At 41.2% G+C, this 57734-nt stretch overlaps 1 protein-coding gene across 4 annotated transcripts; it reads right to left on the reverse strand.

The window, feature by feature from the left end:
- Window positions 1-11278: 11278 nt before the first annotated feature.
- Window positions 11279-57390, reverse strand: LOC124481207 (paired box protein Pax-7-like). Of its 4 annotated transcripts, none has more exons than XM_047041086.1 (10): window positions 57302-57390; window positions 56928-56996; window positions 55582-55817; window positions 55062-55206; window positions 54765-54893; window positions 36877-37076; window positions 29374-29539; window positions 29051-29250; window positions 15623-15881; window positions 11279-13889 (listed from the first exon to the last, which is right to left on the reverse strand). In XM_047041086.1, exons 2-10 carry the CDS (start codon window positions 56980-56982, stop codon window positions 13774-13776), a joined length of 1506 nt encoding a protein of 501 aa, XP_046897042.1. In that variant the 5' UTR covers window positions 56983-56996; window positions 57302-57390; the 3' UTR covers window positions 11279-13773. The 4 variants fall into 4 exon arrangements, with proteins under 4 accessions (XP_046897042.1, XP_046897039.1, XP_046897041.1 ...); XM_047041083.1 differs by lacking the exon at window positions 57302-57390 and adding an exon at window positions 56183-56215 and having other exon boundaries at window positions 56928-57179; XM_047041085.1 differs by lacking the exon at window positions 57302-57390 and having other exon boundaries at window positions 55077-55206; window positions 56928-57179.
- Between the last annotated feature and the right edge of the window lie 344 nt (window positions 57391-57734).

The raw sequence follows: 57734 nt of genomic DNA on the forward strand, positions 1-57734 counted from the left end.
GAGGCAGATCTTTGATCTTTCTAACAGTTATCGATATTGGTGAGAAGATACTGTGACAGATGCAATCATTTGGCAATCGGTTTAGGATTTCACAATGGTGTTGGTTAATGATACAAAACAAAATATAAGTATTTTCATCTGGTTATTTTTGCCTTTCATCACTCACACAACAGTTTCCTCACTTGCTCAGTCTGTTTTGTACCTGCAGTGCACAATACTCTCAATAGAGGGCAGCAATAGCAAAACTGAGTGACAAATAATACTGGTACTGTGCTTATGGCTCATACTTGAGATCATTTTGGGAGCAATAGCTTTCATTGTTTGGTTTTCTGATGTAAGTGAAAGGGACATATGACATTGAATCTATTCCATACACACTCTATATGTTATGCCTGCAAGTGTATCTATAATCTGTCCGCAGGGTAGAGAGCTACTGCTTGCACATAGTACCATTTTAAGTGAGTATGTTAAGGTTAGACATGACAGCAAGATTATAACATGCTTGTTTGATTGTCAGGAACCTTTTTCATATCTTATGACCTCATAACCCTCAGGGAGAAACAGGAAATGTCAGAGTCAGAAGTGTGAAGTGGACAGAGAGAAAAGAAATCCCACCCACACATGGGAGCGGGCTCCCCCTGCCAATATATTCATTTGGCCTGTCCGTGTTGCAGCACGTCTAGTTGTCAAGAGTTACAAAAGGAGCTACTCAGTTCTAATGACTTAAACGAGAGGTAATCACAGGCGCTTCCCAGAAAAAGCCTGCAGTGCCTTCAACGACTTAAAAAAGCCCCAGAAGATAGTGAGCGAGAGAACGTGGCTTTGTGAGAGGCTCTTTGAACCACGAGCCGTCAGCTGGCTTACGTGTCCATCTTTATTAGCCAAATCACACAGAGAAAAATAGCAACTCCCCAGTAAACACACTTGCACATGCTCGCCCCTTTCAAACACACATGCCTACTTGAAGCACCCTCCTGGTGGATTTAGCCCCATGCTTTAGACTGAGGTCAAGCAGAAACACACCATCACTGCTGCTCTGTAACCTTTTTCTCAACACAGAAAAGGTGTGTTTGTGTTTTGAAGCATGGTGTGGGGGTGGGAGGACAGACGATATTGCCACACTGGTTGCTATTGTAAATCCCCCAGTCTGGATAATCATACAGGAAGATGTCTGCCAGCCATCAACATGTCACCGTTGCCCACCACTTGTCCACTTCTGAGTCCAAGTGATTTATACACTCTACCACATGCATGTACACTCTCCTACAGGCATGCATGCATGATCAATCGCACACACACATACACACACTTAAATGGTTTGTGACTTATGAGTCTTTGAACATGCCCCAGTAAAATAAAGCCCTTTCTTAAGGCAATTCCATTAGAAATCTTCAGAGGCAACACTGTACCTGAGTGTTAAGTTAATATTCTCTACAGAAATACCTGCATTAGTGAAAAATAGAGGACAAGCCTAAAATAATGGAATCTCATCTCCCTTGCGGCACAGTGTGAAATTTATTGTGCTTTCTTCTTGAATTTTGTCTCTCTCGCTCTGTCTCTCTTTTTCTAAATCCTTAACCCCCTCACCATATTCTTTCTCGCTCACACAACACACACACAAAAAATACTATCTTTCTCACTGGAAGACGATTCCTTCGCTTGGAATAGGAACCTGTTCTGAGGTGCAAACTCCAACTTTTCGTATCATTCTTCAGATGCACGCACACACACACACACACACACACACACACACACATACATACATATATACATACATACAAAAACACACACATTTCGTCCTAATGATCATTTACTGTAAGGTCTGGTCTGCAGTGGGAGCACACACACTCCTACTGTACCCAGAGAGCTTCCACTGCTCACACACCCTCCCCCGTCCTCTGGAAGACGCCGAGCCAGAACCACAGCTGCCAACCTATGACATCACACTGCTCCAGCTGTGTTGGTATGGAGACATGAACAGATGTCAACCTTCTTCAAGCCAGCCTTTCCGAAGTCCGCCATGTTTTGTGGGAGATCCTGGAATCTTGCTGACACCTGCTCTCAGCTTTGGCAAGGGCCTGATATGTCTGGAAAATAGCAGGACAAGAGAACTACCACCCACGTTTGCCCCTCCACTTCCCTAATAACCATCTCAGTCATGATGGCGTGGCATGCCTGATGGTAGAAAACATGTTTTGTCACCTCAAAACACATCGTATGCTATCGTTTTTAGAGTGAACATGTGAGCCATATTTTTCACGTTAACTGTAAGAATGTACTCCTTTATCTACCATGAATGGACTTACTGTGACCAAAATGCTATATTTTACAACCGACCTAAAGACTAATGAAAAAAATCATCAAATGAAATTAGCCGAATGAAGAAGACCTTTTCTTTATGCGTTCTCTCACCCCTTCCCCATAATGTTAGAATTTAAAATCAACTTAGCTCACTAATGATGTTCTTCCTGTGGTAGGTCTGATGGATAGATACACTGTTCTGACATGAATGTCTTTAGCCTAGGGAAAAATAATGTATAATTAGGAAATATTTCACATGATTCAGATTTGGGAGACATATGATTAGTTATTCTGTATGTAGTCAGTATAGATTTCATGCCCAAATTGGATGGATTGGATTTCATGTTTGTGCTTATTCTGTGAAAAGCATGCTAGTTAAACTGTGTTTGTAGACTGTGAAAGACTGCACTGTAGTGAAGGAGAATGAGAAAGATGAGGGAGGGAGAGGAGAGCCCATGCAGTAGAGGACACAGCTGCACCCACACCATCATCAGTCCGGCTGGCCGGGAGTGGAAAAACCGGAATCAACTCTGCCTCTGCCCTCTCTCTCTTTTTTTCTCTCTCTCTCTCTCTCTCTCTCTCTCTCTCTCTCTCTCTCTCTCTCTCTCTCTCTCTCTCTCTCTCTCTCTCTCTCTCTCTCTCTCTCTCTCTCTCTCTCTCTCTCTCTCTCTCTCTCTCTCTCTCTTTCTTCTCTTTCTTTATCTCACTCTCTTACTCTCTGTTTATTCCCGCCTCTCTCTCTTTTTCTCTTTCTCATTACACAACACTCCCCACTTGGCACAACATCACACCCCTCTCCCCCTCACACATCTGTGTGGGACCAGTGAAGCATCCTTGGGCAAAGGGACATGGAGGCGAAGGGAGGTGAGGGAAGGAGGGGGGTCAGGACTAGGAATCTCAGCTGTTCTACTTGTCAGAACCCTGGGAAAGTAGTGTCCCCCCCTTTGTCTGGGGCCTTGATACCCCCAATTCACTCCCCCCTCTCCTTCCATCTCTCTGCCTCATACCCATGCCTGACTGAAACACGAAACGGCTGATTCTGATCATTTTTGGGGTGTGACTCGGAGTACTGGGACAGGGAAACAGAACCAGAGGGCTTAGGGAACCATTTGGTCTGAGATCTCTCCCTTCAGTGATTCATGGGTCGTTTTCGGGAGATGTCCTGTACCTCTGCCAGATGAGGTTGGCCAGGTCTCTCGTCTTCTGAGACTCAATGGCAACTGGTTTGTACATCCTCCTCTAGAGCAGGGCTTTGTGGAGACACACTGTTGACTGAAGCCATGTTTCTTTACTCTAACCTTTAAGGGTCACACATTTGAAGCCCTCTTTGTGCAATACTATGACCTTGTTTGGAACTTGACCGACTGTCTTATAATTAGGGGCGTGGTTTTCATTTAGACTGAAACAGCAATTTAGACATTCAAAAAAGCCACAGAACAAAACACAACAACTCTGATGGCTTTAGCATCTTCTGAATCGTACAACTCCTTGACAAATTCCAGTGTGTTAGACAGCAGTGTCCAGATTTCAGGGAACCCAGTAGATGATGGGTGAAAGGAATTATCATACCTGTTGTTTACCCTCATTCATTGTCATGTTCAATTTGCTCTCGACTGAGAACTCTGTCCTTTTTTGAAATTGCATACCCAAACCCCCTGTAATCCAGCATCGCCTGAAATGTCTCACAGCACTGCATAGGATCTGACTGATTATCAAACAGTTCTTCTGATCCTTCAAATTAAATTTGCGGCCCTGGTCTGTAGTTCCTCATCCCAGCTGGAAACCCGTCTGTAACAGCAGTCGAGGGTGGGGTCGTCCCATCTCTGATATAAGGCTATGTAATCCTGAGCTAACCCGTACATTAAATCCTACTGTAATTGCCTTCCATCCAAAGACGGGACCGTTGGAGCAAAGATATTCCCTGTTCTCAAGGCGGCTCACAAGGACAATGGGAAGGGGGATTTAGTCCCTATGCAGATATTCACCAGGCTGAATATATTTAGTACAGGTGCTTTGGAAAGGGGGATATGTGATGTTAGAGCCGACTTTCATGATCAGACTCAACAATGGGGACCGAGAGGAGGTTTGTAGCAATTAAAAGTAGCTGTGGTAATTTGAGGGTCTCTAGTAAAAGGGATGATTTGAAATGACAACAAGCTGGACTTTGATTTTTTTCATCACATTTTCTCTCTTTCGATTTCGTTCAGAATAATTTCTCCTCCAGAGGGTGTTGACCACCATGTTACACAGGAGGCGCACGTCTCAAACCCTCAATATTGTTGTTCTACGAACTACAAATACCAGTAGAATGAAACAGTCAGTTGCTCCAAATGCCTGGATGTGTCTATGCATACATGAGCAAGTGAATTGGTGGCCTCTATATCGGCCACTGTCATTGTTACACCCTCTCATTGTGTGTACAAGTACTAAGGCTTTAGGCAGCAGCATGGCTCAATGGGAACTTAGCCAGACTTGCAAGCCATGCACATGTGTCCTCTTCCTGCAGGCCCCTCATTGAACACACTTAATCGGGAGCATCATCCACAATCCTGTCTCAGGAGATCTGCTTTGCCTGCTCACATGGACTGTACTGTGCAGCAGAGTTTTCAGTAGAGCCACCCTGGCCTGCACAGGGAAGTGACAATAGCTTATTAAAGCCCTGGTGCTTTGCTACTGAAGTGGAAAGGGACTTAGGATAGACACGACCGGCGTTGTGAAAGCAGATGAGCAGAAGGGACATGTTACCTATGAGATCTGTGGTGGTTGCTTGTGTGTGAGCAGCCTAGCCTTAGGATAGGAGGTTAAGAACTGGATTCAGTGTGTGACTTCATAAGCCTTCATTGAAAGAATGTATAGTTTTGAGCCATGGCTCCGCAAATGACTATCATATCAACGACTATTCACAATGTCCTTCTGATAATACTCTCTCACTTGGCATGTGCTAAATTAGACTTGGTGTAGAAAAAACTGTGTAACTGTTCTGTTGCCAAGAGAGAACATGAGACGAAATAAAACAGACAAGAATTTGAATTATTAGAAAAGATAAAGGGATCTATGGGTTCTTTCAGTCTTTGCATGGCTTATAGGTTTACAAGACACAAGGGATTCTTGAGATAGTCATTGAGAATTTATGTTTGGTAACTCGATTCCCCACACCCTAGCCCCCCCCCTCACCCAACTCTCTATGAAGAACAACACTGTCTTAGCAGTGAGAAGATTCAAAAACAATTTGCACTCAAATGACTGTGATTGTGTCAGCCATTTGTGTACACCGGGCCCTTGGCTATGGAATAATTGCATTGCAGAATGGCAAAGCCCGAGTTGCCATGTACCCCCCCACCCTCCCCATTGTACACATATCCTTCTTAGACACTAGAGTATCTGTGATCCATAAAGAAAAGTGATTCCATCCATTGGCACAAGCTCACAAATGACAGCTACCTTTTATTACAGCATAATTAGTGACCCCCAGTGCCAAGCTAATTTTGGAAGCCAGCTCCTTATAAGGCAATTAAAGGGTGCATTAACTATGGCCAATTGAACACAAATTAATATCTAAAGTGGGTAAAGTGCGGGGATAAAATGACAAACAAGGCATGACATTGTGTCTGGTGTCATATAAATGACAGGCAGACATTGGGTACAAACAAATGTATAATTCACTTATTTTTTATGACTGATTGAATCATTGGCCTGTCAAAGACACAGACACACTTGTTCGAGGATTATCAAGAATAACCAGTCTGTTAAGACTTACAAAAGATCATCAAAACCAAATTCAAATACTGTCATAGTTGTTAGAAAATATTGAATGGATAGTCTACGAAGAAAAGTGAAAAGAAACACGATACAAAAAGTTGCAAATAAATCATTGTTTGTGATCTGCAAATTAGCTGGATTATAATGATAATTTATCATTCAGTTTATTGTATATTTTTCAACAATGTTATATTCTATTTTTATTGTAGGGGAGGATCCATTCAGAGTGAGGGTTCATAGTTATATTGTGTTCTCTTTACAAACAAGGAGGAGTCTTCTTTCATCGCTCCCTTAGTAAGGACCTCAAGACTCCAGCCCCCTTCGTTTACTCCTATGTTTGCAAAGTGCAATTGACAGCAAATATTGGGGTCACGTCAGACAAAGCAAAGGCTCTGGTAGGACATTATGGCAACAGAATAGTAACCATTGGTTTAAGGAGGAGGGTGACAAATAAGCGGACGGAGGTAAGAGGAATTTCCATGGGGCACAGCTCAGGCGCGGTCAGAGAGGGTGCAATGCGGCGGAATAGATTTTCCATTGGAGTGTGTCACATTAGATTTTCAGAGGTGCCGAGGTGGCAGGTACATGTCATTAGTAACACTTTAGCATTGTAATGAAGCTTTTTATTTAGCCGCCACAGCGCTGCTCATGAATGCATAAGGAGCTGTTCTCCAGCTGTGCCCGGTAACCCATGGAGCGACAGCATGGTGGGGGGTAGAGGGGACTGAAAGGAGGAAGATAAGGGAGAAAGAAGGCCTGGATGAGCTGGGGGAACACAGGAGAGAGAGAAGGAGAAGAAAGGTGCAGGGCCGTTCAGACTGCAGGCACTGGGAGTGTACCGGCTGGAGCTGACCATCTTGAACGCCAACAGTAAAGGTTCACTGCTGTTATTACAATACATAATGTCCTGTTAGCTCACTTGTCTACTGTTACGTTAAGGGTCTGACAACATCACTTAATAAGAAATATAACTGTAAGGTGATGACTTGAACCAGGATCACATTTCCCTCAAGCAAATCTGTGCTGATAAATGGACACACAGTAAGTGCGTAATAAGTGAAAGACTTTTGGGAGCAGGCTTGCAACACAGCTCTATAGCACTGAAACTCTAGCTTCTGCTAGAGATTTGGCCTTACCTCACTTCCTCTGCTCCTTATTTCACCAGAGCAGTCAATTCATTGTTCCTGAAGGCCCACAGAGAAAAGTAAGAAGAGCTGTAAAGGCCTGTGGCGGAGTAGCTTTCTTTCCCCAGCTTCAGAGCGGGCCTCAGTGTTCATTTCCGTCTCATCTCGGGTGTGAAATCGCCATCGGTGTGCCACTGACCCCTGGTATTACAGGGTCAGGAACCCAAGTCTGAGTGTTTCTCAGCCCTGGGAATCAGACAGACAGGACAGATACAGGAGGAAGGGAGGAGGATACTTCTATTCTAGCAGTTGTCTAGTGATCTACACTATAGTTTACACTACGTTCTAACTCAAATAAAAGTACACATTTTGAATAGGTTTTGTTATTTGTTTTAGTTACTTATCAAGGACCAATGTAGGTGTATAGTAATTTTAAATGGTTCTAAGGTATTGATGGAAAGATTTAGAATGTATTTAGAGTATTGACTGTGTCATGATCTCAGTAGCAACGCCATAAAATCCAATGAAATAAAATGGATCACCGCATCTCATATTTTCATACAAGTCACAGCGGTGTGTCTGTCTCCCAGTCCAGCCCACACCCCCATCCCCCTCACTCCCTGCCAAGAAATTAAACGCCTCTCCTTTCATATAGCTCACAATTTGCTACAACTCTCAATTTGAAATGCACAAGTTAACATCTTTTCTACTCAGGGGAATTCATAATCAGGTATAAAAACACTCCTTTGGTGTGTGGATGGTAAAATATGTGTGAGGAGGGGGGTTGTGAAGCATCTAAGCAGATAACTATTAGATATGATTCCCGCGATAAGACAGCATGATTTGGCTTTTAGAGATAGCTGCAGGGGCTACCGGGCTCAACCGCAGCAATTTACTTTTTGTTTTTTTCCCCCCCGTCTTTTCAAATGTTTATCTTGTCTGTTGAAGGCTGTTTTCATCTCTGATGGTTTTTTCACTTTTTTTTCTATCATCCCCAGAAGGTGAGATCACAAGCTTTGCAGAAGACAGAGCAGCATGTTCGAAAACGATGGACAAAATACAAATATTTGAGAATGTATTTCATGGTAATTATGTCAAGTTTCATGGCCTCAACGCAGTACTGAGGCAAAGCCTGGATGCCTTAATTTGTATAGAAATTGTAATCATTTGTTCATTTCAAGGTGAAAATTGCATTTTTTAATTTAAATTGTATCTTGCATGATAGGCTATTATCTATAAAAATGGTCTCTGTGTATTAGAATCTATGCCAAAGCTTTATGCCTTTTAAGAGCTGCCTTCAGAAAGGGTTTTGTGTATTCATCCCTGACTAAATATATGGGCCAGGTCATTCTTTGTCAGGCCTTGTCAAGCTATTTACATATTATATATTGATATTAATTAACAGTAACCTACCTTCATGAATTTACATTAAGCTTATTATATCTTATGAGGTCTCCTCAAAACAGCAGTAAGTTAAAACAATTTTGAGGGTTTTCTCATGTTTGGAGTGGTCCTATTTTCTGTGATGAGACGGTGAGGTTGCAAGGTATTGACACCAAGTCTGGTATTGAAAGGAGAGTTTTACAGAAAGGCTAAAGACTTTTGGCTCCAATGTGTCGACTTGACACTTTTTCATCAATGAGGCTGATTGAGGGCCTTGTGAGAGCAGTAGGGTGAGTAAGACCCCTCAGCTTCCTTCAGCTTAATTTTGAAGTGATACTGGAATGTAGAGATTAGAGTGAGTGGGGTGCTATAAGGGGGCAAGGATGGAGATGGAAAGGGTAGAGTGCATAGCTCCAGAGGGTGGTATAGAGAACTGGGATCTTACATTCAGGGGATTGGTGTGATAACACATGAAAGACGAAGATTTAAAGAAAAACCTGACATGAATTGAAAGAGGAGGAAAGGGGGGAAAAGGAAGGGATAAAATATGAAATGGTTCCCCCAAAATGTTGTCAGACTAATATGTGTTTGTAGTCCAGGCAAATTAAATCTTTCTAAAGAAATAAACGATGGGAGCCCAGGAACAATAGTGGTCATCAATGAGTACATTCTTTTATTTGGTTCTCCTGAACAATCTTCTTCCCAGCTTAAACACATTGCTTTACTATTCCAGGTTATTAGCCAATCATGTGATCTGTCTCTGTAAGCTGATTGTGGGAATGTGGAATCCCTTCAGCATGGCGATCAGACAGTTGGGGCTCAGGTACATAATGTATCCTGGAATCATTATAGGATTTAGGGAGATGTTAGGCTTTGTGAGTGCTTTCATTGTGACATTTTCAAGTGTTTGACACAGCAGCACTCCTTATGACACAATACCCCAGGGCCTTGTGGGATAAGGAGGGGAGGGGTGAGGGGAGGGGGCGCAAACGGGCGGTGGTTAGAACTTCTTCAAACACGTTTTTTAATCATTCCGTTCCTCGTGGCACTTTTCCTCCGAGCCATAATGATAACGTTCACACTGACCCAAAATACTCATTATTGAGAAAGTGTTGGGCCTCTGTGATCTTGGCACTCAGGTTAATTACTTTAAAAGATTACACTCTTACCAAGTGCTTTTAATATATCTTATCTGTACTAGTTATAATTGAAAGGGCCAATGTTCTTTTGTCCAATGAAACCACATTTGAGAGAAAACACATAGGCCACAGTTTGAATAGAAATAGCTCCATATACTGTACACAGTGCAGAGAGTTCACAGTACTCTCTACAAATAAGGTTAATACATAACGACATATTTTTTTGTGTTTACACAGATTGACATATTGGCACTTGGTATTAAATATGAATTAAGAAACAAACAAAAAATAAAGCCAGACTGATCGCAATCACATCAAAGTGAAATCATTCACTGACTGAAGAGATGTTTCACAAAAATGTTATACATTTCAGAAGCAATATTTAGTCTACTGCTACAGAAATGGTAACTTCCATTTTGAATTAGTCCAGAACACCAGAACTCCTAGACAAGGACCCATCTTCAGCCACTCTAAGAGCCAACCCAAATCCATTATCAGAATAGTGTGCAGGGTAGCTACGCACTTTGCTAGGAGTTACTGAGCCCTCCTGGTGCAAAACCTACTCACATAGTCAGGTTGTTTACAGTATATTATGGACTGGATTTGAATATTTTCGCTGACAGTTCTGTGGAGGGGTAAATGGAATCTGATGTCATGGGGTTTTTCATTCTCCCCTGGCCCAAGTGGTGGCCCTTTTTTTCATTTGAACCAATATGAAGATCAAAGGCAATATTTATTTTCTCACACTGTGGTCCTCTTCTGCATGAGGACAAAGAAATGGGCTCTATAGAACGGCGAACATTGCAACTCATAATTGTTGTTCAAATAGAGGTGATTTCCAGTGTACTCTGGTGTATACACCAGAACTAGACACTGTATGGAATAAAGTTTACTTCAGAATAATCCAGATTGATTTGAATTATCTTTACTATGTTTATTGTTTTAACTGACAAAAAGAGCAAATGTAATGTGTTAGTGTTTGGTCAGTACTTGACATGACTCTTCTTCACCCAACAGGGACTTTTATCCCATCTAGCCAGAGTATAAAGAGATGCTACAGTATCTTCATATAGTCCCTGTAGTTCTCAAGTATGGGCCCTCAGGGCCTAAAATCCCTAACACTAACCCTCTGTGAGGTCACTGTCAAAGTGCCTGTTGTGAGGCTGATCCTGATTAACACTAGCTTATTCACTGTGGATCTTCCAAATGGGGATTTTTGGTATCCTCAATCACTGGGACTGTGTTGATGCACTTAACTTCAAAGATTTTAGATAATTGTCAGAAGAACTGATGTTATCATGAGGGTTTTATATGTCACTGGAGCAGTGAGGAAAGATGAAGCACATTATTTAGCATCAAATTCTGGACATGACAGTTAAGTTGCTAATAAAATGATTACACTACATTTTCTACATTTTGAGGAGGAAGTATGCACAAAAAATACAAATACTAAACACAAATGTAGCCCATAGTGTACACTGTGTAAATAATATAATAGTTTCCATATCCCCATGTTATCAAACCAACACAGTCCAGGAACTACAAGAGTCGACAGCACTGTTCTTGGTCCAGTTTTAGAGCTTTAATTGATAACAATTACGCCAGTGTTACAGGAAACACACCAACAGGCTGAGGGTAGTAAATGCCAATACAAGTTCACTACTCTAATACTTCATACAGGTAGAATAAATTATGCCATGGTAATATACACACATGCTGAACAGAAAAAAATAAACAAAACCAAAGTAGAAAAACAAATATTACGATTAGGGAGTAGGTCATTCATGAATTAGCCAATCAGAGAGCTTTAAAATACCCCCAGTGGAGGACACATGTTTGGGATAGAAGTAAGTGACATACATAAGGGACATTTTTGCAATTTCTTAATTTCCTCTGCCTGGTTTCTATCTTAGAAAATATACACAAAGTAGAACAACAGAAAGTGTTGATCAGCAGATCAACAGTCCAGTTGGTGTAGATGTCCTGCAGATGAGGATTTCACTGCAGATGAGGTTGTGTTCCTGGAGAGTCAGGACTGTGTTTCTGAGTCAGAGAGATTCACACAGCCCATCAAGTTCAAGGCCCAGAGTACTTTGCTTATGTTTGGCCAACTGTAATGTAAGCTGGTGTCAAATCCATTTGCCTCCTTGATTTCCCTTTAAGACCTTTTCTTTGCCACAAAACGACAAAGAATAATGTCTTGTAGTTTGAGTTCAATCAACATCAGGCAATGACTCTAGTGTTAAATCACTGTCCCTAATTGTCCTATTATGTGACTGTTCTCACAGGGAATGGAGTTCATCTGTTGATTCAAATAATCCTTATTTTCAAGCTTGCAGTGAGATTGGTGGCTTCTATTTATATTTTCATTTAAATGTATAATTTCTAAGAATAAAAAGGAAATACAGTTGGCATTAATATAACATAATAAGAAGAGCAAATTAAGTAAATTAATTTAGAAAGGTACAACAAAAATACGTTGTGAAAATCGATGCCAGATTTTATCGACCATCATCATCTTCTCATCATTACCATCATTATTATAAATCAACAACATGTTTTAGTATAAAACATATTTTTCATAAACAACCAACACAGTTATAACTGTAGGTATCATATCAATGCAAAACGTCAAACATTCATTTAATTAACTTTTGTCATCCATAAGTGTTTAATACATTTAGGTCAAAGTTGTAATATTGTATTGTGTATTATACCAGAGGTAAATTTGAGTCACTTACATTTTCAGTTTTTTTTGTTAGTTATGATGAATGGTCAAGAGAAAATGGATTTCACTGAAATAATAAAATATTCAATACAAGTTCAGTTTAACAGATATTGGAATGATTTTGAATTACAATTGCAGCATGGAATGCAAAGTCATCCAAGGTTTAATGAGCTAACAAACACACATACATTTACCAAGGGGAATTACTTAAGTGTAGTTTTCATAGTGCTTGTGTTCTAGAATGGTTCAAGTAAAGTACATTTGAGCATTTGGAATGCAATGCCTTTCATTTTAAAGTAGGAATGCAAATGTATCAATCATAATTGATTGCCTTCTGCCCAATCATCAATTAATCACAAATGCTAATTCAAAGCTGAAAGAGAAATAATGCTTGACCTTCTCTCAGCATAACCCACTGATGTCCTTGAACATCTTTTATGTCCCCTCTAAACAATGTGTACTGTGTGCACAATGCCTGGGGGAAATGGAAAGAAGCGGATTGGCTGTAATTGGGAGTCTTCCATTGGTTGTTCATTCCCAGATGATTTCCTAGTAACAAGGGTCCCACAGAGTAGCCAAATTTCCTTTTTGGAAGTCAGGCTTGAGATTACAGAGGGAAGGTCAAACCCTTGACATGAGAAGACACAGCAGCAAACTACTTAAAGAAACACCCCCCCCCTCTCTCTCTCTCTGTCTCTCTCTCTCTCTCTCTCTCTCTCTCTCTCTCTCTCTCTCTCTCTCTCTCTCTCTGTCATCGTCTTTGAATGATCCAATTATATCCTACCAAAATAAAGGAAAGTAAACAACTTATCAACAAGAATCATAAGCAGAACAGCAATAAGCAACAGCCACAGTTATGACAAATAGAACAATAATAGCAGTACTGATTCCGAAGTACTGTAGAAAATTAGGGTCCAAAAATATGGGAATGAAATATGGCTACACACTGCCTGTGTAACACACACCGACGTTTGGTGTGGACAGGCAAGCTTTTCAACATGGGCTGAGACAAAGGTTTGTTTTCTGTGACCCCTACAAAGCTCGTCAGAGTCTGTCAGGAAGTAGGGTAGAGGTTGGAGAACACTGACACTAGGCACAGGGTGCCTGCTTCGCCCCATCATGGTTTGGAATGGCTGCGTCAAATTCATCGCTCTCCTATAAGAGGTGCTTTTGTCTTCTGTCTCATCGCCCCCTCTCTTTCTCAGAGGCACATCTGTACACGTGCTGCTGCTGTGTCCTGCTGGCTGTCAGGGTGATAAGGGTGGGCGGACGGATAGTGCTGGCGAACACGTCATGGGGGCTGTAGCATGGACATGATACAGGCTGGAGGGTGGATGGACTAGTAGGCTTGACCAGTCTCCACCTGTAGCAATCCCAGGACAGCTGAGTGGTCCCCAAGCTTCATCCTCCGCTGAGTAGACAAGCTTACGTTCTTGGCCAGATAGTCCACTGCTGCTGCAGATAGAAGAACAAAGGAAAGGTAATATCATGACCTCTGAATGTGGATGTATGTCGAGGTTGTATGTCATGCATTTCTTTTTGTTTGGAGTGAATAATGCCCAACCACTCACTGGCCACTTTGTATCTATGTTTCTCCTTTACTTTCTAGACTGTGTGTGTGTGTGTGTTCTTTACACACTCAAAAAGTTTGCATTGTCACATCTCATATCTCTCTCCAAACAAAGCCAAAGTGTGACTAAACCCACCCCCCCCCCGGTCATGTTGAGATGTGATTGGACGGATATATGCTCCTAAGATTGATTGACTAGGGTGAGATCTTTATCAGAAGCACGTGTGTGCTTATACCTGCGGGCAGACCTTAGGTCAGCGGTCAAACTCAATTTTCTATACAACCAAGGGTTTGGGTATGGATCTGGCTCACACCTCACACGGTTTCAATTTACCCTCATTTAATTTAAAGATATTAGTAGCGGTTGATTGGTGCAGAGGGTATAGCCAATGGGCTGTAGGGTCAGAAGGACAAACCAAGGGCAGGCTGGAAGCTGAGGAAGGAACAGGGGCAAAACTAAGGAAGTTCCTTTTGACTCTCTGAGCACTACAGTGAAGAAGCAGACACACACTTATGACCACACATAGACACCAGTCATAGAGGCCCATGACCTTTCCAATCGTATCTCATGCGCACACTGCCCACTAGAGATATTTTGTAACGCCTGTCATCATCTTGGATGTGTAAAGCCATTTTTACATGAAGTTATATTTGAGCATTTTATCAACATATAGATATTAATGAGTCGACTTTGAATTTGCACATTAAAGGAAGTGTCTATATATCTTTATGGATCGTAAATATGTGTCATTTTACATTGACAGATACATATTGACAGATATATTAGTTTTATACCTGTCTCTTGTGGTGTGCTTACAATTGTGACCAAATAGGTGAATAATGACGGACAGTCTGTCAAATCCAGACAAAAGAGTCAAGCGTAGCCTCTCTTACATTCCCGACATGGCACAGACAGAGACAACCAGGCTGTTGAATGGGGATATTAAAATGTTGGCATCAGTGCTTGGCATTTCTTTAGCTGTTTATTAAGTGTCTGGTCTGTCGTTTCCTTTGATGCTTCTCCCTAGTTCAGGTGGTTGGAACCCCCCTTTTGCAGAATGGGAAGAGTACTGTAGGCGGTGACAGGAGACGAGATAGGGAGAGCTTGTGTGTCTTTTTGGGGACCTTGCCAGACTTCTGTCATGAAGGGGGGGGGTTGTTGAGCATAAGTAAGCAGCACATGTTAGCGTGTCAGTTTGCGTGTTAGCGCAGGGAGAAAGGAGCTGTCAGGAGCAGGGAGAAACGGTAGGAAGCTGCACACCTGTGGGCGGGGAGGCTGTCCGCCAAGGTGCCAGTCACCCTGATGGCTAGTGGGGAGAGGGGTGTGTGTGTGTGTGTGCGTAAGTGTGTGTGTCTCAATGGAAGGACAGGAATGGAACGGTTTAAGTACACCTTTAAAGACATGCTATTCTCTCCTGTCACCCGGGTTTACACCTTAAATCCTGGTTAGATACTCCAAGAGTAGTCTTCCTTAGGACACCACACATACACTTGCTATTTTGATTGCATGTACTTTAAGCTGTCAAGTATTTCCTGAATTAGGACAGTGGAAGAGATAATGCCATGTTAAACCTGTTTACTTTGACAGTGGGAGGGGCTAACAGCACTCAGTACTCACTTTGTCCGTACTGGCTGTACTGGTATCCAGCGGCGACAGCAGGGTCCACACTGTAGCTACTGGTGCTGTAGGTGGGCGGGCAGTAGGACTGTGAGGAGGACATACTGTCTACTGTCTTTATGGAGGGGTCATTGGAACGCTGGCTGCAGCTGGCCGAGATGGAGTTGGAGGAGTCCAGGCCACCGTGGAGTGGCGAGATGGAGAAGTCATGCTGAGATTGTGAGGGCACGCCACTGGGGTTACTCAGAATGCTCATCACCTGAATGGGAAGAGGGAGAGATCATTTTATTTTGAGTGAGTCAGGATTTGTATGACATACTACCAGTTGATTTGCAGTCAATTAAAGAAAAGGGAAAGATTGGTGAGAGATGTAGTGATGAGTGAAGGAATGAGAGAGAAAACTGAAGAAGAGGAGTAATAGATCTGGAAATAATGGAGGGAGAATTGGAAGGGGTAAGCAAGATGGCCCTCAGAATTGGCAAAAACCTAATGTCCTGAGGGGAGTGCTTCATAACAAGAGCCTGGGGAGTAGTCATGATCTCCAATCCCCTTAGAGCTCCCAGTGTTCATGAATGATTCATCTGTTTAAGATAATAAGGAGTTCCCATTAGATGCCTCTGGAGATTAGGGCCAACCGTCTGCTTTGTCCTCTTAGAGCTGTAGCTACAACTCAGGCTGCCTGGATGTGGCGTGCAGCCTAACTGCCCTTCTCAGTAGGAGAGGGGATTGAAACAGTAGCAATTCCAGGCTTTTGTACAAAAGAATACATTATTGATAATAATATGTTTGATTATTTTAACTGGGAAATTGTTGGACAAATTCAGGGAGAATTTTTTTTTGTACCAATCCTCATGCAGGCAATATAGCAGAGGATTTTGCTAAATGTCATAGTATTACTGTTTAAAATAGTATAACTAAATGTATTTGTGTCCAGTGTCCTGTCCAGTTCAGAGGTGGAGATTTTAAAGAAATCATAGTAAACATGCCCAAATGGAAAATTGTTATCGTATGCACACAGTATACTAGAGGGTATGTGGACTTTACAGTGAAATACCAAAACACATGCTCTCCTCTGCATTCCAGCACAGACACAGAAACACAGACACACACAGGGGCATCCACACAGAGCTCAGTCCTGAACATCAGGTTCCTGTTGTGCCTCGCTACGCTCTGCTGCCCTTTGGCTCCCTCCTGCTCCTGCTGCTAAACCAATTAGCCAATAATGGAGCTGGCCACACAATCAAGCCCACATGCAGCCTCATCCAAAACACCAGAGCCGTTTCAAATAAGGCCCCACAGGGGTTCCCCAAGAAGTAGGATGAGGTCACTAGTAACTTTTCTATAGGAACAAGATGGGTTCACATACAGATACACCAATAGCCAGTGTTTTTGAGTTTTTAAGCCTTATTTGTATAATACATACAATTAGAACACACAGTGATCTTGGATAGAACATTGACAGAGTGAGGGTAAAGGGATTGCGGGTAGAGAACATGCATGTTGTCCAAGAGCTACAGAGGCCCTGAGTACAGGAAGACCCTGGGAGTGTGGTGAACTTCTTGAAGTGCAGGCAACTATTTCACTGATGCTTCATTACAACTCCATTCTCCTCCAACTCTCTTTTATCTGTTAAATTAAATGGGCGCTATCAGTGGCGTTCTAAATCCAGTGCAGGCAATTAGAATTCACTGTGCATTCAGCTCATACTTCCTTAACAGCCATGGCCCTCCTTTTTAATAAGGGCCAATTATTTAAGTAGTGCCATACTTATATTTATAGGGACAATCTTTTGTAACAGTAGTTTTTTATCTCATATGTGTAGTTTTCTTGAAAGAGGATAAGGCTTTTTTCCAATATCCAAAGGACAAAATTCTGCACTCCTTTCTTCCAAGATGGGCACACATAACAGATGAACTCTTTAGGAAAGTACCAGTAATCCTCTTTCAACTCCCCATCGTCATTTCCCTCCTAATTTGAGGTAATTTCTTGCTCTCACCCAGCAAGGTTTTAGCTTGTGTTTGAGCAGCATTTAAGGGGCTTGAGTGTCTCCCCAGGAGTGCGGTTTAGAATCAGATGAGGGGCGACCCCGGGAGGTGTCAAAGCCCGACGTGGGTGACTAGGTGAGGGGACTGCTGGGAGCCTGACACCTCTATTCAGGCTAGTGGGTAGGCGGCCTGTCGCTGTACTGAGGGCTATTGTGGCACTGAAAGCAAGAATTATTCAAATCTTCATATTTACCATAACCTCATTGCCATAAATTAAAGGCGACTGAATTGAGGGAATATTTGGATAGCACAGCAAGAGGTAGAGACGTGCTACCATTATTAAGTCATGGTGGGATACTGTGAGTGAAATCTACAGCTTAAGCTGTAGGTTTTGTTTGTACAGAGCGTATCTAAGAGTTTCTACTACATTTAGTCTGGACTTTCAAAGAACCATGGTTAAACTTCTCCAAAGCCTTCTCTTAACACTGCACAAGGCATTGATGATACTACTGTTGTCTTGCACTAGAAGTGCTTCCTTCCTTGAAAGTGCATGGTCTTTAAGTTCCTATTTCTATTAGTAGAATAATGGAAAAGTGAAGACATAATGTATGACATACAAATACATTAAAACTTGAACGCCGTAGAGTGGGCCTGACTGTGAGACTGAGAATGTGAGAAGGGATGAAGGGATGTAGCAACACAGTTAGGTCCAGAGACTATCAAGACTTGTGTTGTAATCTATTATTTCCTGCACTACCGCCATCACTAAGTCAAAATCAATATTCTTTCCACATGTGTAACCTTTCTAGTATCTGATAGGACTGCTGGGAGGAAGCAGGACTGTTTTCCAATCACCCTCACTGACAAACAACATCCTCAGGCTGTGGTCTGCTCCGACTCACAGTGAGAGAGAGAGAGAGCGAGGTGGGGGAGGAGGGAGGGAAGGAGGGAGGGAAAAGAACAAACACCCCCTGGTTGAAAAGCACACATTTTTTTCTCTCTGCTCCTCACAATGTTCTCCCTTCAATGTTATCCTCACCACCCTCCTTACTTCCAACTACCCCATCCCCCAACTCACATCCCTCTGCCTTAGCCCCCAACCGCCTTCTATCTCTCTCTCTCTCTCTCTTTCTCTCCCTCTCTCTCTCTCTCTCTCTCTCCCTCTCTCTCTTTCTCTCCCCCTCTCTCTCTCTCTCTCTCTCTTTCTCTGTCCCCCTCTCTTTTTGGAGGGGGAAACACTTTCTTCAGTAGCTCTGTTTCCATTAGGTTGGGTGTCAGTGTGGGAGTCCTGGAAGGGTAGATAATGGGAGCCAGGACCTAGTTTAAAGGACAGCGCTCCCGGGCATTTCCTCTGTCTCATACACACACATACACACACATGTACACACACATCCACAAGAGCATACTCACACCAGATAGATTACTCTATAAATAATAATAAAAAAGTAATTAATTCGCTCAACTTCTGAGCCCCATTAGCCTGCGGGAGTGTAAATGAAGAAGTGTAAATTGATACAATGTGCATCCTTTCAGATAAATATATAGCACATTTGAGTCATAAAAAGGCAGCTTTTCATATGCTGCTAATTTCCTGAACTGTTTAAATTATATGTTTTTTGTCTGTCTGAATGTTTAACGGGAACCATGTCTTTGTTGTATTTCCATGCTAATACATTGTGGCTACGTCTCTCAGCTGGAGCAAAATGTTACTAGGCAGAGATACCTAGGATTTAATGTAATATTTTACACTTTCTTATATTTAAATAAAACTGTTATATGACACAAATTACAAAAAATTGACAATACATTATGGTTTCAAATTTTTTACAATTTTACCAGTTTACATGTTTGGTAGTTTTTAGTAGTAGTTTAAACTATAAAACTACAGTACAAAGGCTACTGTTACTGGAACTTGAATTAAGAATTATTTTTAAATTACTGAATTTAAATGTTCAATGTTTCGACATTTTAATTATATAAAACAAGCTCTGCACTACTGGTTGCTGTAAGAGCACTGATTGCAATAAAGAGGAGCTTCTCTATCTTCACAGTCCACTCTGAGGGTTCCACCTGCCCTGCCCTGCCCAGCCTCCCCGGGCAGATTATCCAGGCAGGCTGGTGAGAAGGAAAGCTAGAGTCAGGGGAAGATAGTTAGAGGGAGGGAGGTGTTCAAACCCTCCTGTAGGACTTTGTCCTGTGGGATAGCCTGCGGAGCTGCTAGAACACCCCTGTCAGGGGCCAACGCTAGTGTCACAGGCCCACTCCAGTCTGCCTACAGTGCACACACACACAAACACACACACACACACACAGGGGAGTGGATAAGCTTCTCCTGTCCCCTCCAACTCAAAGGCCTCAGAGTGATTCCTTGCTTTTCTTGGCCTCAGGGGTGTCAAGAGGAGAAGATAGAGCTCCAGATGTCACCAGGTTATCTAAATGCCACAGAATGACATCTCCAGCTCATGACCCGATCCTCAACTCTGATACTAACTCATAGGGGTTTGTCGGGCTTTGTTGGATATTTTCAGTTTCATGTGGTTCTTTATTACTGTACATCAGTAGTGTGGCCATGAAGGGGGCTGCCCCCCCCCCCAAGATTTCTGATTGGTAAAAAAAAAATTATGGAATTGTTGACTTTTTTTGTGGACCCCTCATTTTAAAATGGGACCCCCCAAAAATTGATTTCAGGCTACGCTACTACTGTACATAGATATAAAATGTTGGAGTTTACACTGTACAGCCTGATGCATGTTTTATATACTCTAAATGGAAATTAAGCCAGTTAGTGCTATTATTCTCTTACTAGATATCACTGTCCTACTTGCGTAATAAGGAGATGGGAACAGCTAATTGAGAAGCATGTCAATATTGAATGGTGAATATCTGATGCAATCAGAGGTAATTATGAGATCAGCTAATGCTATTTTACCATGAGCAGATGTGGTATTGTCAAGACAATAATCCAGAAAATCCCAACTCCCCCATCATTTGGAAAAATAAAGATTGAATGTCATGGAAAGGGTGGTAGCAAACAAAAAAATAGGAATCAAAAACATAAAATCTTTTTTTTTATGTTTTGCCAATATAATTTTAGCAGATCCTGTGGGATCACATGCTAAATCCAAAAATATAAAATGTTGACCTTAAATTGTATTATGATCTTCAATCGGCATTGAAATAAACGGCAAATACTTAATATTAAGTTGAATTGGTCATGGATACGCTGAGTAGGTATAAACTAAATTTGACCTTTTTACAGATTCATTCAACTTCAAAATTCATACGAGACGAAATTTAAAATATTTAACACAGTTCAGCAGACAACAACCAAAGAAGATGGGGTAAGAACAACATAGAGGGTGTCATAAATAGGTGTTTTTGTATGGAATGGAACACATTCTATTCCTTTGACAAAAAACAACAACATTAAGCCTCATCGCTGGAATATCCACATAATTATTTGATTCATAGTATTTCCATGAGAAAAATTATACATGATAAATGTATTATATATCATGTAATTATGTTAGTTTTTGTAGACTGTGCTTATACAGGACTGTGCTTACATTCTTATCTAGTTTCCCATCAAGGTGGGAAGTCTGGCTAGGAAACAGATACTCATCTGAACACACTAAGTGGCTATTTCAAAATAAAAGCCATTGCATAAATTCAATTAGCAGGTTTTGTCACGGCGAAGGCAGAGCTGGCAAATTAGTGTCTCTGAGCGACCAAACAGGAGGGGCCCTGTCTGGATTTCTTTCTTTCGCTGTCTGTTTCTCCATTACTCTCCAGCCTTTCATTTCCTTCTTCCTAAATTACTGCTATATCTCAGTGTATTTCTTCTTCTATATATCTCTCTCTTTTTCTTTCTTTATTTCTCTCTCTCCTCTCAGTTCCCTCCCTCCTCTCTGTCCTCATCCTACCTCAACCCTCCAGTCTCAGACCCAGAGAGGGCCCAGTGGCAGAGAGCAGATGACAGTGCTGATTGGGTCTCCCAGCCATGTGTCAGCAAGTTAATTGGCCACAGCACATTAATTAAAAGTGAAAAGTGATGTTTCTGGGTTTGGGGTGGTTTCTGTATCCATCTGACTGTGAGAGAAAGGCACAGCAGTTGGGGGGGTAAAGAGGGGAGTATAAAAAAGCTCTGCTGGAGGTATTTAATTGATTCAAATTAGGCGTCTGATTGACAGTGACAGGAACTGGGCAGCGACAAGGCGGGCCCAGATGACAGCGATTAGTGTGCAACCAAACAAGCTGTCACATCTCACAACACGTTAACTGAGGGAAACACATGGCATATGGCTCTTTTAACCCTCAGCTTTTTGACAAACACTCACTTCCTACCACACACTGTGAGGAACAGATGGACACACAGATATGACAATGGTCTTCAATATAAGAAGCGCAAGTACTGTGACAATTCAATAATCCGCCATATTCAATATGCAAATAATCATATGCGTAGATTATTATTAGAAATTAGCCACCAATTTAATAACGTTAAGACCTTACTGTTGAGTACGAGTCATCCCCTGTTTCTCCACTGTCTTTCCTGTCTCTCTTAAACTGTCAACATGTAATATAAAGCAGAAAAAGTCCTCCCCCCCAAATTGTTCTTCCATGTTATTGTTTGTATAGATTGCTCAGGTCCTCCGATAGGGGCCTTGTTTCAGTACAGCTATGGGACTGGAAACAGAGGCCTGCTTCTGTCGTTCTTAAACATCCCAAAGTGTTACAAGGCCCCATACTAACCAAAGGTTAATGCTTTCTATGGGGCTCACATCGCACTGAGAGTGGGCCGCAATCCGCTTATTTTCGACAGGTAATATATCGGAGATGGAACAGGGGGAGATGGAACAGGGGGAGATGGAACAGGGGGAGATGGAACTGGGGGATATGTTCAGGCGTTCAGGACAAGCCTACACCCCACCCCCACTCCTCTCCTCCCCCTGCCCCTCAGCCGCTGCCTCCTCCTCTCTCACTTGCATCTTTCTGCTCCGCTCCAACGCCTCCGCAAATTAAACGGCAGTCTTTAATGATTTCAGCCGGAGTGGGTTTTCCAGCCCGCAAGAGCTGGCGACGATGCCCTTGCTTGCTATGCCAGAGCGACATAAGGTGGGATGTGAGAACTGGCTGAGGCAATGAAGGAAGGAGGGAAGGGGGAGAGGGAGAGGGAGAGGGGAGGTGGGGTTTGTTTGCAGAAAGCAGCGGGGAGTTTGCCCAGTGAAGAATGTCAGGTCAAATTGTTCTTGACAGTGCTAATATCAGCACCTCATAGCCATAATTACATGTAAATAAATAGTGAAATAGCTCTCAGCTGGAGGCTGAGTGGTAGAGGGCGGCTGTGTTAGCCAGCTGGGGACCCAACCGCATCATATTAAGTCGGGAGAGGGAGAGAGTGGGAGTTACACACTCCAGTTGAGAACAACTAGAGTAGCATCACTGAAGTAAAACCTTTGAATATCTCAAATTACTAAGAAAACGGGTGTGCTTTGAATGCCTTAAATATCAAAACGGTGGTTGCTTCTCTACAGAAAAGTACAAATGATACCGCTCAACTCACTATAAACACAATCGTAATGCTTTGAGCCTAAGAAGAGTGGGAGTGATGTGAGGTATTGAGTGACAGTTGCCCCGTTGCTTGGCTAGAGTATCCATCACAGCTTCTCCACCTGTCACACTGGTATCTGGAACCAACAGGAAGCACATGCACTCAGCTAACCTCTGACCCCTGAAATTCTGCTGCAGGTTCACATCAGTGGCCAGTCCAGACTCCATGACCCCTGTCACCTTCTGACCTTTCAGCTTATCCCCTAAAAAGGTTTACCTCAATTGCACTGGCAAGCCACCCCTAGAATATCATAATATTTCATCTGTACCCCAACTATCATCGCAACAGTTGTTATGTTAAATAAACACAGATGAGACATATGATAAAGTCATTAACCTTATATTTGGCCAAACTGTTCAGCTATCCTTGAAAAGGTTGTTTGGATTGAAATTCCATCTACAGCACCATTTGCACAGTGTTTCCTTCAACCAAGGATCATGGCGATTTTAGACTGTGAGCATTGCAAAGATATGATGAAGTCTCTTATGGATATATTAAAAGCACATCTAAAGTCCAGTCCCTTCAAAGACCCTATGGAATGACCTATATGATCTGTCTTCAAGGTACTGTCTATGGGGAGGCCCTAAACTGAAAACACATCCTCTAGTCATATTGCCTTTCTTATATGGGGGACCTGCACAGTGTCTGCTGTGGTCTCTACCAGTCCTTCTCTTAAATCCTCATCTTCTAGGATTTGTTGAAATTCATATTGGCTGCCTCTGCAAGATAAATGTAAATCGCATTCCCTTATATTTGTTATTTATCAGGATGCAACAGCTCACTTTCGGCGGAAACTATCTCTCACCCGCATACAAACACCCTTGCATTTAAATAGCATTCTTATTGTCCGCCTCAGCCTTTCATCTAGGAGAGAGGAATAATGTTTCCTCTCTCGTGAGAGCGGAGAGGAGAGGGAGGGGATGGGGAGAGAGGAGAGAGACGAAGATAGAATAAGTGAGATAGGGAATCGGAGCAGAGAAAAAAATGGAGAAATATGGAAAGTGGCAGGACAAGAGAAGAGACATGGAGGGATGGGGAAGACATGGACAAAAAAAGGGAGACACATACATACAGAGTTATGTTGTGAATATAAGGAAATCAACTATCTTGACAAGATTCCTTGATGGCAGTCCCTATTGTCAGTGTAAGTCAGTGTATTAAACAAACAAGCATGAACATGAATGACCCCAAGCAACAATATCAGACACTTGGTATGTCTGCAAGCATACCATCACAAGTGCACAATTTTGTTACAACTTAACCATCCTTGATCTAGCATCACTATCCTGTACTTTGCATGTGACTTAAACACATTTAGCTTTTTATATGTATTTAAGCATAATTTATTTTAGCCCTGCCAAACCACCAGGAGGTGCTGTATAAAACACCTCTTGAACAGCTTAAAGGCAATTGTGTCCTGTCCTCTATTTAGGGGAGTTACCACAGAAAAAACAAATTATTCTGAAAGGTTTAGATACTAACCCACTGCAAATGTACTACCTGCAATTATGAAGCAGGAAAGACTTCCAGATTCCTAACTGGAATCCATGAAGAAAGAAATAAAGAATCAATGCTAAAAACATTCCGCCAGTGGATATGATTAAAATTCCCAGATTTTCTTGGCAGCTTCCAAGCAGGTCTAATTTTTTGGGGTTAAAGCTACTTACTTTTTTAAAATTCTTGCCAAATTGAAACAGCATCTGTATTTAGAATGATTTCTAATTAACAAGTATCAACCCCCTCCCTTCTCTCTCTTTCCCTCTCTTCTCTAGATCTATCGCTCTCTCTCTCTCTCTCTCTCTCTAAGTACAGAAGTGATGTAAATATATGCATTCATCCTTTTTTGATTTGTTGACACCGGAGCTTGCCAGCTGACACCGTGCCCAGTAAAAGGCTTAATACCCCCAAGTTTTTAATAACGTAGGAGACTAGGCACAACTCTACGACTCTCATTGACATGCAGGTGCACAGTGTCTTGTCAAAAGCAATGGGCGGGAAGAAACGGGGAGAAGAGCCGAAAACATGTATTTTTTTCTCTCTCCTGGTTTGTGATTTTTTTGGGCATCTTCCTGTGCACAGGACTTAAATGTAATTCATCACCATTTTTTAAGTGGCTGCTCTGCTAATGGAAGTAGCTATGGGAATAGGAGGTACGCTCCCCTTCCCCATCCACCCCCACTTTCCCTCCCTCCCCCTTATCTCGGTCAGACAGTTGTCAGGAATCACTAGCGGAGGCCTGAGCGCGGCACAGGCAGGCGAGCAGGCAGGCAGGCCTGGGGATATGGATCAAAGGGAGAGAGCCGGGGAGCGCAGCAGCGACTCTGATCCCCCCCGGTTTGCTGAAACCAAGCCTACCCCCCCCCCCCCTTCCCCACTCTGTTTCTCCCTCTCTCTCTCCCTCTCTCCCTCTCTATCCCTCCTTCTCTCTCTCTCACTCTCATCAAATAGCCAGCCAAAGCTTCGCCATTCCAAAACACAAATCTTCCTCTCCTACACTAGAAACAGTGAGAGTAAAATACAAGTGTATTTTTCTGTCTGTTAAATGTGTATATTATTTTTATGTATACATATAGTGCGTGGATTTGTTTGTGATTTATTTCCTGTGACGGGTCAATATGTTTTTCTGTCCAAACAGACAGGGATTAGTGCTCTAACATTGCCTGTCTAACTCACAATTCATATGAATTATACTCACATTTCAATGACTAATAATAACAATACAGATTTGCAGTTTTTTGACAAAATGGTGCTAAGATCAGCCTTATTTCACCAACAGCATGTGGGGGTTAGTGGAGCTGTGAGAAGAATGGACTTCCTATCAAGAATATTTTCTCATCACAAGACTCACAGTTTTATATAATTCCTTTCACTCAATAAGACGTGGAACTTGCTGCATAACACTGCAAGTTTCTTACATTAAAGTAGGGTTATAATTCTTTTGCATTCAATTTGAGAAAGAAGGCACAAAATGACTAAGATTTCAAATGCAATATGCAGGATCCAGATTGAATCATTGCCTGTCACACAGCATTTAACATCGCTCTGCTATTTTGAAGCTACTTTATTGAAAACTTGCAGTACATGATTTCATCATGTACATGACTGGAGACCTACAGAAAGGGTTAAGACTGACGATCCACCCAAGCCAAAAATATAATCTCAAACTTATATTTTGCACCAGATCTTATTTGATTACTAAATCAAGGCTTGCAGTCAGTGTTTCTTTTTATGGACTTTCATAGAAAAAAAAATGCTGGATGTTTTGAGGTTGGAGATGAGATGGGAGAGGTAAACAGGCTTGTGTGTGTGAGAGGAGGGGTGTACAGTAATGAGGGTGTTGTGAGTCGATGGAGGAGAGAAAGAGCACCTGTTGTGAGATGGTTGGTTTTACTTGCATAAAATTAGATTAATTTAAACCCCTTTCCATTGCATGCTCTGTCAAACCAATCACAAGCAGTAAGGCACAAATTCTCCAAAAAGCATATCCTTGTAAACACAAGAGAAAATGACACTTTTGTAGCCACAAGAACAAATGACAACAACACTTGAAAGGAAGCATTCCTTTGGGGGGTTAAAGTTATACTGACTTGATTTGTTTTAGAATGCTTACTTTATCCACAGTGATGAAATGAAAAACAACAATAACCACCCACACACATATCCATAAACAGTGTATCCCAATGCCTTAAACTGAAAAGAGCGCTTGCAAAAACTCAATCTCCGCTCTTCAAATGCTTTTGCTGGTATTATTCGCTCTGGCTGTGCGCATATAAAACACATTATTATAGTACATGAAGTAAAGTTCACTTTTTCAGAGAGAGATGAGCAAGTGTAAGTGAGTTTGACTGGACACTCACAAACACAAAATATGCATTTTACTAGGTTGTTATTGGTTTAAAATTCCTGCACTTTAATAATAAATTCCTTACATTCCTTCGAATATAGGAATTATTTTGATCACATTCAGTACACAGCTTCTATTCTATCATGGAGTTAATGACATCAGGTACAAATACTATACTAATAGTTAAGTGCTTTCAAATCTTCCTATCAAAAATAAATTGAATTAAAAATCACTTTAAATACCACGCTTAATACATAAACTCATACGTATGCAAAATCTAAGTAAGGACGCCTCTTAATAGAAAATCTTTTCCACCCAATACAGTAGGCTGGAGCTCGGCTGTCGTAATCCCAGATGTAAAACAGCAGAGAGGCTTGTTATTTTATCTCTTCCTCCTCGTCGAAGAAGCGAGGGAGAGCAAGCAAGTCATGTTAATAATAATAAAAAAGCAGAGACCGTGTTCTTGATATTTATGCAGGTTTGTGCAGCACGAGCATTAGCTTCTCAAAGCCCCACCACTACGATTAACAATCAAACACACTAAGGAAATGTTTCTGCTCCACCCAACCCCCCACCCCCACCCACAACTCTCCAGTACAAGAGCAAATCTCTTTTTTGTCACCAAATCCTTAATTCTTTCTTCTCTGCATTACAAGAGGGAAGTAAAACCAGTTTCCAATCTGCTTTGAGAGAAATATTTGAGGGGGGTGGAGGGTTGGAGGGGTGGTCGGGATAGAAAAACTCCCAATAAAATGTGTGAACGAGGGGGTAATTGCGGACAAATGCGGCATTGAATTTCATTTTCGACTCTTTAAACACCATTTCAATCTTATTTTCTGCCTGTTAGTCAGATCTTGTTGCTTGGGGTGGGCTGGACTGCCCAGTTTTGGTGAGTAATTGCGTATAATTTCCTTTACGCCGAGTGATTTGCATCAATATCAGTCATTTTTCTATTCTGTACCGGTTAAGAATCCACTCCAACCAGAAAAGTCTCATTTGGAATGGTTATTGTTCAAGGCACAGCGAGAGGATAACATTAAGAATATCTGTTTGCATGAACCCACACATATCATATTCACACACATGCAAATCTTCTGACACCAATGGATTTACAAAGGTATCACTGTATGTGTACTGCATTCCCTGCTTCTGTCCACTGTGCCTCTCCAGACCAGCAGAGAAAACTTACCAGCTATCACTACCATTACACCCAATTCAATAAATATAAACAGAAGGCAACATCAGACTACACGTTTAACTTTGAATGTTTGTTAAAAGCTAGACGTCCATTTAAGTCAAACTAATGGTAATATACCACAGCAGTTAACGTTTAACTATGACGCGGTTAATTAGAACAGTACTGAACTGACATTAAACTAACATCTGTTAATTGCTAAATTGACTTTGCTCACAATTAATAAACTCATTAGTTAAGTGGGATTATTTCTATTATTTTCAAAGGTCTCCATTTAAGTTGTTTTCCCTGAAGTAAGTTGTTGTACAAAAGATTTGGTCACTGTGGAGAATACTTGCAGTGCAAAGTTGAAACTTGGATTCATTTAGAATCAAAGTATTTAACAATTACGATAATTGGAGGACTCAAGAATGATGGGTGAAATTAATTGTTCGCTCTTATCATTTCAAATCCCCCTGTAGGAAGAGGATATTGCTATTTGACTAAACATTTCTATCCAAAGTCACTAGAGACTTGTTTAACTAAAGCTGCCACTGGCCCCCTGCTTAATCAAAGCTACTAAACAAAAGTCTTGTGGAGGATAAAGCAACATTCAACGATCATTCCACCGTTATATAGACGAACAGTTGTGATTCTAAGGATGGATAAACTAACATACACTACATATAGTACTCTAACTCAGTCAGATTCACAGTGCAGTGCACACATCTATACGCACACAAACACACAGTGCAGTGCACACATCTATACACACAAAAAACACACAAACACTTAAGTCCCACCCTCCATGTACCTGTGGCGAGAGTCCGTTGCTAACAGGGTTCATGTGGTTGCTGGGGGCTGCAGAGCTCATGAATGTGTCGGAGTAGCTGGAGAAGCCATGGCGATTAGACGAGAGGCCGTAGGCAGAGCTGCTATCGGCGGAGGAGAGCCCACCCTGGTGCATGGTGGAAGGTGGTAGGGGCTGAGGACGGTGGACTGTACCACTACCATCTGTCAAGCAAAGATTACTGTTAGAAAGATGTATATGTCTGTTTTATAGCATCATAAGACTCCTCTGCAGATACTGTATATTCACATGGTAAATGTTCACATAGGTGATGGTGGTGTCTGTACCCTGGGATAGTGTGGTTGTCGTGTATCCAGACTCTGGGAGCTGGTATGTTGGTAGCGTGGGCATCCCTGTGGGAGGGAATCCCCCAGGTAACAGGTGGTTAAATGCTGCCAGCTGATTGGCTCCCGCTTGCTTACGCCACCTGGCCCGTCGGTTGCTAAACCACACCTGGGGATTAAGAGGATGTTAGGAGAGAATGACTGAGAAAGATGACAAAGACAAAAAACCTGCAAATGTACATTTAAAATCCCAACCGGTTAACCCAGTGTGATTTTAGCCTGACATGTCACTCAAGCAGACTGAACATACAATTATAAGCATTAGTAGATTAGTTTGTGTCAGGACATTTCATCATAGTGCATGCCACTGACATGTTGGATTATTAGGTTTTGGCACAAAACTGTCAAAATGTAATTGTTGTGTGTGTGTTTGTGTGGTGTGTGTGTGTCTGTGCATGTGTTCTGTAAGCATTTGGGTTCACGTGGAGACAAGTCTCAGAATATCATTGATCTATGGCTCGCAAAGGCAATTCATCAGCAGTTAATACACTGTCTGTGCAGTTAATCTCCTGTTGTTTTCCAAGTGGGGCTGGCCCATTGAGAGGACTGGTGAAAGAGAGGCACAATGGACCCTGGCTGAATGGACCACAAAGAGGGGGTGTCCATATTTAAACAGCTCTCCACAGAGTATTGCTTTCAGATGGGGCACTGATCAATTCAAAGATCAGACGTGTGCACACAAGACTGCCCAAACACATACACACTCTTTCTTATCCTCACAAACACGTGTGTGCGCACACACACATACAAAACAATGACATCGCCATATGTTGAGGGTAAGAGTCCCCAAAAAGAATACTGGTTGCCACAATTATTAAATGGTGAATCCAAAAATAAGACCCCTCCTCCGCTCTTTCTCTCTCTTCATCTCTCACACACACCCACAAACCAAGACCCATCCGGCCCCCTGTCAACCAAACCCTCAAACCCAGCAGAAGCTCAACCAACCAACATCCCAAAGCTCCCAGACAAGCCCCTGGACCTGCCCCTTTGGTATTGTCAGTCTCTCACTACCACTCTCAGAGACCCAGATTAGGCAGATTACTAAATGAAAGAGCAGTGTTTTGCTACAGGCAAAAATGACCTCTTTTTAACTCAGTGGGACACAAATTGCTAAGGTCTTAATTAAACGTGGCTAAAAAAGAAGAATTCGTTCAGAATGCAAGTTGGAGCCTGTACTTGATGAATACACATCGCACAGCTCTCTGATACACGCACACACACCTGAATGCAGTAACGTACTGTGTTCTAAAAATGTGTACATTTCTCAACAGATTACTCACACAATCACATGCCCCGGCCAATGCACTAGCATGCATGCACACATGCACAAACACACACATGTGCATACACACATGTGCACACACAGAGGAAACATGTGAAAAGTCACACTGTCTGTGGCGAAAAATCACCTACATTTAACCTCAGGCTGGCTACCTACTTATTTTCTCTTTTGATTGGCAAGATTCCGAAATGTGCAAATGAAAACATGTCTTTCATGTTGAGAATGTCATTTTAGGTCTATTTTTAACGGAGAGACTCAAATAATTATTGGAGTATTTGCCTGAGGTGCCAGTGTAAGAGAGGAATGAGTACAGAATTTTTGAACTCAACAATTTACCTGCAAATCTTGCTCCCCTAATCCTACAACACTCTTTTTGTTTGTGTGTGCGTGTGAATTCATTTTTACATTGACAGGCCACTCTCTGTGTGGCTGCAGGGCTCAGTCGATTTTCTAAGAGGCTTTTTCTGAGCACCAGCAGAATGTGAGAGACTTGATGCTCTGCTCTGGAATCAGACCGCAATGTCACCTTGGAACAGGGATTCTCTGTCTGCCCATCCTCTATTCTCTCTCTTTCTCTATCTTACTCTACCACTCTCACTGTCTCTTCTGGTCACTCTCTGTTCTGTTACTATCCCTCTTTCTGTGTCTTTTCTTTCGGTTCTCCAGAAAAGAAAGACTTGTGAAAATTGCCCAACAGACAAAAAACAGACTCTTACTTATTTCAAAAGGCAATGGTTAGCAAAAATAATGTTCTGCAATGTAATAGGGAAAGGGATATTGAATTCTTCAGTTGTAGCTTCAGGGCCTGTCCTTTTGGTAGATTTTTATATCACAATTGAATTTGTTTCTGTATTTCTGGTACTGAACAGGGCAGAAGAACGACCGTCTTTGCATATACCCTGTGATCCTGTGTCATATGCCCCCACCACATTCCACATAAGAGTCTTCCACACTTCCATCTTCAGTCCAGACTGCTCTTGTCGCACAGAAAAACCCTCTGATCTTGTTCCCTCTCAGCCACTGCTAGGCCACCGTGTGTGTGTGTGTGTATTTGTGTGTGTGATCTCCAGTTGAGGAGATAGCGTTTGGATGTCTTCCCTGGGATTACTGGTGGGTTGGCGGAGGGGGGAATGGCCAGGCGACGGCCACGATGAGGAGTAAAACCTGGATAACGTGATTGAATTTCACAGCAAAAAAGTCCAACATAACAGAGACTGAGAGGCATGAAAAAGCCCAACATCAATCTCTCTCTATTGCTGTAACCCTCCCACCCCCTCTTGATCTATCTCCTTGTGTCTACTCTCTCCCCTTCTATCACTTACTGACTATGACTCTCTCTCTCTTTCTCTGTATAAACACAAGCAGGGACAGAGGCAGTGATTGTCTTAGAGTGAAGGTACAGGTAGTAGGGCTATGGTCCAGTGCTTGACTTCAGGTAGTCTACAGTAGTAGACTACCATCGGTGTGAGATGGTGGTGGTATTAAATTGGGAGGGGGGGGGGGGGATACATGGCATAGGCCTGCTAAGAGGCATCCAGAGGTCAAACCCAGACAGAAAAGGGTGAAAGGGGGGCCTCTCTCTCATTTTAGATGGGGAGACACTAAGAGAAATTGGGTTTTACTGCGTACACAGATGGTCAGCATGAATCGCATGCATGCATTCAGATAAACACAAGCTCACACACGCACATCCTGAACGGCACACATACACATGCATTCACAAACACATTCAGTACATACACGCACGCACGCACACACACACACACACACACACACATACAGTACAGCCTTCCTGACATGCATGTATCCCTGACACATCTTTCCACATTTATGTAACTCATCCCAGTTTTGTAGGATATCCCAATACTAGATGTCTTGTTAGGAGAACTGTGTTTGATTGAGTCCAGATTGTTCTGGATTCCACTTTGTTTAACTGGACAGAACACCTATAGTAGAGTGGGTGAGTGAGTGACACTAGAAAACTGGTGGAGCCGATCTACAATCAGTACAAAGAAGCCAAGTAGTACCCCACGATATATGGCAGAAACTGACTTTAGATACCCCACTGTCCCTACTTCCCCACCTACCTCTCCCTTTCTCTCCCCCTCTGCCTCTCCATTCCTCCTTCTGCTATCCCGGGTTGGTGCTATGCTAATTAACGTAGCTTGGAGTGTGAATTGGAAAGTGGAGGGGCGGATTAGCTCGATAAGTATCAAGAGTGAGAGAGAGACTGAAAGAAATTCATTTAAATTCTAATAATAAACCCCTCTGTTTGAACACTCTCACTGGTACAGGGCTGCTGCTTCCGACTCGCCGATCAACACAAATCCCATTTGTTCCTTTGTGGCACCACAAAACAAATGACTCAGAGGAGGTGCTTTAACTTGACTTTGCTTGCTTGCGACTTTGTATGGGCATAATTGCACTACAAGGCTTTGTGCATGTACCTCTGGTTTAAGCAAAGGTAATCAAGGTTAAGTTGTTTTCTGAGATGTAGAAGCTATAAAACTAAAATGATTCATTTATAAATATAGCCTGTTTAGCTAGCCCATGTTATAATCCACTAACTGGACTGTACCATACTTTTGACATAATACTACTAGACCTACACATTATACAGGGACAACTATTTTTTATCTCTCGCTTTAGCCCTAGTGCAGTTGGATAGCTCTTCACCCTCACAAAGCTGTCAATTTCACGAACAGCCAACATTCCTCTCACATATTGTGTGACGCGTACTCATGCTTTTACTGCTGTCTGTGGGGTCAAAGTGGTTATAGTGTTAGCAGGGGTGCATGTGCTTGTGTGTGTGTGTGTAACCACGCATGTGTGTAAGACAGGTAGTCAGCAGCCACAGCTCAGTCTGAGGGGTCTGGAAGCACTCATCCCTGTGGTTAGCATGGTCATGGATGAACACTCCTCATTTGTCAGTCTGAGGCAGTAAAACTGTGTGGGGACGACTGTGGCGAGCTGGTTGGTTGATGTCATTAGGCAGTGGTGGAGTCTGATGAAGACAGATGGGTTGATAATCCATGCTCTCCTGCTCTCTTTTCCCTCTCTCACTTTCTCTATATCCTTTCTTTTCTCTGCTCTATCTTAAAGTTCACTTTTCCAACTCATATTTATTTCTTAGCCTGTACCTCTTCACATTGCCCATTTTTCTTCTTTCTCTCTACAGATTTCTCCTCCTCTCAGAGAAATCATATCTTAATCTTAAAGAGCCTCCTCTGTTGTGTCCTTCCCCCACACACATGCATCACCACCAGCCCCTCACACCACCCAAGCCCTCTTTCTCACCCTCTCTCAGACATCTGGATCCTGTGTCAGGCAGCAGCTGCAACCCGAGCGTGGGTCAACAGGGCTAGTCTGCGGGTCCACACAAGCCAACAAGTCAAGAGGGTCAGACAACCTTTTCCCTCACCAATGACTCCCCTGGTACCTGACACTGGTCCTGCCCTGTCTCTGGCATCAAGGGTTAGCGTAAAAACAGATACCCCAGCAGCAACCGTTGTGGTGCACCTCCATCAGTGGCCTCTCACAGTTGGAGTCCAGGGGGAGCAGGTTTGAAGGTAACACCAGTCAAGAATGGGAGCCCATGAAGAGCTGAATCTGAGGCTCCCTCTGAGGTTGGGAAACTTTACTGGGAATATGTGAATAGAGCAGAGTCTGTTCAGTTCATTCTGCCCTGACCTCAGGTGGGACTTTTTGGAGGAAGGAATGGAGTTCTTAAAACAGGCCTTTCATTTCTATGGAGTTCCCCCTGTGGAACTAATCCAGAATGTTAATAAGACCTGTTAATCATCCTCACTATTTACAAAGATACAGCTATATTTGGCAGGGAAATGAGAGAGAACTCATGACTTTTGACAATAAACAATTTGTCGATCCATGCACTGCTTTCTCTAATTGTCCAAAAATCTATACTATCCATGAGCACTTTCTCAGTATATTTTTTTCTGTGATAAATTACATTTGCACTGACCTTCGTGAACATTTTCAAAGCCACTTCTCAAATTAGATTACACTCCAAATTCCCTAATAAAATTACTGACACAATTTATACCCTAGGCTTTCACATGACATAATTTAGCTGGAATTTATTTGCAAATATGAAAAAAGCATCTATTTTGGTCCCATATCTGGTTTCAGGGTGTCTGTGTCATATTTCTATTCGTCATTTGAATCACTATAAAAACATTGTCCCCCATTGGCCTCAAGGGTTTGTGCCGAGAGAATCCTAATCTAGCCGATTAACTTGGCTGAGAGATGATCAGACCAACTGAGTCTGGCTACAAACGTGGCCTCGTGGTCTGACTGATCCTACTCTGTGGAATACCCCACATAGTGATTAATAAAAGACAATGTAGTCTAGTGTGAATTCAGCATTCTTCCCCTAGCCCTCCCCAGAATGTAGCAAAAATAGGAATTTGTGAGTCACCACACACACAACCTTTACCACTACCAACCAAAATAAAGATATAACATTTTGAAGTCATCTCAGTATTATGTGTTAGACAACCTAAGGGCAACAATAAGATGGTCAGCAACCAAGCTCAGGTCAGGAGTGGCCAAATATCTCACTGACTGTCTCCCCATCTTCAAGAAAAGGCTCAAGATGCACTTGTTCAGGGAGTACAACGGCACTTTGGAATGTTTGTCTGGACCTGATGTTTCCTCCAGGATCACAATGACTCTTTTGAGAGACTTGTTGCTCTTGTTGATTAGTTGTAACTGACTTAAAACTATTATACTTGCTATGTAATATATTTTTGTTGCTTGCTTTTTTCCGCAGGTACACCCTTGCACTTTTTCGAGGTGCATGTTGTTTAATTGTATCTTGTTTAACTACATGCTCTTATGGTTCTTCCCCTGTGGGCCATATTTAGTTTTCACAATGTATGCTTCATGTTTTGGTTACCCACAATGTTTGGGGCTATCTCGTTGTTATGATCAGTAACCTATGCACTTTTGTAAAGCTCTCTTTTGGAAGTCGCTTTGGATAAAAGCGTCTGCTAAATGCATTAATGTAAATATCTGCTCAAGAGTGAGGTGAGTCCAGAAATGTTGGACTGACTGAGAGAAAGGAACAGCTCCTGCCCTGGTCTTATTTATTTTTTTACAAGCCTTTGATTGATTCATGTTTCTGTTGGACCAAGGGCTCCCAAGAGAGGATGAGAGATCCTCTCTAATATGCAGTGAATTTTACAAGGAGCGGCAGGCTTGAAAGTGGTGGGAAGAAATGATCCCAGCCAAGAGTTTTGGAGTGAGAAATCCATAAGGAATGCAACCCCAGCTCGTTTTATTTTTCCACCCTCCTCCTTCTCTGGAGCAAACAGCTGTTGCAATAACTCTACTGTATTTTCCCTCTGAGTTACTTAGAGAACGAAAGAACTTTGAGAGAACAGAGAGGCTGTCAAAATGTACTTAAATGAGAAGAAGAAAGAACTGTTCTTTTGCTGGTTTGGAACAGCTGGGGTCTTATGAGAGCGGTTTACGTATGTGTGAATAAAACCCAGACTTACGGTTAAATATGTAACTGGTGTTTGATAACTGCAGCTCTACGGTGAGGACATTTAAAAAGGAAATACAACTTTCTGAAACCTCAAAGATGTTGCCACAAGGAGCAGGCGTGCCAGTCAGCGTTGACAACCACAGGAAAGGGAAACACCAGCTGAACCTTCCAAAGCACAATTAACATCAACACTGAGCTGGAAGATGGAGCGTGCGGACAGAACAAACTCATCTAAGTAAAAATTAATGAACCCGTGCTTGACCTCCTACCACATTACAGCAGATCTGATGACACATTTGATACATCTAGACATTTAATAGCTGACCTCTGGCCGTGTACTCACATTGAAAACCATCTGCGTCTCCTACAGCAAGGACTAATCCTAAAGTGTATCTGATCATCCCCTCAAGGCTCTTTCATGTTTGAGCAGAGGGACAGAGCTGAGTCTGTTTTCATGAACTTGGTATAAATACGTTTTCACCCTCATAAAATGAAGTGTCATGTTGGAATGATGGATTTGTAATTAGTGCTGTATGCGTTGTATACAGTCTGTGTGTGCGTGCCATCTTGCACCCGTGTGTATTCATGCCTTCCTGTATGTGTGTGAGTATTTGGGTGTTTGGTGACTACAATATTTATAATGTCCTACCTGTACTCTGGCTTCAGTGAGCTTGGTCCTCTGGGCCAGCTCCTCCCGTGTGTAGATGTCGGGGTAGTGCGTCCTCTCAAAGGCCTTCTCCAGCTCCTCCAGCTGCTCGGCCGTGAAGGTGGTGCGACTGCGCCGCTGCTTCCTCTTCAGGGGCAGATCTGGCTCTGACTCCACATCTGACCCTTCATCCATACGACTACCTGTACCAGAGACACAGACAGCCAGAGGATATCAGCATTATGCAGGTATACGTGTGTATCGTAAATGTACATGTCAAAAAATTACTGAATGTATCGATATTGTTGTACAGTCATATACTCTAACTTTTAAATTGTAAGGACTGTACATATATTACTTCTATATTAAGACTATACAGATTGGAAAATCGGTTATGATTGCATCAAGCAGAAAGTGCATGGACTCACAGTTTGAATACACCTTACATACATGGACATATTATTTCAGAGGGAAGCAGAGGAAGATGTGAAGCTTCAGTTGACATGGACTCCTAGGGTTCTTCTAAAGGGGATATCATTTCACTGTGCTGTATATAATTTCATTGTGTGGTTATTTATACTAGGGAGCCTTTTTTCTGGTAAATACAATCCTGCATCAGTAAACACACATCCCAGAAGCCCCTGGGGCATGGAGCTGAGTTGGAAGGGGGTGCTAATCTCTCCAGACCACCTTGGCGATCCATGTACCACTATTCTTCTACCACGGCCTGGGGCAACTCAGACAAAAAACTGGCAATGTGTAAATATTCCCAATATATATATGATTGTACTTCTGATTTCATTCAATCCCCCACACACAATATATCCACACTGGTGTTTAAAATAGCGATAGCAGATTATCGGGGACACACAGCCATTCGTTGCAATTATGGCTCATCGCCTCTCGTTTGTCACATTTGGTGGCGAGTTTAAGAAGACAGATAAGCCTCAATTGTTTTGCAAAAAATGTGTAAATGATGACGTAAATAGAGCAAGTGGTGATGCGACATTACCACATAGTACTCATTTGTTGAGTGACAAGACGGGAATTACATCCCTTTTCTATCGAATGGAAAAGAGTGCTTATCAGCAACTTCAAGCCAGTTGGACTTTATATCACAAAGCTGACATTATTAGATGCCTCTGCTTCTTCTGACCACTGTTGTTTGAGGAAGGAACACAAGTAGTATGTTCTACATACAGTGATGTCAATTTACAACCAGGTCTGTGTCTTTGGTTTGTCTGTCCGTCAATCTGTCCGTTGGTCAGTCCAGCCTATTTGTCTGCATCTACCGACCCTCAACCGTGAGAGGTCTACAAGGACACTCTTTCTCATTCCGCCTGAGTTTAATGGTCTCTTATTTATTTCCAGTGGTTTGGGGGCAGTGTGGAGGCTGATCCCTCTCCAAAATCATACCCCTTGGCAGCCTGCAGAGGCTCAGCTCTCTAGACACAGGCCCCCTAATCCAGCCCATGGCTTCGCTCTGCGTTTAAGCCATTCCACATTAGGGATGGCTGCAGTGCCGGCTCCCCCTGCTCCTCATAGATATGCATGGAGCTGAGGATGGGGTTGGGAGGGTGTGGGGTTGGCAGGGGGTAAGAGGAAACACCGAGGAGCAGGGGCAGCCTTGGGGATGGAGGAGAGGAGGGGGGTGCGGTTCTCAGACTGCCCCCTCTGTGCAATTGCGATTATGGGAGTTGAGGGGGCGATGCTGGCATTGCAGTAGAAGGGGAGAGGGGGATGAATAGAGAGGAGAGGTTCGAGGAAGGAGATGGATGTACTGGAGGAGGGAGGTATGTATAAAGGGGTAGAGGGGAAGAGAGAAACCGTAAGTAGGTATAAAAAAGAAGGAAAGCCTGAAAGTGATAGAGGGAGGGAAATGTAGATGGGGAGAGGGGATGGAATGTCACTGTCCCTTCTTCTTCCATGTTCTCTCTAAGAATTTACGACAATTGCTCTGACACTGCTTGGATCCACAACACGCCTTCCAATCTTTACCCAGACATGGCCATCTTTTAAACGTGGTCTTTGTAGTGTGGCCATGGGTTGAGGTGCCCGCTCAACATGATGATGCTGGACCAGAGTTTAGAAGAAATATCTACCCTTAGCACAGAGCTGTGGGACACAAGATTGCTAAAGATTTATTTGGTGGCAAGTAGGAAATAGATGGTTTTGACCTCACATAAAAACGACTGCCACTGGAAATACTCCAAAGTCTTCATTGGAGGCACAATAAAACTGGGATGATGGTGTTCAAAGCAGATTATACAGATAAAGTAAAAGTGTGCATGCTGGTGTCTGTGGTGCAGCATCCTGTCTGTTCCTGTCATGATTGTCTCAGGGTCCCTCTGGGGACAGTAGAGACACACAGACTGTGGCGAGGTGTGGCTGAGACCTCTAATGACAGCTCTAACCAGCTCTAACTCCTGGGTAAACAAAATCCAAGTTGGTATGCAACAAGAAGCTCGTAAGGCTCACTTATGTCGGAAGTAATCCTTTAACATGTCAGGTTTTGAACTACGTTTTCTCACAGCAATTACTGTCACGTCAGACAGCTTCAGATAATAAGGTATTCAGTACACCACAAATAAACATAACATAGATGACAAAGATGTTTAGGAGATTAGATGTAGCAATTTCACCATGATTTTCTATCAACTGGAGTTCCATTTTTTGGGGGGTTTATTTGTTTGTTTGAAAGACAATATTCACATGTAGGCAGAACATGTAAAGTTAGCATCATGGAAAAAACAAAACATAAAGAAATAGCCAATCAAACTGGCTTAGACTCTGGGCTGGCTTCGTAGTTTAATTAAACAAGGAATTATGGGATTAGATGAGGACTCTCATTACAGGCCACTGGAGGAGTCTCGCCGTTGATGTCTTTTTGTCTCCCCCCCTAAAGCTCACGCTTGAGAATTCTCAACGGATTACATGTGGCCGCAGGACATGAGGCCGCATTAATTAAATCAATTCCTACACCATTTTCTACTTCACCAAAGATTCGTTTTTCCAAAACTGGCCAACACTGAGGTAAATATACCCTTATGTGATTTTAAGACAAATCTGTACGTTGAATTGCTCTTTGTTTTTTGATGGGGTGGGGAAGGGGGTGGCAGCAAAGCGATTTTCTATTAACACGCCATGACAACACTTGAGGCCTATACGGATGGCTGTAGATCACTTTCCAAAGGCACCCCAGAGTCCTAAGGGTGGCTGCAGCCTTTCATTCCAGGGACAGCATGGAATTTATTTGTTTTCTTCTACATGCTGTTGGATTTAGGGAAGAAGGTGGAGTATGCAGGGCAGGGGGTGGAGTGGAGCAGAGCTGTATCCATTGTTGCTTTTCAACACTCTCTATGTATCTGTCTCTCTTCCTCTTGCTTGTTTTGCCTTCCTCTCTTTCTTACCCTCTCTATATCTCTCTCTATCTCTCTCTCTGTTAGTCCACATGGAGCTCAGAGAGCTTTTGGCCTTTTGTCAAAGTCAAATCTGTTTTGGAATCATCTTACCACTTTGGTTTGTTTTAAACTTCATTTATTTATGAATCCTTTGTCCTTTTTGGAATTGTCTTGCTTTCTATGCTTTTGCAAACCTAGAAACCTCTGAATCTGAATTAAAGATGCTGGCAGAGCAACTCAGGATTCTCTGTCTGCATAACTGATGAGTATGTGTTTGGCTATTGCTTCGCTTGCGTTGTCCCGCAGACAACTACCTCAACGCTGCTCAAGTCCGATATCAAATGTCAACAGTGCCTCCATGGAGCCTTCAGTGGCAGGACAATGAGAAGGCAGTAGAAGATAAAATAAAGTTTGACAGCCCGCTGGAACTGGGAGGTCAGCGCCTCTCTCTTGCCGATAATGGAGCCGGAGATTATGGTAATGAAACAGACGTCGGAGCTGATAGAGAGGCTCAACCTGGACCTCATCTTTGTCTCGGCCAGATCCCATGATTGGCATGCTATGTCTTATCACGCAAATGGGACTATGGCGAGCTCCCTCGGTATAGGGGACACGGGCGAATGTGCCACAGCATAAATAAAAAACATATGCTGCTCCCGTGCTTTGATTTCACTAAAGACCCATCGGTTACAGTGCCATGGGCTGTGTAAAGCTATCTTGCCTTTTGTGTGCAATACATGGCACCAGGATATGATGTATCATGATCATTGCACATACACAACAAATTGAATACAAATGTTCAAGTCAAATGTAAAGCTGGTCATCAAATCTTTAAGTAATAAGGAGCCTTTGATCATTAAATAGTGATAGTTGCAATTCCATTCTAAAGTTCTGGGGAAAATGATAAAATATTAAAGTCTCAACGTTTATCACCAAATTAGAGGCTAATTAAGTATCTCTGAGTGTGAACACTCCTCCAGGGTCCGTGGCATTCTCAAATGCCATATGTTTGCAACTAAATGATTAAAGTACATTCCCAACCTTCTTAATTAGGAATCAATCTAAAACATAATCAAAATGAACATTAGCTAAATTGTCTTGTTTTACTTTAATTAAATAAGACTATTAATTACATTAAGAACTGGTGTTTCCCAATGGGATCATCTTGTTGTGATAGCAGGAATCAATTGCTTCTGGTGGGTACAGTGAGGACAGGCAATGTTTCTCCACAATGACGTACTACAGTCGTAGACATGCATTTGAATCTTGAATTCCCTACGGGATTGATGAAGTGAATTGAATTGAACGTGCTAACGTATGTTACTTTGTTCTATACATTTTCTATTGGGCCCAGGGGGACCATTTTTATTTATTTATTCAAACACAAAACCATGGATAGTGTGTATAGCCATGTTGAATATATTTAAGTCACTTCACATGAAACAAGAGGTTGGGAAACTTAAAGATAGCTCCTACCACTTTTCAGAAATTGAAAGCTTTGGGAGGGGTGCAGCTTGTAGGTAAAATATTTCATTTTTAACTAAACATTTTCAACTGACATTTCTTCAAGAAAATACATACGGTTAAATACCACAAGATGGTAACTGATAGAACGTTGCACGAATCATAACAATGGTTTTTGTTTTGTTGACTGTTGGCACCAGCATGTTGGTTACAGATTTTTTACCAAGATGGAGGGACAAAGGCTGACAGAACTCTGGAGAGCAGCATGAACTCATTATAGGTCATTTTGAAAAGCATATTAGTTCCAGTATAATTACAATCAAGCTCGGGTTTCAGTTTGTACACAAGCAATGACCAAGCCTTAGCTAACTGAATAATTCTACCATGCTTTACAAAAACGCTTTCTCCTCAATAATCACTATGGTGTTCCTGCATTAAAAAGAACAAGTAGTACATAGTACACGTACAATTTGTTGTTGCCATTGTGCAGCCATTCTCTTTGTTTGGGAGTTTACAGAGAAGGCGTGGTGTTATTGTACAAAAAGCCCATTCTAAACTGCTATCTCTGACATACATCTGTTTCTCTAGAATCAATTTGGACCTGGGGATAGATTTACCCAAACCTGCTTCCCCTCATGACTACTGGAGATCTGAAGTTCAGTTACTAGTCTGCAGAGCAGTACAGAGAATGAGGAAGGAAATGGACAAAAGGAGGATCTGCTTGATATCAGGTTGTTGTTCTAAAGAAGCACAATGTTTCTTCAAGGCAATATTTTCAATTCTTTCAAATCTAAGTGAGGGTTTCTCAATTAGCACATGTTCATTTTCCACAACCCATAAATGATGTATGGCCTCATACTTTTCAATCTGCGCACACATTGTCTTTCCTTTTCATTTCTTAATATTGAAGAGAAACTAGAAACTATGAGAAAAAAGCGACACAAGAGAATAGCTCAAATATTTGGGGTGGGAGGATGAAGTTGCTGGATGGTCCTACAAACACAAGCGTCCACAACAATTATGCTTTTTCTTATTTTTCTTTCACTTTCATCCAAGTTTGGAAGGAAGAGAATGAAAAGAAGGAGTGGTGATGGTCTTTTGGGCATCTTGTCATGTGTCTGAAGGCTCCTTGGACCCCTTTTTATTTCTGTCCACTGAATTTGTGTGAGTGTGCACTCACCTTAAACAACAGAGAGAGTCTGGGGCCTCCCAACCCTTTCAGGACCAATAGAGGCAGCACCTCAGGGGGCCGCTGGGCCCTGAAAAGAGGGCTGACAACCCTGCGGAGCTCCGCAGGGCATCAATAAACGCTGACATATTGACTCTCTGTACCCAGGCACCGCAGCAAAGTGCTGCCTGCATATTAAACAATTAAAAGGTCAGACAGAGCAAAAATAAAAGGGTTGGCAGTTGGAGGAACGTGCTTGTGTGTTTTTGATGAGTAAAGGAATGTTCTCGTAATTAATCAATATTCCTTTTTAATTCGTTTAAACAATTCTCCTAAAATGTTAACAGCACATAAGTGTTATACTCCCAAGTTATATTACTATTACATTATAGCGGTTTACAATTGAATGACAATTCCTACTTTCAGAAGAACAACAGTTGCCACCATGAGAAGAGCTGAGGAAACTTTATCAACAGAAACTAGAGTGCTAATTGTGTTTTGATTAATTTGGTCTGCGTTGAATAGCAGGTGTCTATTTACAGCTGAGCTCTCTCCATTGCACTGAACGCAAAGCTGTCATTTTCTGGTATCAAGAACTCGCTAATTGAGGTCAGAGCCAAAGTAATACAATTATGAAGAAGCACAAAAGGATGCTATGCAAAATCTGCCAAATTGTCACCAAAACCTGATACACCAACAAAGAGCACAACATTCAACTGGGTCCAAAATGTAAGAAACTGAAGCTGGGACAAGAGCTATACTGTATAGTTACAGTATGTTGCTTTCTGAATAACTACATAATGTTAACTTTAAAGCACTACAGCAAACATTGTGTGTATTGTGCCTTGAAAGTTTTAGAAGCAACAAAAAACAGGGGGGTCCCAGAGCAAGCTACCCCTAGTATCTACTCACCCCTTACACCCTTCGCCATACTTATTTTGTAATAACCTATACCCCTGATACCGCTTTAATTACATTGCAATTTAATGTATCTTCAATGTCAATGGGTACTGCTATGTAGCTGCATGGTCGTTAATGTAACCTTAATGTCAAGTGTTTCCATTACATTTATTCACAGCATTGCAAGACACTTCGCAACCAAACTGTGTCCTCTCAGAAAATGGCACTTAGAACTGAAAATGAACTCAATCCAGCCCTCACAATGATGTATGCCTTATCATGGCATTATGACTTGGAAAAATAACACTTATTAAATACACAGCCTTTATCTGGTTTTCCCCCAGCAGTGGCATGCATGTGTCTTTTTTCTGATAAAAACAGCCTTATAACAAAAACTGCTGAGTGTCAATACAAACACTGATGTAGATTAAGACTGGTGGAAAATATATTAATAAAGAGGCATATCATATATACAAATGAAAGCCCTTAGTGGACAGCTCGGGGCTTAAGAAAGCAAATGCGAAAAGTTTTAAAAAGCAAAGAATAATCTTATTTATAAAAAAGCAGATTAATAATCATAGTAGAGGGTTTCTTACCCCTGCAAACAAAATAAGTGAATTGGGCTTGTTGAGTCTCTTTAAAGATTATGGTTAAAAGGTGCTTTGAAATGCACCCCCGATACATTTATTTCAGGAGGAGGAGATAACTGAGCACTTGATCTGGTGGCTTGTCATTCCACTGGGAGTGCAGAGTCTTAAACCCAGAAGATAGAAAAGCAACTCTTCTTGTGTCTGTTCTTTTCAGGCAGATCTGACAACCACTGGGTGAACCAATGGTCAAATGATGACTAAAAACAGAGATGATCATAAGAATGCCTGACTGTACCAATTGTATTTTAAAAAGCAAGTACGTCAATAACACATTAATGATTAAATCTGTCAATTTTTTTTAAAGCCTGAATATTGAAATTATCTTGATTTAGATCCTGAAACTAACTGTGGAATTCAGAAGGGATAAATGGAGATGTTGTTTTGGAAGAGGAGGGAGAAAAGGCATGAGTGTGTGTGTGTGTAGCCTGGGGAGAAAGTGCCACTGGATGCATAAATAAGCCCATTAGTTAAAACTGTAAGACAAGCTCCCTGTTTGAAGCTGATGCCCCCCCACCCCCATCCTCCAGCGGCTGGCCAGCCCTACTGCTGTTCACACACTGGCCACCACATTCAACATTCAACTCAGTGGAAAAAATCTGTGCAAATTTCTGATTTGCAACACTCTGGGAACATGTTTATTGTCTTTGTGCAAAGTGCAAAACACACATATAAATAAAGCAGAGGAGAAAGATTCCAGGGCAAAGCAGCTAAAGAGCAGAAAATGGGAGATTTTATGGCCGTAAGTGGCGTGGGTGGATGGTGATTTTTAAACCATTGGACCATGTTGTTAACTGCTAATCACTAATCAGCGTTGTGAAATTGGGCAAACGTTTGTGTCCTTAATTATGTATGTCATGCCCCTTTTGTAATAAAATTAGCTTGAGATTATGGTGGTTCATTTTAAGGACACGTACTGGGAAAAAGAAGACAGTGTTTGTTGACAGTCAGGAATAAAGCAACGTTTGAGGTTAGTTGTGATAAAGGTGACTTTCAATAAGAATGTAAAAGAATTTGAGAATGTTAAAGCTACAAGAACCTTATTAGAAGTAGACGCACTATTACCTATATTTCAGGAACTGAAAAAGATTACACAATATTTCAAGGTATTATAAAGAAATATTTTCTTTCTCTGCAAATATGACAGAAGTGTACTTGTTCACCTTCAACTTCCAAGCTACATATCTCAACATCAGTCCATGGCCAGGTCGCAGTTGTAAATGAGAACTTGTTCTCAACTAGCCTACCTGGCTAAATAAAGGTAAAATACATAAATAAAATAAAATCAGTCATTTTGTGAGGTGATCAGGATTCTCCACTCAAACCATCATCCACTAACCCTTTTCCAGGACGAAATAGCAAGTTTATGATGTCTGTTTTTACCTTATAATGTTTATAATGTTATGGAATACAAGTGTTTTCTTACTTATTTCATTCTTTATGAATGTCTCGTAAAGTGAGTGATCTATACAATAAACAATAGGCAAACTTTAAGAGACAGGTTTATGGTCAAATAAAAGACTTTGGTTTGAAAGGCTATTTACGGTCTTTTCAGATTATCACTTAATTCCCAAAATGTTGTGTCCATATAACAAAGCATCAGTAGAATACATTTTAACTGAGTTCTGTCTAAAATGTTTAATCAAGCAAGAATAATAATAATTTTCCTTCCTTTTGTTTCACTTCCTTACACCCATATCATACCAGGCCTCAAACTTTTTATATTTACTTGTAGTTCACGTAAATCTCATAGACGGGGGATGGATGTCAATATCACAAATACACTAACGGGTTCAGATTTGGAAATGTTCAAGTAGACCAGAAATTACTAGCAACACACTTTAAACAAGTGATACAGACTTTCGTAAAACAGAAAGGTTGTGTTTTGTTGATTCTCAGTTGTGTCTTTGTTGTAGTATTTGAAGTACCAGTACTCATATCAATACACATCTGGATTTTAATCGATTTTGTCAGCTAATCATATTGGATATATATATTTTATAACCTCATTGTACAGAAAACTAGGACTAAAGGCTACAGAGGACACATGAGCTGTGTTTCCTTAGTTAGGGTTAACACTTCCAGACTGTTCATACTGGTGTCATTGCTTTGTGGGGGACTGGTTGGAACTTGACTCAAGAGTTGCCTCTTTACAATTATGCTCAACATCTGATTCAACAACAACTAACACACTGACTCCTCTGGCAATCGTGGACTATAACTTGGCCTAAGAACAAAGTTTCTCAAGCAAAGAGAATACCACCATTCCAAAAAGCCACTTATCACACATTCAAACAAAATATGAAGCGCAACGCTCTAGTTCAACCGTGAAAAGGGTGTGAGAGCATAAGTAAACGTTTGTCTCTCTCCCCTCTATTGCGATTAGCATATTCCCTCTCAGTGTCGTGACACCTGCTGCCCAGAGTGGGCGTGCAGAACACAGGGCTTTACTTCAAACACACCAAAAGACCAGCAAACTGCCGCATTGACTAGACCAGAGCAGCCCCAGATTGGACCCCTCCTACTGCAGATGTACATTAATGCAAAGAAGTAGAAATACCAACCGGCACGGCAGCTCAGAGAGGAAACCTTGCTTTTTTGAACATTACCGTTGTCTAGCTCAATCGTGTCAGTTTGAGGGAGTCTTTTCAAAGGTATTCATGCATCTGCTTTTAAGACACAATGGCAGCTAGTTTATAAACTGTCAGCCTGGTTGCCTAAAGCCTTTGGTTCCTATTGTTTCCTTTGCCTTAATAAACATTTGGAGGAGTTCATCAATGTGAATAGCCATTGGAGTGGGGATGAGGGGCCAAAGACACAAAACAGCAAATGGTTCTCTTCCCCCCTTTAAATGATTTTTTCTTTTTCAAAGTGAGTGGGCAGCCAGACAGGCTTATTCGGGCCAAACCTCCAAAAGACTGCACAGGGAAGAAACACTGTCACAGACACTGGCTTGAACACAAGTAAAGTTTTTTCATTAAACTTTTTACATACACACAATCCTGTTTACACATATTATACATATACAACTGAGCCATAAACAACATACAGTAATTTTACTCTTTTAAACAATGTGATTGAGAATTATTCTTTTTTGCAAACACAATATCCAGCTGAGTCACATAAGACATCATTTTGAAGTGAAGATCATGACTTTGAGGTTTGGATGTTTGGATGACTTTAATACACCCCCTCCATATTTCACTATAGCATGCAAAATAAGTGGCGCAAATTACATTAAAGCAATGATTTAGAAATAGCCATTAATCCACTTTCATACCTTTCAGCAGCATGAACATTTATTTGCAACCAAAATGTAAGGGCTTAATGGGTGCTTAAATCTCTGTATATTTAAGGCCCTATTAGAATGGATTGGTGCATTGTGAATACTGTTCACAGAACACGATTTGCTCAAAAGAGTTGATGCAGAATTCCATAAAATGGACAAATAAATATTGACATTATAACACAGATCTTATTTTCTCCACTAAGAATCTAGATTTGTTTCAAATACTTTATTGTCCTTACTAGCAAAGTAATGAACCGGCATGCCTGTAAATGTACAATAAGTCTAGTTAAGCCTATCTAGGACAAATTATTGGGGTAATACTTGTCGACCAAGTGTCACTGTGTCATTGTTCAGTAATGTTTCTACCCTCACGTGTCACTCCATAGTGTTCAGACTTGGGTACTCTGACTTGCAAAAAGGTAACTATCATATCTCACTTTTGCTTCTGCTAATCATCATCTTTCAATCACTCACATCGCAAGTGTGTGGTACACACAGTGCATTTAGATTAACTTGCTTGTATACTGAGTTGAATTCACTCTACAGCGACTCCAGATGGTGAAATTGGGTTAAACTAAAACCATGTCATGGTACAATTCTTACAAGTGCCACGGTCTCACTCACTATAATGCCTTCTTTCCCACTTGTCAATACATTTGCTAAATCTTTCATCTTTGACATGATCAGAACAACTGCAAAATCACAAAAAAGCTAGGACATAGATGATCCACACAGGTAATATTTCTGTGGAATTTCTTCAATTCAACTCAGCTGAATGTGTCTTCAATACAACATTTTATATTTGAGGGTCTTTTATAATGGTGGACATGTAGTTAAAGCACATGGTGAGCTTGAATGTTCTTGTGGTATGAAGATTATATGGTTCCAACCTGTGCACTGTGAGCTCGTCATGGTCCTGTCATTATAGGCTAGGTGTAGGATGAAAGAGTTTTCAATACCTTTTCTACCTTGAGCCTTCTCTCCGGGTTTCCCAGATGAATTACATGGGACAGTGAAATGAGTTGGATTTAACTGAAGCCATCCAGACCTCGGGAGCCCATGAAAATCCCTATACACAGTGGTGTCTAATAAACCAAGTCATGCGCAAAATATCAAGTTAACCCGTCAGACAGGCAAATAAAATCGGAAACTACTCCTGTATTTGAAATATTGAGTTATCAACCCTTATAGGCCATTTTCCTTTATGTGAAGATAATGTAAAATAATGTATGGTAACTAATTTGAATCTCTGCAACATATTTTACCATGGCCCTTATTACTCAAATGATAAAAATACACAATCAAGTTGAAAAGGACAGTTACACACTACACGTTTGCAATATTGACACATCATCATCATGGGAGACTTCCAAAATTATTGTTATGTCTCCCCAAGCACTCAACAAAGAGCAGTGATGGAGTGACATTTTCAATGAATTTGTGTAGCCATATTTGTATTCCTTACAATTTGTATGTTTTCTATTGTCCTCTTGGCTATCGTTTGCAAACGGAGCTTAATAGTTACCCGAGGCTTCTGACTGCCCTGAACCTCTTTTTTACCATTTGGTCTTTGTGAAATGCTTCTCTATTGTTAGCTGATCAGCCTCCCATTGGGCCACCAGACAAGATTCTTGGCATTTTGTCGGCCAAATGAAAGCGGGATTAAGGAATGGCTACTGAACACTCCATGGCAAAGAAGTGGGCTGCTATTCTCCCATTCACAATCCCTTCCCAGTTTAGTAGCTCTTCTTTAGATATATTTGTTTTCTCAATGACACCATTGATGCTGCTCGAAAAGACACGGAAAAAGCTAAATCAACAAGGGGTGGTAGCGCCTACATGTTCTAAAATTGACAATTTAATGCAACTAGTCCCTCTTGTTAATTTACACTTCAAAAGTTGAGTGGTTGTGTTTATCGAGGGTGCCTTGGACATCCAGATATATTCTGTAATTCAGGCAAAGAGTAAGATCTTAAAACCATGAATAAGGCTACACCTTTCTAAAAGTAGGCTACATAACATAGAACATTGTAAGGACGCACTTTGTTAGAGTAGGCAAAAGTTTTCCTCGCTATTTTTTATGTCTTCCCATCTAAAATTCCCCCATCAACGTATGACCTTTAAAAGTAACTTACAACTGAAATGCATTTCAAGTTAATTAAGAAATGTTTTCCTAGAGTCAAAGCTAAAAAGATAAAAAATACTATAGCCATACTATAATATCATGATTAGATGTGTGTTTAGGGTCGCGGTTAGACTACATTCTTAGGCTGTTAGAAAGGATTAGGGTATACATGACTTTATGTTGAGGAAATAGTTAATGCCTAACAGCAGACCTTTTAATTTTCCAAACAATCCAAAAAAGGAGGTTGTCCATTTAAAACCCACTAGAGATCCAAGAAGTATGAGGTTGTAGCATGTGCTCCCAGATAGGCCATGTCCCACATGGCAAAAATGCTTTAATTAATAGACAGGCAAGCTTGAAAGCAGCACTGGCAGTCTGTAATATGATGAACTCCCATTGTGGCGATGTCACCACGAATGTTTCTGATAAGCAAAAGCACCCAAGGATCAAAGACTATAAGCCTCTCAATTTCCTCTAGCCGCTTCTACTTTTCCTCACCTACTTTTTCTCCCCTCTTCTCTTTAAAATTCTGTAACACACAACACAAAATCCCTTTCATGACAACCACAGGGTCCACCTCAGGTTAGCGGGTCACCAGAGCTTTTTTTTATCTAATTGCGTATTAATATTCGACGTGATAAAGGGGCTTAGTTATTTCTCAATGTCTTAATAAATTGACAGTAGCCTACGTAATTTCTCATCAATGACTATATTTCCCAACTCCGCCGATGACATCCAAGACTCTAAATCTTTAAGAAAAAAAATTCTAAATTATGTCCTAGCGTGCATGGTGGGCGTTCTCCTCTGAAATAGTGGTGTTCAAAGCGAAGACCCTGCTTTAGGTAGGCTGTCTGTCAATATAGCCTACCTTAAAAATTGAAGAAAAAAACAACAACAAAAAACAAAAACAATAGGACTGTCTGGAATATTTACAAATGGGTGTCCAAAGACGCAAGATCAACATAAATGTGAATACGTTGTTTAATATGGCTACTTATTAGTTTGCCTTAAAACTCGTTGAACAATGAGTGACTTTGCCATGTTTATTTTGGGCTACTCTCAACGTTGTGCTACTCTGCTCATCGTTCGCAAGATGAAAATGCAGGCTAGCCTACTATTTACATCAAAGAGCTGTAACCTATTAAACCCTTTTGAATGCTGAATTATGGTCATTTGTTGCTGGTTTGGTTAATTTGATTTGTTCCACGAATTTCGTCACTTGGTTTATCTGGATTTCATGTAGGCTAATACGTATTTTAGGGTTTAGCTTATCCGATACACATTCAAATAATTTTGAATCTTAAAATCAGTAGGCTATTTCTAAACCTGACAGTGGAAGTAATGATTTATAATGATCTTTTCCGGTCAGCTTGTGCGAAATCCACACAAACATATCTATATTTCAACTTTAGTATATATAAAAAAAATATATAAAACTTTTATATAACATTAGCATTTTAAGGGCTATTCAAGTATTCCAAATAGCAAATAGGTCTTTGCTAATAACCCACCAATATTTAGGTGACGTTTTACTGTTAATGTGTAGGCTATTGCTTTTCTTTTCATTTATAAAGTTAGCTTCTAAATGTATTTCTAAATTAGCTTACTTATACGTCTAGGCTACTCAGGTTACAAGTTGCCTATTATGCAATATTATTTCTGCTTGTGCACACCATCGGGAGAAAAATATTTATTGCCTCTTGTTTTGGTTTTGTAGATGTTCCTAAAAAACATTGTCTCGTAAATTCCAGCAAAATTCAGATAGAGGCAACGAAGGGGGAAAGGGGAGGTTAATCCGAGTTTAATACATTGAAGCACAGTGCAGGGCCAAGGCTGTGATGATTGCGTTATCTCTACCCAACATTTGGGTCTCCCTCAATTTCAACCCAGCCAAATAGCTGGGAGAAAGTGCAGATGGAGTCACTCTCGATGCCTGAGGAAAAATGTTATTAATAGCTAAATAACTTCCTCATACTTTGACTAAATCTCTCTCACACCATTCCAGATGGATTTGTTTGAAGTGGTCTCTCGACTCATCCAGTCGATCCTTTTCTTTCAACGAAGCTCTGCGGAAATGTAACATAATGCCACTATGCACTGATTATGAATGTCGTTATTTGTATGGCGTTTCTAAACTTTTCCAGGTTTGTTTCAAACTATTTAGTAAGTCATGATAGCCCAGAATCACTGCAATAATTTGTGATTCCCAAACGTACTACTTTGGATGGATTGTGTGAAGCGCTTGTCATGTGAAATGTCGTTTGAAATTTAAAGCAACAGAGCGTGGCCGTGTCTAAGTCAAGAGGTTGAGTGACATATTCCTATCTCCATTTATCATTTCATTTGATCCCACTCACAACAGTTGCAAATCCGGGCGACTCGTTTGAAAACCTACAGGTAATCCGCCCGTTTGTTTAAGTTCGTTTGTCGACTGCCCCCTTCTACACAGGTTATTCAAGATGGGTTTTATGTTGATTTATCAAAGCGCAATTGTTCTTTATTACAATGTAGCCATGCCCCCGTATGATGAAGTGCAAACCGTGGCCTATAGAAAATATAGGTAGGCTAATAATCGACTTACGTTTGGAATGCAGATAATATAATTTTACATTGATTTTATAGGCTATATCCTACGGTGTTTCTCACTTATACCGCGTGTAGATTATGATTGTGTATAGTTTTTTTACTGCCCGAATAGCATCAATAGGCTGGCACTCCCTGCTGTCATAACTGTCTCAGAATCCTAACATGTAGTCAGAAACATTCTGCTTCTAAATCAGAGACAATATTGGCCTACATAAAAAAACTCGGAAACCCAAAGATTTTGCATTAAACAAAAATTGGAATGAATAATAGTGGATCTTCAGTAGGCCTATCTGCCTACTAGCCTACTAAAACCACCCCCGCATATTCTGTTTGCTTGCAGTCAATGAACCATGATTTACTTAAAAGTTTTCCAGATTCTAGGATGTCAGAGGCATATATTCGCAGTGATGCAATCCAAAACAAATATCAAATATATATATACACACAATCTCGAAAACTAAAAAGAAACCTAAAATCTCATGAATTTGTGCCTTAGGCTGGCCGCGAAGTGCGCCGTTTAGAGATGAAAGTGAAAAGAAATAAAAGGCTCAATTTAATCTGCTTTAAACCCCTTCAACATAACGTTTGTGCTTCAAACTCCAAGAGTGAGGGCTGATAGGGGATAAATACATTTCTTACCATGCCTGCGAGCTATAACACCCCTCTCCAACACAGACGCCCATTCAACAGACACCGGTTTCATTACGAGCTGTAATAAGTCTTAACATTATTAAATGCAAGCCGGATGATAGAATGAAACATGCAAAGAGACGGATCTTTTAAAGAATTAAAAAGGGGGACAGTTGATATTCTAGTTTCAACATGTCACTGTAAAAGCCCAAACATAGAAATATGACTGAGGGTGAAACTGAAACGTGCCTTTTTTCTGCTATGGGGCCTATATTACTGTACTTCCGGTCTGTATTTTCACTGTCATTTAACTCACTTTGTCGGTGCATACGGTCAGATTTGTGTTACACTACTAGACAGTCTAACACAGCCAATAACTCAAATCAAGCGTAGAGTAGCCTTCTGACAATCAAAGTGTCACATCCCACAGGCCCATGAAGTGGGTCAAGTTGGCCGTGGCCAAAACGGTTGTTGGAATATAAGTATCATGCAGAGTCGCCTATATGCTTGCAGTTCAACCCATTGCCCTTTATAGGATGTATGTCTATGAGAGGCTAAATAAGAATTTGTTCCTGCTCAGGAAACATAAACAATTAGCCCAAGTTCATGACACAATAGCTTGCTAACAAAAAAGAATAAACACGTGGTTAGGAAACATTTTGAAAGTAACCACCCACATAGAAAAAATGCAGTTAAAGGGTGCATAGCTCGATTCTAAAATGAGAATTTTTGGCATGACACTGCTGGTACTTTCAGCACACATTCTATTGCATAATCTATTCCAACAGACTATTCTTTAATATTACAAAACTGTCAACCAGCAGGATGGATTGAATAATTCATTTTTCCTCAGTTCCCTTTTTGGGCTTTGTCCTTTTCTTTGCAGGTTTTCGAGGGCGAAAAAACGGCCAAATCGCCATTCTTTTTTTTCACCGCCATGTTTTTGAGGGGCTTGCCTTTGTATTTCAGAACCCCTTCGTCAATAGAATGGACGTCTTGAGGACTGAAGTTCATCGTCAAGAGTTAGTTTTTTCTCAAAAACGCTTTTGTGCAAAGGTTTACATAATATCCAGTCCACAAAACCATCATTTGGATTTAATTTCATTTATTTTGATAAAAGAATGTATATTCTCAATAAGTGCAATAAATAATACAATTAACGTCTTAATGTGGTTATAAAAATAAAAGATATGTAGGCTAAATGTTCTTTATCCATTAAATTGATCTTGATTCGTAAGGCTTTTTGGGCCAAACCTATTATAGGTCTATACATTTATACCTCGCTTAGCACATGCAGGACGGGAAGCGGAGTAACATGCTGATCGTAATTGATTGTCACATCGGCGTCCCTTGTCAGTTTCAAGGGACCGTTTAACCAGTCGCAGAGGACTCTGTTGTCCAAATGAATGCTCTTTCAAATAGCCTCCCCCTAGTTAATGCTCATGATAAATAATTAAGCAGGTCTAGTTAGTAGTAATCGTCTATATGGGCAAAGAGCTTTACTGCAAAATCACGACCGTATATAGTAATAACATTTGGTCCCATTTAAATTAACTTCATTTTTAAGAAGATAATCTTTAGGAGAGAGGTTTTAGGTCGATCGAATCGTATAGGCAGACATGGAGCCGACATATTGGGTATGCTTTCTCAACAGCAACAACACTTTATCTGTATGAAATACCTTTATCACCAAGAATGCCATCGATGCTGTGTTTGGTTTTCTTTTCTCCATCTTCATCCTTTTTATCGCAATCGTCTTCGTCGTCTTTCTTCCCAAATCGAGCTCTGAGAACACGACTTATTGAACTCACTACGAGAAAGAAAATGAATAAAAAATGAATTAAGCCAACAAATGCTGGTAACACAAAACTGCACCGAACAACTAAATAACGTATAGCCTGACACACTAATAGGCATACAAATGATAGGCAATTTACGACTAACAAAATGCTATAAAGACAGTAAAAGGGTTGCTTACCAGATGAGGCCTCACCTGAAGGAACTGTACTTCTGTCACACACCCCGTCTTTCAACAGCTTGTCTCGGATCTCCCAGCTAAACATGCCGGGGTTTTCTCGCTTGTATTCCTCAATGCGTTTCTCCACATCAGGCGTTGCTACCTGCTGTTGGATTTAATTCGTGCAGTACAATAGCAAGACGAAAGAAAAAAGAGAAAGAAGAAGAGGTCAAATAACTGAAAAAAAGTGAATTATAAATGTATAGGCCCAAAATAGGCCTACAGCTGCAGTTTGATTTTGTGTGGCCCATAATGCACGGCCTATAATGCAATTATTAAAGCAAATGAATAACGACATTAACCATAATAACAACAATAATTAGGCCTTTAATTTCAGTTGTTATTATTATTATTATTTTTGATGTAGTTATTATTATTGTTGTAGTTATTATTGTTATTGTTATTGTTATTAGTCTATTATTATTATTATTATTATTGTGCCCTCTCGTTTATTATTTTGCAAAGCCTTTAGCCTACTTACTCTAGGTTTGCTTCCACCAATTGCTCCGGGTCGGATTGAACCTGTTTCTTGATACCGACAAAGAATTTTGGAAACGCAGCCGTGAGAGACTCGGAGTTGTCGAGAGATCACACATGGTCGAATGCCGTGGTGGGCCATCTCCACTATTTTGTGACGGATATGATTTGGCAGTGGCCGTCCATTGATGAAAACTCCGCCGAGTTGATTCACTCGACCTTGACCCAGGGGAGTTGACACTGTGCAAAGAAAAAGAGATATACAGTGAAAACTTTGACGCCAATGATTTGACACATCAAACATTCTAAATCCTAACACCTTTAAAGGAATGTGTACTGATTTACAGTGATTATATACTGAGTTAAAGTAATGATGTGAAAATAAATCAATGTCAATTTAATGCTGACTGTCCTGATGAATTCTAGCCTTTCCGAAAAACGTATAGGCCTACTTTTATGCGTTGTTTTTTTAAAAACATTATAGGCCTATATTAGATGATCTGTTAGTAGCCTAGTTCTAATTCATTTTGCCCGACATGTTAAATATTAGCCTATACACACATCAAATGTGTCCTAAACAATCATTAGAATAAAGTATATCTTACCCATGCAATTGTTGAACGCCATCACGGATAGGCCTAGATATCATAAATCTACTGTTAACAATTTGACAGATAGTAATGTGTAATGTGGTTGAATGTCCTCTCTAGTCTGTACTGAATTACCAACAAAGGAATCGTACAAGACAACGTAAAAGGGTTCCGCTCTAGGCTATTTGTCATTAGTCAGATAAGACTTGAGTGTCCCATCCGGCACTGAAGAGGCTCTGAAGAGCGTGGCCTCGTCCGGCTTCATTATTCACCGTCATGCTGTACAAATATTGATGTAATCCATTGATTCTTCGTTTTGCTGTGTATTTTACTTTCGTTTCCAGCATCAGGACACTTCAATAAATCCCGGATCTTGGCTAACTTGCAACCTTCGTGTTTTGGGGGATTTATTGGCAGTACTTGAGCACGAACCTTGCTTGGGATACTCTCCCATGGACGACCAGCAAAATGCGAATAGTTCTGCATGAGTGTAATTTATAGTGACACAATTGGCTACTAAAATAGCCTAATCGAACTCCCAAACATTCGTCGATTTAACTGCACGCCCCAGTTTCAATAGTTTTAACAAATCTTTGTTTCTCTAAACAATAGACAGACAGGAGTAAATAAGAAAAATAAGAAAAACTCACATTTACTTGCCTATAATGACAACAAATAGGCATACCTTTCAACATGGTCAAATGTTCTGTTTAATTATGTTTGATGATATTCAGCTAAATATTGTAAGTTGCAAACTTACCTTCCAGGGGGAATCCTGTGCGGGGATAGTTCTGTCCAGGCGCCGGTCGCATCATTCGTGGTACTGTTCCTGGCAAAGATGACATTCTACAGTTAAAAATAACAGGCACAATAAGGCCAATATTTCATCTGCTAAACCAAATCCAGACGCGTTGGTGATAAAGATGAAAATATACAGGAAGTCCAATGTGCAAACGAAGAAAAAAGAAAAAAGAACATCCAGAAGGGATGCACGTCTGACCACTAACCCCCCAAAACGCTAAACACATTTGTTTCAAGAGCACGGTGGGGGGGGGGGGGGGGGGGAAGGAACAAAATAAGACTGCTGCGAACAAGGTGCAGTGTGTGCATATGGAGGAAGGGGATGTCCCTTACACTCTCAAATGGGCAAAGGTTACTTAATCTGCGCAGTGTTTTCCTAAAAGGTCTGGTCGTTTTTGATGGCAAACTCTGCTTGGACGTTGGGAGTAGTTTAAGTGGATAACTTTGCACGGGCGTATAGGAGGGGAGCTGTCGCGCACACCGATAGGCTGTCGAATATTTCTTTTATTCATGAGGGAAGACCGGAGACTAGCCAAGTTTTTTTTCCAGCCAATCCAGAAAACGCACAAATATTGATGCGTCTTTCCATTCATCGCACGCGGCTTCGAAACCAACAAAACATTTGATTGATTAAATAGCCTTTGGTGATTCTTCTATATACTGCATGAGATAAGCTTAAATATGACATATTTTGCATTTGATTTGGGTCACTTTAGCCTTGAAGGGTTTAGTTTGTTCTCACATTAAAGAATGTATGTATAAACAT

Source organism: Hypomesus transpacificus, chromosome 18 (genome assembly GCF_021917145.1).
Source record: "Hypomesus transpacificus isolate Combined female chromosome 18, fHypTra1, whole genome shotgun sequence".
Lineage (NCBI taxonomy): Eukaryota > Metazoa > Chordata > Actinopteri > Osmeriformes > Osmeridae > Hypomesus > Hypomesus transpacificus.

Excerpts from the sequence above, each read along its gene's own strand:
- LOC124481207 (XM_047041083.1), bottom strand. The coding sequence starts at position 57,012 with ATGTCATCTTTGCCAGGAACAGTACCACGAATGATGCGACCGGCGCCT. Across the intron at positions 29,540-36,876 it reads TCACTGAAGCCAGAGTACAG|GTGTGGTTTAGCAACCGACG; the intron begins GTAGGACATTAT and ends CTTAATCCCCAG. Across the intron at positions 29,251-29,373 it reads GACAACCACACTATCCCAGG|ATGGTAGTGGTACAGTCCAC; the intron begins GTACAGACACCA and ends TTTGCTTGACAG.